This window comes from Amphiura filiformis, chromosome 4 (assembly GCF_039555335.1).
Source record: "Amphiura filiformis chromosome 4, Afil_fr2py, whole genome shotgun sequence".
NCBI lineage: Eukaryota > Metazoa > Echinodermata > Ophiuroidea > Amphilepidida > Amphiuridae > Amphiura > Amphiura filiformis.
Window position 1 is genome coordinate 71432872 of NC_092631.1, and position 72089 is coordinate 71504960.

The 72089-nt window shown below is 36.3% G+C and overlaps 2 protein-coding genes across 2 annotated transcripts; both read left to right on the top strand.

Annotated features, from left to right (window-relative positions):
- Positions 1-15959: 15959 nt before the first annotated feature.
- On the top strand, positions 15960-49003 carry LOC140150354 (ATP-binding cassette sub-family C member 9-like). Its single transcript, XM_072172363.1, has 30 exons — positions 15960-16541; positions 17685-17915; positions 22682-22870; positions 24589-24744; positions 26365-26499; positions 26835-26997; positions 27601-27641; positions 28175-28300; positions 28432-28458; positions 29100-29219; positions 29735-29813; positions 31425-31530; positions 32011-32109; positions 33299-33464; positions 34306-34443; positions 34734-34974; positions 35473-35672; positions 36102-36265; positions 36600-36669; positions 37000-37157; positions 37704-37796; positions 38359-38461; positions 38759-38984; positions 40110-40237; positions 42125-42203; positions 43560-43668; positions 44851-44954; positions 45495-45628; positions 46523-46585; positions 46891-49003. The coding sequence occupies exons 1-30, from the start codon at positions 15960-15962 to the stop codon at positions 47044-47046; spliced, it is 4386 nt and encodes a 1461-aa protein (XP_072028464.1). The 3' UTR covers positions 47047-49003.
- Positions 49004-52674: 3671 nt separating this feature from the next.
- On the top strand, positions 52675-53703 carry LOC140150355 (octopamine receptor beta-2R-like). The gene has a single exon (XM_072172364.1). It carries the CDS (start codon positions 52675-52677, stop codon positions 53701-53703), a length of 1029 nt encoding a protein of 342 aa, XP_072028465.1.
- Positions 53704-72089: the final 18386 nt, after the last annotated feature.

Consider the following 72089-nt stretch of genomic DNA (forward strand, 5'->3'; position numbering starts at 1 on the left):
TTAAGGGCCTTAATTAAAGGCAATCACAACATTATGCATATTATGTAAGAAATATAATTATCAAGCACGATTCACCTGGTTTTATTTAAAACAAACTCACAGTGACCATAAAAACGAATAAAAACATCCGTCTCTCAACACGCGATATTCAAAATTCCCGGGCACAGAAATTTTCGAGTGCAATGACGTCCCAGTAGGCCTAATACAATGAAGGCTGACGACAATTGAGCACAAATAACCATTACGTCATTGCACTTAGACAATTTCGGCGCGGGAATTTTGAATATAGCGTGTTGAGAGCCGACTGTTTTATTCGTTTTTATGGTCAATATGAGTTTGTTTTAAACAAAACCATGTGATTCGTGCTTGATAATTATTTTTCCAACATATAAGGCATAATGCTATGAATTATTGCGGGAGACTCCCTTTAAGGATTGAGTTCAACAACCATGTCAACCAATGTTTAATTCGCTACTTGCACGGTTCCGCCATTATGCACTATGTGCGGGAGAGCCTCGAACTGGCAGCATACATGAAAGGAAGAATTATGTAACCTTACACAGAACGTTATGACTAGTTCAATTCCCATTCATGTATGCTGCCAGTTCGAGGCTCTCCCGCACATAGTGCATAATGGCGGAACCGTGCAAGTAGCGAATACCATGAGGTGTTGGTATTATCCTCTAGATCACTGCTAGGGGGGTAGTGAACTCAAATTGTACGTTGAGGGGTAAAAATTGTAAATGTTTCGATCTTGTTGAAAGATATATCAAATTACTCGTCTGATGACAATGATTAAAAATATATATGTGCTATCTACGACCTATCGTTACAGCAAAACTGGTGGCAAATTGCTCATCTTGATATAAGAATCAACTAGAGATAATTTGCGCTCACAGAACGCAGACAATCGCCAGGCATGTAACCCTTTAATGACCTTTTGATCTGACCTTTGACCTTAATGTTTCCCAGGTCACGAGGTTTGTTGTCATCAAAATTGAGCCTCGTACCCATTACAGATGTCCAAAAATGCATTTCTAAAATTTGACCTCTGCATGACCTTTGACCTGACCCCTGCAAAATGTTCCCCTGGTCATGAGATCTGTTTTCACTGAGTTTGAGCCCCATACCCCTTACAGATGTCCAGAAAAAGAAATTATAAGATTTGACCCCAGATAACCTTTAACCTGACCCCTGCAAAGTGTTCCAATATATTCCCCTGGTCATCAAGTTTGTTGTCACAGAGTGTGAGTCCCGTACCCCTTACAGATGTACAGAAAATGCATTTCTAAAATATGACCTCTGCATGACCTTTGACCTGACCCCTGTAAAATGTTAATGACCTTTGACCCCAATTCTTTGTACAACTTTTAGACACTGGCTAAAGGCGATGCAGGTATGCAAGTGACGTCATTGTATTATGTAATTTGTGGCAGAAGAAACATTTTTAGTGAAAATCACATTTTGGCCATAATGACCTTTGGATGACCTTTGACCTCGAGTTGGTCATGTAACATTTGTGCCCCTACCCAATGGTCCTTGTGACCAAATATGGTTACATTGGCCTAAAGCATATGGCTACAATGGCTCGTTAAAAGTTTGACAGAAGAAAGAAAGAAAGAACTAGAGCAACTGTGCCCTTTGCAAGGGCACGAGGTAAGTTAGGCGGATGACTGTGACGATCCAGAGAAGATGAGAATTTCTCTGGACGATCTGATCAAGCAGCAATACTTTGTGCTGGATAGTATTAATTTTAATAAACTGTTTCATTAATTGCGGTTTTAATATATCTTGATCGTGGAAAGCTTGCATTTTGAAAACTTGACCTTTGACCTCTATATGACCCCCTTAATGACCTTAAATGAATTTTAAAATATTTAAAACATGTTAAGAATGTCATAAGGATCATTGCATATAAATTTCAGTTCAATTGAAGCATTTTGAAAACTTGACCTTTGACCCCTTTATTGCCCTTAAATGACCTTAAATGCATTTTAAAATGTTTTCAACATGTTTAGAATGTCATAAGGATCATTGCATTTAAATTTCAGCTCAATCGAAGCATTTTGAAAAACTTGACCTTTGACCCGCTTTTTGACCCCTTAATGACCTTCAATGAATTCTAAAATGTTTTAAACATGTTTAGAATGTCATAAGTGATGTAATAGTCAGACACGGTAGGTATGGTTCAAATATACACTTTAATGACAACTTATCAGGTTAGCATTTAGGTGATTGATATCTGGTAGGCGTAGTGATATTTGCGCATGCGCGATCCAATTACGTAATGCGTGATTAGTCACTATGAGATAGTTCCTAATGATTGGCTATCACAACAATAAGGATCATTGCATTTAAATTTCAGCTCAATCAGAGCATTTTACCTTTTTTGACCCCTGTGACCTCTTGGATGACCTCTGACGTTAAACAACCCATAACTTTTGTAGCCAGCTACCCAATACTGCTTGTGACTGAGTTTTGTCGAAATCCGATCAAGCATGTGGCAGTAGTAGCAAATTGTGAGAAAGAAGAAAGAGGAAAGAAAGAAATGGCAAGAAAGAAATAAGTTAGGCTGCCCGCCTAACTTAAGAACTGACCAAAAACAGAACACTCGCAAATTGGAAATTTGCGATTGTAAAAAACGGTATAGAATCTACCTTCTAATTTGTTTACTTTACCACTTATGGGCAATGGAAGCCAGAGGTCAACAGTGGCCTATGGCCACCCAATGGCCTTTGGCCTTATTTGCCCTCTATCTCAGTAAATAAACACAGTAGATATGCAAAACTATTCTTTTTCTGATTCTATTCAGCTATACACAAACAATGTGCTACCATTTTTGCCCAAATCGGAGTTATTGTAGGCCTAAGTTGATATTTTGAACCAACAACCTACAACCAAAAACCTGTCATTTAGCCTAAAACTATACATTTTCTTAATTCATGTAATCCGTCACGAGACGAGTAATATGATATATCTTTCACAAAAATCGAAGCACTTCCAGTTTTTTACCCGACCTCTAGCAAAAAAACCTACCCTACAATTGGAGTCCACTACCCCCTAGCAGTAGAGGGTCTGTACTAACACCCAGGCCCGTTCGCAGGGGTGGTGCGGTCACACCCCCCATAGCAAAAAGTATACAAAAGTCCATTTTTCACAACATCGCCCCCCACCCCTCTTGAAAAAAGTCCACTTTTTTAAAATCAGCACCCCACCCCCAAACAAATCCGTGTACTGGCCTGCTAACACCCCATATGTATCAAAGATTGGTTGACATGGGTGTTGAACTCCACCATATTGCAAAACCCCATGCTCCTAGACTAGAGTGTTGCAAAATGTTTTAAAAATCTGAATTTTGATGAATTTGAGCGTGTTTTGATTTAATCAGCAAATCGCTGAATAGGCCTTTAAATATGTTACAATGTGCGACCTCAAGGTCAAGTTTCTGCGTGAGAACATTTATTTCCTGCCTCTCTTTATATTATTTTGTAAAAAAAACCTTGGCTTAGGTACAAAATTAATTGTCATGTTCATGTGTACCTTATATTCCTAAAGTATCACAGACCGATTTAAAATGTGTCTTCACTTTATGACATTAATTCCGATTCTTAAGGGATGTGTAATGAGCGTAACATTTTGAAATTTGCACAATTCAAATGAAAATTAGTATACGTAATCACGGTAGGATTAAAAATATGATGGAGGTCATTTCAAGGTCACCAGAGGTCAACCAAAGGTCAAAATGGGTCAAATTCCAAAATTCGTCCAATTTAAATCTAAATTAGAATATGTAGTATTGATATGATTTAAAACAAAATGGAGGTCATTTCAAGGTCATCAGAGGTCAACAAAGGTCAAATTATTTTATTAGGTAGATTGTTATCAAACGTAATACCAACATTTTTTATGAAAAGGCAATTGTGTTCCAAATCTTTTCAAGGTCATAGAAGATCACTTCAAGGTCACGGCTGGACTTCGCAGCCTTCTGAGGATGCAATATATCTAGTTGCATTTTTTTTCTCAGCCTTGAAAAAAACAGGCCGAGCTGGGAATCGAACCCGAGATCTCCCTTTTAAAAAACTCAGTGCGTTACCACAAGCCAACTGAGAAGCTGTGAGAAGTTTGATAGTAATCCTTGATATTGAAGTCAACAATCAATAATAAACCGATGAATCATGGAATATTACTTACTTATCTACCAAATAAATAAATAAATAAATAAGTCAGTAAATAAATAAATAAATAGGCATAGGCCTAAATAAATAGATAAATACATAATGCAGAATGCAGAATGCAGTTAGTATTTTAGTTAGAAAATTCCAAACATTCTATTATAATTTTCTGATATGCACGCAAAGGACTTGTGCTTTATATATATATATATCCGCGCCTAATCAATAATGGGCCTTTCACCATGCTCACACCATGTTAAACTTCTGACCATGCTGCTTGTATCCCTGTATGATTATCTACTGACCAGGTGCTAAACAACTCAGTAAAGTGGATGCTTTTACTGTCCCCAATCAAGTCCAGGCCCGTACGCAAATTTGGAAAAGTATTTAAAAAAAAGTCTCAACATTTCAGGTCAGGTTTTTACGCTTTTTTGAACAAAAAAGGTCCAAATTTTGTCCACTTTTCACAAAATTGCCTCCCCCCTTGGAAAAAGGTCTACATAATCAAGGTCATAGCAGGGCATTTACAAAGAATGGTCAAAGGTCAACGTTTCCAAAGAAGTATAGTATAGATGTTGACGCAAGCTTTCGTGCGGGAAACATAAAAACATACTCGCCAGTCGTGGCCTTTAGTTATGAGATTTGATACGGCGCTGAAGTCTATGGCTGTCCCAAAATCAGTTCCAGACCCGGTTTCCAGACGCAAATTTGTATGTTGTTACAAGGAATTCAAAGTAATTTTATCATCAAGTGACCCACATATAGGAATACGACATCTATCGTGAGCCAATCTGCATTCTGTTGCCTGCAAAAGCCGACGATTAGGAGTGTGACTAGATATTTGCATTAAATTCATGATAAGCTGAAAACGCATTGAAAACGCCAAATTGCAGTCACAAAATATATAATATTAGTAAATCACCAAAGCAAATGGTAACGTAGGTATGTGGAAAAGAACTGCAATAACTATAACAAACTATAGTGCCCAAAGAGTTGTCTTTGGCATGTCGCTTTTTTGAAATATCACCAAAAATATCAAATTTTGGAAAGACGCCCCAAAATTTAAAACAAACACGAACCTTCCAAAATAAATACATATTCGCACTCGGCGGCCCAGTGACTACCTGCCGCTGTGATTGGGGGTAACTCGTTGCTTCCCCTCTCCAGATACCTGTACTTCCAGTTCGCCCATACCCCACGCCTTAAACTTAAAACTTTAAATTCTCCTCATATCAATTTTGATTGCCTTTGAAAATAAACACTTGTACAGTCAGTGTATATTTTGTTGCACATGAAAAACACGAAAAAATCAACATTTGTGATGCGATCAAGCAAAATCAGTCGGAACTCGGAAATATTGATTTTGAGATATAGCCAAACAAAGGCAATATTTCCTTTTGTTTCCTATTGTTTTGGAAGCGCTTTAATTGCTCATATCTTTGGAACTGGTTGTTCAATTTCAATGGGGGTTTCTGCAAAATCCAGCTTCGTAAATCCTTTTTACTATCCTATAAGTAGGTATATCACCTCAAAAATAAGGGCAGCAGAAACACGTTATTTAATGTTTCTGCATGAATGGCCTTTATTAAAGCATCAAAAATCAAAAAACCGAATTGAAATCGGTCAATGCATTGTGACGTAGTGTCAATTTTAAGATGCTCATAAATGGAATGCAAATCTGCCACAAATTGCTATAATGACAAAATTGGCACATTTCGAGATTTTGAAGGTTTATTTGGACACTTACTTGAAAAAGCAACGTTAATTTAAGTATCACAGGTTAATTGCCTATCTTTTTTAACTTCGTCAAAGAAAACAAAATTAAAAAATCTATCATTGAATAATTATAATAAATTAACCAAATATACTATTTTAGCCATTCCGGCCAATCTGCAGACAAATAAAAGTTGAAAAAATGACTAAGTTCAGCTAATTAATATGCAAAATTGATGCCAAAAGAAAACCGTACATGATATCTGGGTGCAGTTGTTTTCACAAACATATGTATACAAAGCTCTTTCAATTGATAACAAAAAAATACACAAAAAGTTATCAATTATGCAAATTAGCTTATTACAGCTAATTATGTATTCATGATATTATTATGTAAATTAGCCATGAGTAATTTTTTTTTCGATATTTAATAAAAGTCTTTTCATTCATCATGAATTTGTCAAGTATGAACCTGTTATGATGTTGAGTAAAGAATCTGCAGTTAATTACTTTAATATAATACAAAAAATACAAACTTTGACATTTTGACGGTGTCTGGAATAATATTTTCGTTCTTTCTGTAAATATGGTATGTGTCACCATTGCTCAAAGCCAAATCCGAAAAGTAAAAATAAAAATTCATTTGCAATGAGACTTTAAATTAACATTTTGTTATCTGGATTAACATGGGAAGAGAAACGGTAAAAGGAACAGCCCCTCTATTTATACCGCGTATACAAAAATGGTGTGGCCTTGGACACACACAATGGCTTAGAGCTATTGTGGTTTGGAATATTACTCCTTTAAACTCACTTAAAAAATGTTTTGTTTCAAATCGTTTTCCTCAAGTGTGCCATTCGTTGTCGACGGAAATAATTTACATGTTTAGAAAGATTAGTATTTCAGCTAAATGGTGGTAGATCTTGATTTTTCAAAAGGCCTATATTTATTGATTTATGAGGGATCTTCAACAATCCATAAAAACAGGTAGTAGCTCTTAAACGAAGCAACATTTATTTTTAAAAAAACCGATGGTAGTCACAGAAAGGTTTCACACACCATATATCAAAAATTCAAACAATTGTGATAAATAGCACATATGAGGAAATTAATTTTTCGGCATGCATGTTTGCCAAAATTGAACAACTTTCATGCGCGCGCTTTTCAATTTACTGTTATGCTTGCATGTACAGTGTGGCAGAAGTATTGTGCAGCCACTGTGACATGCCTACTATAAGAAACTGAAAATTTATTATTGCCGAGTTCCGACTGATTTTGCTTGATCGCATCACATTTGACCTTTTTTTAAATTAAACAAATTCAGGCAAAAGTTGCTCAGACAATCTTTACTTGGCCATATTCACTCAGATGTCACATGACTACAATGGGCCATTACAGGTTCCTAGTTATCAGCTAAACACAACACAAAAAGAAAGTCCGCACTTATGTAATCCGTCCTACACCAAAAACTCGGATCTTGTTTTGACAATTTGATTGATAAGTTCGTGTACCAAATGTCCTACCAAACACTCTAAATTGACAAAGATTGATACCAGCTTTTGAAATGTTGTGCATTTTCAAAATTTGCAAATCAAAACGATGCACGCGGTCGAGATTGTTTCGCGTTGTCAAGCTTGCTTGACCACGATGGGCCCCTGTCGACTATCCCAAGTGCCCGATTTATTCTCGGGTATGATGCGATCGATATGAGCGGTTGTTTCGGGCTATGTCAATGGTCGGGCTCTGCAATTTACCTCTACAGCAGGTCTGCGTGTTCCTTTTTTTTTAAATTTTCTAACGGCCCGCCAAAAATCGCTAGCCCCCCCCCCTCTCGGCATGCCAAAAATCGCTTTCCCCCCCCACCTTACACATGCCAAATTTTTGGGATCCCAATTGGCAAACTTTGAATGGTCTAGATATATGTTGCCAGCGCAGCGAGCAGGAAAATTTGCATATTAAAGCGTTTCCGTACTGTTTTCCCTAAGCCTTTTTAGAGCGTTTTATTTAAAAGGCGCCCCATGAATGTGTGCCAAAAATCGCTTCCCCCCTGCTGGCTTAAAATTGCTTGCCCCCCCCCCTTTTGCCTCGCCAAAAATGTCTTGCCTCCCCCCAATTTTACCCTCCCCAGGGCTCATAATTATTACACACCCCTTATGAATATGATGAAACTCAATACAAGGAAGTACAAAAAAAATTGTGCAAATGAAAAGCGCCCTCTTTGGCAATTAGAAAATACCGTTATGGCATGATGCTTACATCAACGTCAAGGGCGTTATCTTAGCTCTGAAATGCCGTTTGTTCTATTCAATTTGCTTATTTTAATCTCGAGATATGTTTAGTTAACAACGAAAGGCTAAAATCACATTTGTGCCACTTTTACCAGGGAAGATGGCTGTACATGTAAATCAATGATTGCATCAAATTTATCAAGAGTTCCTTCGTAAAACTAAAAGAATGCATCAGTTACATAACAATACAAAATTGTTTTTACTGTTTTTACTGTTTAATCATGATACAGGTATAACGATTCTCCTTTTCTACCTAAAACAGATTAAATGATAAATAAATATTTCATATTCTGCTGTAAAATTAAATACATGTATGTCAATGATTTTATCATGGTAAAAACTGTTTATGTCACTCAAGACATGTTAAATGACAAACAAATATTGCACACTTAAGGGGTGTGGTATGAACGTTTGGACAGTATTTATTGTGGGACATGAGAACACATGAGAACACATCAGACATATTGAATTGCATCTTGAATACGAAGAATGTCTTTCTGATATCAAATAATTTTGATTTTTTGAAATTCGCAACGTAATACACATTTTATGGCAAATCATTAAAAATTGATATTTTTGATATTTAACAGTACTCGAAGTTAATCTGATAATTTGTACTTAAAGTGTATGTAGGTGGGATGAAAAGCCGATGATCAATCGAAAATTTTGACCTTTCGTATTGAAGATATGGATTTTTTTTCCAAAAACACCAAAAAAAATTAGGTCTTTTTGGAAAAAAATCCATATTATCAATATGAAAGGTCAAAATTTTCAATTGATCGTCGGCTTTTCTCCCAACTACATACACTTTAAAATATATCATTAGATTTATAAAATATACTTCGAGGACAGTTTTATATCAAACATTTGAAAAATATCAAAGTTTAATAATTTGTCATAAAATTTGTATTATATCGTGAATTTCAAAAATGTAAATTATTTGATATCAGAAAGACTTGCTTCGTATTTAGAATGCAATTCGATACGTCTGAGGTGCTCTCATGTCCCACAAACTACTGTCGAAACGCTCAAAACGCTCATTCCAGATCCCTTAAATAGGTTAAGTGTGCAATTTTTTCGGGGGGCATGGGGGGAGGGGCAAGTGAAATCACCGCAAATATTTTCGTAATTTTGTGTTTTTACTGGGGAAACAGGGGGCAAGAGTTCTTACTGGGGAAATTTGACCCCCATGCCCCCGGGCCCCGTGGCGCCACCACTGGGCATGGAGCTGTCTTCCCCGCGGCGCTGATGTTTTCAACATTTTTATTATCACACACTCGCGTGAATGCAGTGGCGCGCTGCACCGTGGCCGTTCCTACCTTGGGAGGGGGGGCTGTAGAAACTTGCCGCCTCCTTCATCAAAGCCCGAAAAGGTTGACCCAATTCTTTTGCTATGGTTTGAAAAATTTAAAGGCTAGCGACCTAAAAGCACAGAATTTTTATGTAGGCTTAATATCCATTTGTTTCAAAAATGTTAAAACCTTTTTCATATCATTTGATATGAAAAAGGTTTAAAAATTTAATAATATTTACGCACTTTTTTCTTTTAATTCTTTTTGCAGCCCCTTCTTCTTCCGCCGCCCCTTCTGTTTTGCCTCCCTCTGCTTTTACCCCCGGGGGGGGGGGTTGCTCGCGCCCCAAAGTCCCCCAGGCTTACATATAAACTTACAATTATAGATTTGTATTATTTGAACATACACTTGCATATTAGCGGCACACGCCTAACCGGCGTTGCTTTCAAACAATAAAAAAAGAAAGATTAAGGCTAGCTTCAGACTCCGTATTGTACGTACAATATTGTATGTACAATACATTTCGTGACGTCAAAAAGTATTACACGTGCAATAAATATACGTGCCACGACGAGTTGAATCAGATTAAATAACGCGCTATAACCCTGACGGTTCATTGTTTGCTAAATCCAAGCGAGGTCACCAGAAAATCTATGCAAGAGAAATTTCTACTGCTGCTGATGAAAAATCCTAGAGTGCGTTTGGAGGTTCTTTACCAGTACTTTACCAGTAGCCTAATAAATTCATAAAACAATAAAAATCAAATAAAGATTTAGGGCAAATGTTTTTACTCACTGCTCATCTGATCCAGTTTCCCAGGAAACTAAATACCGATACTCCTTAGTTTTTCCCTGACTTTCCAGACATAATTATGAGTAAACATCAAATTTAATGTTTACAAAACAATCAAATATATATACATTCTTTTGCATTTTGTACATAAATATTGATATTAATAATGTAGGCCTACAAACATTAAAAAAGGGGGCCTAAGAGTATGTCTATTTTTAATCATATACTAATTCCGCCATGCCCAAACATATCTTATTATGAAATCGTGTAATGGAAGTGGAACCCAAATTCCAATCAAAAATAAAAACAAATTTGTTATCAAATACACTAGGCCTATACATTGTATTATAGGAATTTAATAGATGGTTCATTTTAATAAATAAATAGATTAACACGGGTAATGGACAAGAAATATTTGGCAATACCGGATTTACCAGAGAGCCAGTGGATAAAGAAATTAATTAAAGTTAAAACAAATTAAATGAGAAAATGAAAGCAAGGACATTTGGTGAAGTATTGTTTTAGAATTCGAAGGAGTCCTAAATGTTATCCTGGCCCCAGGACACTGATTAATGTAAATTCGACCCATAGTTATTGTATCTACTTTTGCCATCAGCATTCAACCTGTTCAATGTGATTTATGCCTATTTTTAATAAAATTCCGAAATCTGACGTATCAATCGTTGTATCGTGCACAAATTATGATTCGAGACTATTTCATTTGACACGGTTGTATGGATTTCAGAAGATCGGTCCTATAATAGATATCGATTAGAGAATTACAGCAAGAGGCTTTGAGGATGCCGTAATCCTCTTGACCATCAATCAATCAGAGAGACATATTTCAGAATTATGTTCGAAACTCTTTCAACTCTGAAATATATATTTCAAGTAATCTCGTTTCACATTAACACGTTTATGGATGTATTGGGATGATCATAAGTAGGTCTATAACATACACCATCATAACATGCCTCAACGATATCAACATGTAAAAAGCTGTTGCAAATTCATAACACAACGTGTTATAATGTATAATGTTATATGCCAAAACTTTAAAAAACAATGAAAATATCAGTATCAATCAAATCAAAACCAGAATAAATACATAGGCCTACAAATAATAGGCCTACTTAAGAAACTGACTAAATCAATATATGACTAAATGTCAGTATAAATGAATCGCTAAATCAATTAATCAATCAGTAATCAATCAATCAATCAATAAATAAATAAATAAACAAATAAATAAATAAACAAATAGGCCTAAATAAATAAATCTATAAATAAATAAATAAATAAATAAGAACTGAATGTGCCATTTATATTATTATTACAATTTTAATATTATTAATATCGTTAGTATTAATAGGCCTTTTAATATTAAGTACAGTTGAATACAAAAAGACATGAACAGATGTTCATCATTCCGTGCACGAACACTCACTAAATTTACCACTCTTAGAAATTTGGCAACTACGTATCAATTAAGCAACCAATGATTGTAGCACAATATATATTTTCCCGGTACATACTATTTATTGCACGTGTAATACTTTTTGACGTCACGAAAAGTATTGTACATACAATATTGTACGTACAATATGGAGTCTGAAGCGCGCTTTTCCGTCTTTTGTAATAGAAACTCCTAATCGCTGCTCAGCCACCAAATACAAATCATACAAGAAAAGTATACCCTCTTCCAATTTCTAGTAACAGAACAAGTTTTAATGCTAGTTTTAGTGTTGAAATAGCGGCGTCGCTTTTCAAGATTTTTTAATAAAAAAGAATGAATTTTAAAATCCAAAATTGAAGCTTTAAATGAAAATTCATTCCTTAATTTATACAGGGATGGGATGACGTTAATGGTGAAAAATATTGTTACGCGGGGTAAATAACGCCGAAACGCCGTCTAAGAATAGATTAAGAATGTTGATTTGTACCAGGCGGCGGATGACATGATCGAGCCGGCAACTCGTGAAACCGCCCGGCCGTATGGCATTTTCCATATACTCGGATAGGTTTGTGGGGTTCATTATCGCACCCCAACGGTTTTAGCTTGTATTTATATTATTTATCAACATAGGCCTATTTTTTGTGATATTTCAAGCGTTTTAAAATTTCAAAATAATCCCATTCAATTACACGGTTGACGATGAAAATTTACTGAATTTAGGGACTGCACGTCATACACCACCTGATTTGTACGTACTTTTTAATCAGGCCTGTTTTTAATGGAGAAGTTATTTCACCTGAGTTATTTGGTAGTCTGCGGCTGCGCCCTCAACAATATGGTCGAGTCCCGGGGGTCGAGTACTGTTATTAATCTGTGGGCAAAAGTTCATTCTGAACAGCGTAACAATATACCTGACCTGAATGCAATGTTACAATACAACAGCTTTCAACTAGGGCACTTCCCTGGTTACAGTGCAGTAGTACTATGAAATAAAGTACATATCCGATAGTGAATAACAGTGAAATGTGTACTGCTGCTGCTAAATCTACAGCTAAATGTAAGTTTATACATTTTCTTTCTGTTTTTTACGATTACGGAAATGTTGATATCGTTTAAATAAATAGATTCTTTTGAAGGGACCGATCAATATATATGAGCTTATAGGCTAAATTATTACGACAGGGCGAATGCAAAATAAATAAATAATGTTTCTTGTGAAAATTCCCGCGCCTTTTGCATTTCGCGTTTTTGTTTATTCTATTACCCTCACGACCCATTATTGAAAATCAGGCACTGTGATTTGTCAAAATGCGTCACGCACGAAAGCATTATTATTTGAAATTAAATGCTCTGAATGTGTGGAACGCAATAAAGCGTTCACATTCTGCGCAGAACATTACGCAAGGTTACGCGAGGGTACTTGCGCTGTGTATGCGTATAATTATTTCTCTTTATTGAAATCGCAAGAGTAGAAATAAAGGTTGCTGCCTTCTATTACACCCAAATAATGTTTCCTCGGCATTATAAATACAGCTATATAGACCGTGATCCGTGAATCAGCCCTATTATAAGGGCTATTATAAAAATCAAGACTATATCAAACAAAACACGCATTCAAAAAGCCTTCAAAACAACACTCATACGGGGTGCTGCTGTGCCTGGTAGAATATAATATAAAGGTCAGGCCAAGTTCAAGCATATATAATAAGTTCAAGTTCATCACCAAACCTCTCTAACGACTCTCCGTACACACAACCTGGGCACTGGTCACCCCGACCACAGATATTTTCCTGACCATGCATGCGTTACCTGCTGTTTATAAATTTCAAGGCTATATTCAGATATTTATAAAAGGTGTTTGTCTGATATTCTTAATCAATTCTGGAAACAACAAAACTTACCCAACAAACACAAAAACGTTTTTAAAACATTTATTCAAAAGGTTTTAATAACATTTTAAATGTCGGGTTATATAAAGATCATGAATACGTTTTTTTAAAACGATATTGTAAAATATTTTGGGCAAACATTTTTGCAAAATTTGTCAACAGTTAAATAACATTCTGTCAAAATGTTTTGCATCACGTTTTTAAAAATGTTTCATTAAGGCTACATGCTCTTTTTGGTTGAAATTTTTGGCGGGAAATAATCCCGCCAAAACATTAAATAATCTTTTCCCACCACTAAATATCATAGTCAGGAAATTAATGATGCATCTGGTAGCTTAGATCATAACTTTCATTATACTTAGTTACAATTATCCCAGAAAATTCCTGATTTGTTTTTACAGAGTCTTGAATTGTCGATGTTTTTGATCAAAAAACATCACTCGGTGTATTTTGAAACTCGAGGCATTAACTTTTCTCAAATTAGCTCCAAATCATAATTTATTATATGCACGTGTAGCAAACACCAATGGGAATAATTGGACGTTGTTTGCGGAGCCTAAATTGGGTTTGATTTTATTTTACAATAATTCTAAGGTAAGAATTTTGGATTTCCAATTTAAATTCATTGATATGTGATATTTTGAATAAATAAAGAGTACGCTTACCTTTCTTCAACACTTCCCGGTATCATTAAGCATCTGCTGATAACCAACATTTTAGCTGAAAACAGTCCCTTCCTATCATTTTTGAACAAAATATGGTTCAAAAGTGTGTACACTACGCGTATATAATGGCACAGCGAGGTAATGAAGAGAGCTATTTACGGTGGGGTATCTATTGTAAGCTATTAGGGTAGGCCTATAGTATATCTTCCCGCAAGTGACAAGATGTGTCAAGCAGGTGCATACATACGTCGTAAGGGCGGTATATTCAAACGGTATTGTCTGGATCATTGAGTATCGATTGCGCACATATACAGTAACACGGATGTGTGTGGTCATCCCCGGGTTTTGACATGAATTACAAATGACGTTGTGAGTGACCCAGCGTTTTCATTTTATTATTACAAAATTAATCGTCGTTTATCACGAGTCCTAAGAGTCGTACCAGTTCAATTCATCAAAATTAATTTGTATTAAATGAAAAACAAACAGACAAGTAGAGTCATATGTCTTTCTATGACTATATTCCTACCAAAATCTGATTTTCAATACACTAGAAACGTGCACCGTGTTGACATGTATATCTTTGAAAATCGCCGAATGTTAACCACGGTCACCGTGGCACAGTAGGCATCTTTAGCATTCATAGTGCAATTGGCAGTGGTTCGAACCCTGGTGAAAATTTTAGTATTTTTTATTCTTTTTACTAATGCGCTGTGCCGTTTTTCAAACACGCCCCTGAATGAAATTGATGGGCAAGTACCCTTAAACGTTTTTATACCCTTTCTATAACCCGACATTTAAACCTTTTCTGTAAAACGTTGTGTGTTTGCTGGTAGTTCATATATCTGAAAAGATCGTGTTCCCGCCCTTTTCCTTATAAAAATCTATAAATTTCCCATTATCTTCCAATTAAACCTGTCGTATTGATCAGTCCCTATGTATGATAACTTTGGTTATTTAAACAACAACCTTTGACGTGGGTCAATTTAGTACTGACTCGATCGGTACTGATAGGTCCCCAGGTCTGCACTCATCTTGAACGGTTGCATAGCTTATCTGAACTGGCGAATAGTTCATGATACTCATCCAACTGCGATTAAAAACCGGACCACTGAACCCGTCCGATATTAATCTAGAAAGAATATGAATAGAAGGCTTGGTTCAAGGTGTGCTCAACTTGATACCTGTCCCGACTTTTGTACATACTTTCGCACATTATCGGAAATGTCGAAATGTGCTTCATTCTATATTTCGGTACTACTGATCTTTGAAACATTTCTCTTGAACGGAAAGTTGTAGAGACATGAAATCTTGTGTGTTACTTAAAAAGAGATTAAAAACATAATTTGGATTTTGACATCTTTTCCTGTTTTTTTTTTTTGTCTTGTTTTCTTTGCAAGTATGTATTCACAACACTGCTCCAAGGATGTCCGACGGTAAACTTGATAATATAAATAATTAAGATATACCAGCATCTATAACAACAGAGAAAACGCGCCTTAATGCGATCTGATAATTGGTTTGAATATTTCACGTGCAAACAATATATCAAATAGAAATTTGAATTATTTGTAAAATTTGATCCTCTTAATCAGAGCCATTGTATCAGAGCCATTTACTCTCATTATTCGCTCAGTGGTTTGCATTATTGGTATACCATACCATTTGTACTATTATAGTTGGTTTGTCAACATGGGTAGTTTTGGTGATCTCCACGTCTGGTTCTGTGGCCTAAATAAATCATCAGGAGAAGACGACCTAACTTTAGGAAATACATGCCGAGTTGATGCATTGGATCTCATCTTACAATTTGTAAGCACCATTGTATTCTTTGTGATCCTGCTAATCGGTGTATGCTTAAAGGTATCACAACCTTTGTGTGTTACGAAGTTTCCAGCTCATACTTGCCGATGGTTGCTTCTTGTTGGATTGCTAATACTTCTGTTGGGCTCACTTGCAGAAGGTATAATAACGGATTCAACATTTGATAACAATGAATCAACCAAACCACATTTGTATTTAACACAATGTTTTGCAATACTGGTAACACTTGGGACATACTATTGTCTGCAATTAGCAGAAATGTACCGACTGAAGTCATTGCTAATGGGAATAAGTGTATATTGGATATGTTCCTTATCGATGCAGACGCTACGCTTGCTGAGTCTGCAAGAGTTGGATGCGCCACTATCAGACCTGGCCAGATCTTATTTCACGACGGCAATGATAGTCATTTATGGAATTCTTTTTCTTCTAAATGGATTGGTAATACAGGTAGGCCTATATAATATTAAAGCTCTTTTTTTGTTTAATTAAGGCCTTAATGTACGATTTCCGTCAAATTTTAATTTTGTTATTCTTTATTCAAAATGTTGAAATAATATTAGTAATAACTGCCGGGAAGAGTTGCTGTCCATTTCAAGTTGAAATAACAAGCTAAAGTGAAAGAAACCTCACTGGTTATTTTGGCCATTTAACATGCAGTTCTATGGGAGGACATATCATCATAATTTTTAAATTATGATAATATGTCGAACTTTGCTCTGTTGACCTACAAAGACAACGAATTTGGCCGATTCGATTTAGGTGCAAGTTGGGACATGTGTAAACATTACAAATATGCAAAAAATCAGGTTTGAAAAAAATTAACCAATTTCATATTATAAGATCGTACATTATGGCTTTAAGCACACATATATGCAACCACAATCCTCATCAACAATCGCAAACAATACTAACGTAAAACCAGACCCATAAAATTAATTAGACTCATTTTGGTAGTACCAGTCACACACCTTTTAAACCAATCAATAATCCTATAGTTGAAGAGGATAATAAGCTTCTACCTATGTCTATAGAATTCTTCAATAGCTCTAGCTTTGGCTAAATGCTGTTCATTTGGTGGGTTACAAAGCATTTTATTTTAGTTTAGGTATGTATAACTAACAATAACAATTAAGAATGAGACGACATTCCTGAACCTCGTTAACTTGGGAATGATTGAAATGACCGCCAATTATGACTGTTTGATATTTATAACCAGTAATGTGGAAAAAGAGACACATGTAGAACCGAAATAAGGTATCTTTTTTTTTTGAAGGAGCAAAGATCAACAAACCATAACCCCGCTTCTGGATATCGTTTGAAGTCAAATAATATTCCATTGTAAAGCTTATGATATATATTTTCTAAATAAAACAAAATTGACCGGGGCTGACTTTACGGCTGGTTTGTGGTATATTGATTAAAGCAAGTTCTAATGTCTTTCGCAGATAACGTCTCTGATCATACTCATGTGTTATCAATATAATGATTCTATTTTAATAATCAATCTATTTTAATGGTAAATTTATGAACTAAAGTACTTACATTTAAATAAATAAAAGATGACAACAATAATGTGTTTTTGACCCACAGAAATGTTGGCAACAGACAATGCATGGGGATCGTGAAGACTGTGCAGACGATATGTATTACAGATCTGATTTTGTGAACACATTATCAAAATTGACATATTGGTGGTTAAATTGGCTTCCAATATTCGGTTATAAACGTGTCGTTACCATTGATGACTTGGGTGTATTACCAATAGAGCACAGAACGAAAAGGATCCATCAGTCATTCATGCAAGCATATGAACAAGAGAAGGTAAGTTTAATAAACTAATCAGATTTATACAAGCATTATGGTATCATGTGCAACATTACAAAATAGATTCTTTGGCACCAATAACATATAACACAACACCAATATCAATAGAATAAGGCATAGAATAATATTTTTGATGCAAAACCCCCACAGACCCCCCTGTCCGAATAAGTTTTTTGGCCGGCACCTACTCATTTGTTTTGCCAATTTCAATTTTAAAAAAAGGTGTCAAAATGCTCAGGAGATCATCCTGCATCATTAAGCTGGAGTCTAAAGGAATCTGAAACATCACCTTTTTACTGCTCTATAACCGACCCCTACGTTTATTTATATTTCATTAGGCATTTCAACAAAAATATACAGCAAAATTAGATTAGCAAGCAAGGGCTGTCAGGGCCCAACAAAAGTGGCAAATTAAGCACTGACATCTAAGAGATGAGTGGACCCCACCCTTGGAAGCTGGTCATGAAAATAAACAAAGTATATATTGCACTATAAATACACATAAAAATTACAAAGATTATTAACACATTAAAAGTACAAACATTTTTAAAAAGCATGAAGCCCCAAGATACAAGAGACACACTATATTGCACTTAGCCAAGCAGGATAAAACACACCACAACATAATGAGATAATGCCCCTCCCTATCACCACGACAAAACACAGATGGCACCAAGGATTAAATTTCTTGAATGGACTGAAAGTAGTCTCTCAAGTGGGATTTGAAGCAGTTAAAGATATTGCACAAATAAATATCAGTGATGTGACGGGTGGAGGTCAGACCATGTTTTAGGGAAGCGTTGGATGGAGTGATAAAGAAAGGCATCAATTTTGGCTTTGAGATGGTGATCAGGATGCCTACTATTCGGACGGATTTAATTAAAGCAGGCATAGCATTGCAGCAGTCAACATTGAGGAGGCATTTGGATACAAGCGCAATGGACATGTATTCGCGTCTTTGGGACAAATAACTGAGGTCAAGACGCTCCAAACGAACATTGTACTCCTCCTCGCGACGCTTCTGATGGAGAATAGCTCTGGTGGCTGTCTTTTGAACGCGTACAAGAGCATTTTTAAGACGCTTTGTGTGGGGCATCCAGACAGGGGAGCAATAATCGAGGATGGGCAAGACCATGGTCCGATATAATTGTAGGAGAACTTCTGGGGGAGATTCCCCGGCCACATGGCGAATAAAACCAAGAAGTTTGTTGCTTCTTGCTATAACATCCTTAACATGAGCATCCCAATTAAGCTTATCTGAGATGATGACACCCAAGAGGGGACGATTATTTACCTGATCAAGATTGATGTTGTTAATACTGTACACTGATGGATATGAAGTACGTTTACGAGTGATAGATATAAATTTACATTTGGTATGATTCAATTGCAAAGTGAATTACGAGACGACCATACTGAAAGCTTGTCAAGATCCATTTGAATACATGAATTCAAAACCTACCCAAGTCCATGGGAAGTGATTTTGAGAAAAAACCTGTGTATCATTTTAATTCCTTCAGTTAGATTTACCTGGTCAATATGGTAAGTTTTACGTGCAAATGAGTAGGTTAAACTGTATTAAGGTTATTAATTATTTTAAACTGTTGTGATTTGGTAGTGAGCTTTGGCAAAAACTGCATAGCTCAATTCATAGCGAGTGTGTAGAAGAATTAAAATATCACAGATATACTTTTATAGGTGCTGCGGTTCTTGAGTTACGTTGTAAAGAGGGCTGAAACAACAACACTTTTGTAAAACGTACATAACTCATTAACAACAATAAATTAAGCAAGTTTGCAAAGTATACGATTTGTAGAATGAACTTTTGCAAAACATCAAGGTGTTAATTTTCAATAATATATTGATCTAGATAATGAAAATCGATTTTAGGTTGCTTCGACCAACAATATCTCGTCTACCCTTAAGTATAACGATTAGCATTTCAAGTACTTCGTGGGGTTCATTTTAAATGCTGGACTTGGGTGGCTTTTGAATCATATACAAAGACAATAATGTTGGAATGAGATTACCACTAGTAAGATAATACAAAATAAAGCACACAGGTATGTATAATGTTGATAAGCATTCTGCCATGTAATATAAACACACACTTTCCTTGATTAAACCCATTTTTTTTCAAAAGTCACTCTCCAGTAATGAATGTGTTACAAGTGGACTTTTATACATACTGGATTTCAATCAATGTATTACAAGACTCAGCTCATGGACTTTGGTGGTTCTTTCATACATGCTATTTTTCACATGCTCAATAGACACAGAGGATGAATTTAAGTTGTTCTTTCATACATATGACAGGCCTATGTATAGCAACAATTTCCCATGCTTAACTCAATTTGGCCAAAGTATGGACTTGGGTGGGTTTTGTATTCATATAATTCATTTGTAAATCCCTTACATCATTAGCATTGTAAATTGCACGATAAAGAAGAAATGTATCATCGGCAAATTGCCCGATACCAGAGGTCAAGTGCTGGCCTAGATCATTGGCATAAATGGTGAAGAGCAGGGGCCAAGAACAGAGCCCTGCGGAATGCCAGAAAGGACCGAGACCCAATCAGCATTCTGCCCTCTAAAAGTAATCCCCTGAACACGACCCAAGACAAAGGAACTGATCCAGGCAAGCAGCTTACCTCTGATACCATAAGTTTTTTCAAGTTTAGAAAACAGAATTTTATGTGATATACCTGTAGTCTAGAGAAATGAGGTCTACTTGAGTAGATTTACTGTCCATTAATTCCAAGAGTTCATTTGTTTTATCAAGTAATAGTGTACAGCATGATAAACCAGGCTGCTTAAAGCCAAGCATTTTACAGACAATACTAGTCAGAGCGATGGCCCTGTAATTAGCGACATTTGAGCGGTCCCCCTTTTTATAAACAGGGACAATGTTGGGTTGTTTCCAGCCGCTAGGCTTAGCTTTCTAACCTATTATAACAAAAACATAAAAAATACCTTGATAACTAATTGAACTACAACTTTGAACTTCTTGATGCGCCATTGTCAGTTTGGAAAAAGGGGATTCTAAAACACAACATGTTATGATGTGTACGATGTATACGTACGAGTAGGCCTATATTATAGGGAATGGCTACTTTGAGATTCCTGTTTTATGTCTCCGCTTTTTAGATTTCCATGGGGCTAGTGAAACAGGGTCCCAAAACAACCACCTATATCAGGCGCGTATCACGATTTGGCAAATGATTGTCTTGTTAGGGGTGGTGCAATAATTATGTGTACCCCCTGGTGGTGAATTATAGGGGGGGCAAAGATTTTTTGGCAGGTCAAAAGGGGGGTCAAGCGATTTTTGGCAGGTCGAAAGGGGGGCAAGCAATTTTGGCACAGATATTTTGGGTACCGTTTCTATATTACGCCCTAAAAAGGCGTAGGAAAACGTTAGGAACACGTTTAAATATGCAAAATTTCCTGCTCGCTGCGCTCGGATTGTATGATAAGACAATTTCAGGTTTTAAATTCGGGTTCCCCAAAATCTTGCATGTGTAAGGGGGGGCAAAGATTTTTTGGCACGTTAAAAGGGGGGGCAAAGGTTTTTGGCACGTCGAAAGGGGGGGCAAAGATTTTTGGCACGGCCAAAGGGGGGCAAGCGATTTTTGGCAGACCATTTTGAGAATTCACCCCAGGGGTACACATAATTATTGCACCACCCCTTACTATCGTTCAAACAGTGGGGCAGGTCCTGCTGACATGCCCGGGAATATTTAGCAGACGTTCACATAACCTTTTTACTACAATACCTAATACTTCAATTTGTTATATTTTCGGCACACATAACAAAATAAGATCTAAACTATAGATAAACACTTAATGTTTCGCTATTAGTAAACTCAACCTTAACATATGGATTGCAGTGTGATTCAACCCATAATCAAATTCTTGTGATATTGTTAAACTTCTAGGTCAATATCCCCAGATGTGGTAACAGGGAACTCATTAATTCATAATTGCTAACCTTTAGGGTCAAATACTCTGGATATCAGGTTAACGGGCGCTTAAAGGGGAGTTTGACTACTTTAAAGGGGACGCAAAGGGGAGATCATTAAAATGCAATGGATGAACTTAATTCCCACATCAGCAATCAACGTCATGCTGGGGGAGAATTGTTAACCTTTTAGGTCAACAATTCAAAGGGGATAACGGGGAGTCTTAAGGTTATTAATTATTTTAAACTGTTGTGATTTGGTAGTTCACAGCATCTTACGAATGGTAGTGAGTTTTGGCAAAAACTGTATTGCTCAATTCATAGCGAGCGTGTAGAAGAATTAAAATATCACAGATATACTTTACTGAGGTGCTGCGGTTCTTGAGTTACGTTGTAAAGAGGGCTGAAACAACAACACTTTTGTAAAACGTACATAACTCATTAACAACAATAAATTAAGCAAGTTTGCAAAGTATACGATTTGTAGAATGAACTTTTGCAAAACATCAAGGTGTAAATTTTCAATAATATATTGATCTAGATAATGAAAATCGATTTTTAGGTTGCTTCGACCAACAATACCTCGTCTACCCTTAACGGGGCGGTTTTTAAATTTTAACGGGTAAAGATTGGGAGCGTCATTAAATTTCAAAGGGGCTGGTCATAAAGGGAATTCAAAGGGGCCCTTTGATTTCAAAGGGACAATTTGGAGAGGATCCCTAATCTAGCTGCTGTTCCTAGTAAAGCCCCATGTACGATACATCAGTTTAAATTAAACCTTCTTATAATGTACTTTTACTTGCAGGAGAGAGCTTCAACGAACAGTCAGCTCCCCTCTTTGTGGCGTGTATACTTCACTGTTCATGGTACTGGAATGGTAGAATCATTGGTTATGAAGATAATGGCAGATCTTTTTGGTTTTGTTGGACCACTTGCTTTGGGTCCCATAATTGTTTACGTCAGCAATACTGTTGATACTCCTGCTAACGAAAACGTAAGTATATTCTGTCGGTCCGTGTCACGTCACTTTCGGTTGATGATGTTCGAGTGAAAACAAGTCCCTGATTCGATTTTTGTTGATGATTTCTGTCATTGGTGTTATGTAAATTTCAACCGCAAATAGTCAGTGGAATCACACAACCGTTTCTAAGTCTTCAGAGTGGAAGAAACTTACTTGATTTACCGTTTATATACTGACAAACTTAAAATTAAATTCCATGGTCGAGTGTTGTTTTTTCCGAAATTGAATGCCACTCCAGCAACATCGCTATGTAGCCTCCTTCACATTCGGTTTCTGTTGTTCATAACAAACCGTGAGCCACATGCAGTTTGGGCCCGAGACTAGAGATAGCCCGGATGTCCGACCGACAGAATACAGCCTGTCTCAAAAAAAATTGTGCAAGTAAAGAGCGCCCTCTTTGGCAATTAGGGAATACTAATGTGACATGATGCTTACATCAACGTCAAGGACGGAGCCTTAGCTCTCGACTGCCGTTTGTTCTGTTCAATTTGCTTGTTTTAATCTCGAGATACGTTTAGTTAGAAGGGTAAAAAAGGGTTAAATCACAATTGTGCCACTTTTACTAGGGAAGAGGGCTATACATGTAAATCAACGATAGCATCAAGTTAATCAAGAGTTCCTTCGTGAAATCAAAAGAATGCATCGATTATACAACAATACAAAATTGTTTTTACTGTTTTACCATGATACAGGTATAATTATTCTCTTTTTCCACTTCAAACAGATTAAAAGACAAAATAATAAGTATTTCACATTCTGCTGTAAGGTTTAAAAAAATTTACATGTCATTGATTTTGTCATGGTAAATACTGTTCTCTTAGTCACTCAAGACATGTTAAAAGACAGACAAATACTGCACACTCTTTTGTGAAATTAAAATCATGTCAACGAAATATTGCACATAATTGTGCGTAATGCATAATTATACGTTTGGAATTTTACACTAAACATTTAAAATCCATTGATGGTTTTCATCAAATCATAAGCACATTGTGCAGCAGCTGAATCCGACATTGCTTGAAATCCATTTTACAGTTTGGTCTTTAACATTATTGTTCGTGTACTTGGGTCACTCAGAGCCCCCTTCCGTGACCGTCACCTGTAGCAACGCATCTTGCTGCCCTCGTCTTCAATACATTTATACTGTACAATTGTTACATAATCATTTCTAATCCTTTGATGAATGTTCTTTTATTAACCTGTGCTGTACAGGTATTTGGATATATAACGTTCTAGTCAATTTTCTAAAAAGTGGCACAAATGGGTTTACATACATTTGTGTTCAGTGAAGCAGATCTCTGGATTGCCGAAACCAATATGAATGAAACAAAAGGTATTTGAAAGCTAGGTCTGCTCCCATGAAGTTGATGTAAGCATCATGTCACACCAATATTTTCTGATTGCCACAGATGGCGGTTTCCACTTGCACAATTTTTTTGAGACAGGCTGTATATTTCATTTTTCTTTTAAAATGGAGAGATGATGTCGAGCATGATGTTAATAATGATGATCAGGATGCTGGTGATGATGATGATAGTAATGTAATGATTGATAATGATGTTATTGTTTGCTGTTTATGCTGCTGCTGTTGTTCCTTATGACTTTCATGAATATTGTTGTTTATTTATTTATTTATATATTTTTTTGCTTTCTTTAATTCACATACTTTGTTTACTTGAATGTTTAATTAGACAACGCCTGGGTTTATATCAATGGAGATGTTGTTTACAAATGGATTTTTTCTAGTTGGTGTCATGTTCATTGCTACCGTATTACAGTCAATATGCAATCAAACATATGAATACTGGGTCAACATAGAAGGTGTACACATCAGGTCCGCAATTCAGGTAAGATACTTGTAACACAAGAAATGTCACCAAATCATTAAACGTACATGGCAATTAGTAAACCGCTGCAAATAAAGTGACATGAATATTTTTAGACTTATCAAAAGCTTTCAATGCCACAGGTGTATAATATCGTCACTTGGCGGGAATAACTTCATATGTACTTTTGGTTGCTTCATCCATGTTCAAGTGCCAAAAGTCCATGCAGGAAATACCTCATTAACTTTTGGCCCTTGAAATGGATAAAACCTTGTAGGTGTAGACTTTATGTTTAATGGTTTGCTTCATCCATGTTCAAGGGCAAAAAGTACATGAGGTTTTTCCCGCCCAGTGACGATATGGCATTATGCGAACATTTAGAGGGCAACAATCAAAAATACCTTTAGTTACTTCTAATGGTAGTAAACTTTTCCCCCAGACAATCGTTTTCGAGAAATCTCTACGACTCTCTAGTTACGCTACAAGTGGCGGTGAAATGACGATCGGCCAGATTACCAATCACATGTCAACGGATGCCACTAACATATATCATGCGTTTCAAAGTATCAATGGTTTATTGGCTTTTCCTATACAGGTAATTTGCCCTTTCTGTTATGTTGATGGATATTATCATATTATGTATGTGTGCGGGGTTGGGCAAAGAGGATTTTCACAACATCCCAGACTACACCATGTGTTGTACATACCACATTCCCATAAAATTTGACTTTTATACACTTCAAAGTGCACTTACGTCCACGGCGAATTCACCGTGACCTTTCCAGCCATAAACCCGCTTATTGAAGATTAAACCGATATATGCAGTACTAAACCATTATATAGTAATCTATTGTCCAATGCAAATTTATTACCACCTGATAAAATTGATCCAATAAGCGACCGAATTGTCCGCTACGGACGACTAATCCAATCGATAATGACTCTATTGACATGTACGAGCGGAGCTCCACTGACCGAGTTTTGGGATATTTTTCACTGGTTTGCAGCTGTTTGCTGTCATTTACTAATCAAGGCGGACCACCGTTATTATAAGGACTATGCATATTATTTAAAGATTGACATGTAGAGAATAAGCCATAATTGATTGACAGAAAGTACTAAATTTGTACCTATGACGGTTTTATGACACCAATCTTCAAAATACGATCAAAAAATGGCTGCCCGGTGAAGTAAAATGTGCATTGGAATAACACGGCGAGTTATTAAAGCTTGTACCGGGTTGAAGATTCAGATATTTGGAAAAGAATAAGTAATTGAAACATAGAGAAAGTACTAAAATCATAGCTTTTATACTTTTTGATATATGATACTAACTAGTTCATCCCCAATAGCTACAACACAGCGCTACCAGTAGGGTTCAATTCTTTCTTTCTTTCTTTCAATTCTTTCTTTCTTTCTTTCTTTCTTTCTTTCTTTCTTTCTTTCTTTCTTTCTTTCTTTCTTTCTTTCTTTCTTTCTTTCTTTCTTTCTTTCTTTCTTTCTTTCTTTCTTCATTAATTCTATTTCTTTATACTCATGCTTGTACACGTTACCGTATTGGTAATCAACTATTATAATAACAAAGTGTCAATTAATTGTATTAATATAAAATACATGTATTACTGATTTGCTTCTTTCCAGGTTATCATAACTCTGGTTGCGTTGTATTTTAAGATGGGGTTTTCATCGACATTAGGGGCTAGTGTTTTTATCATAACTATTTCATCTCATTTTGTAAGTGCTCGTTATATGAGCGAACATGAAAAAGCAGCATTGGTGAGTATAAGTGACAAGCGTACAACACTTTTCCGAGTGTGTAAAAACCACAGTAAAAGAAGAACTAAATATTTTACACTGAAGTGCAAGTTCGAAGATTAAAAAGTAATTAGTTTCAAAATTCTGGTGCGACAATTGAGCATTGTTATCATTTATATATGTTGAAGTTGTAGTAAGAAAATCAACATTTGAAAAATAAAACAAATGGTCTGAAATTGATTGAAGTAGAAATAAAGAGGCAAGGAGCAATCAAATCATAGACTGGCGCAATGTTTGAACGACATTTATTGATCATAAAAAATGATACTAACAAAATATAACTTAATTTAATACAGAATTTAGGAGACCAGCGTTTGAAAAGTTGCAATGAAGTTCTTCAAGGAATGAAACTTATCAAACTCTTAGGATGGCAAGACATTTTCTTCACATCTATCAACAAAGTGCGAGAACTGGAAGTTAATGCATTGCGTAAGATCAAATCATTCTTCAATGCTTCAGGTAAACATAACGAATAGATGGGAGCAACACTATATTTTGGGTTTTGAAATAATATGTGTGAAAAGAATGTAGTTATATTCTCGCTTGTTTGATTGTCCGAATCAAGTACGGCTCCAATAGAAGAACTACGCTTACAGCCTTTGATTAACACACTGGTAACAAAAGTTATGTATATTATAGGGGCAAGAAATCCTGTTACTACACTGGAATTTCAGTGGCTCAAGACAAGCGGTACGTTATTTATGATAAGAAAAGAGGTACTGCTAGAATGTACCGCATTTCTTAACATATATAATGAACCACTTGTCTTGCATCACTGACATTTCAGTGAAGTAATTGGATTCCTTGTCCCTGTAATATACATAACTTTTGTTACCAGTGTGTAGTAATTTTTTGAGAAAAATGCGAAATAGAAATATGTAATTGTTTCGAAGGTTCAAATATTAAGGAGGGATGGAAATCCATTTTCTTGTCATTTCGTTTTGAAACCAAGTGTTGGCCTTCCTTTTGTTTATGGTAACAGTATGGCAAGCACTTGCCGTCAATCGTGAGGCTTGATGCGATCTTATTAATACGTGTTAATGTTCTGTGCTTCAATTTCAGCTATCCTGACTGATTCCTCACCGCTATTTGTTACGATGATTGTAAGTCATATTAAATCATCATTACATGAAATACCGTAAAATTCCATCTACAAGCATATATGCCTCTTAACAGACACCCTCCACAAAACATTACAATAGGTTGGTCTTATAATATCACATGTTCGCACAGCCGCCTGTACCAGTAATATAGTTAGTCAAATAATGTTTTTATAGAGGGTGTCTGCCTTTCATCTCTTTCGTCCAAAAACACCCTCGCTTGCTTGTAGGTATATTATGCTTGTAGATGGAATTATACGGTAGTTTCTGATCTTGAGCTACGTACCCTTGTAATTCATGCAAGTGGAAATATTTATCATTAGTAGTCTAAATTCCAAGTGTGAATTTAAAGCCACGAAGCTTACGGTATTCTTCTTAGGTTTTAAACAGATTTAGTTATTATTATGTTGTTGGAGTTCTTGTTATATGAATAGGTCTAATAGAAGTAGTGGTAGCCAGCAACGCTGCAACAGTAGCAGCAGCTAGCAGCAGCAGTATACTTTTGTTTTAGTTTTATTGCATTGTTTCGTTTCCAGGCATACGGAACATACACTGCTCTCACTGGTCTTATACTCAAACCAGACGTCGCCTTACCAGCACTGGCTCTTTTCAACATCTTCCAGGCACCAATATTCTTATTTCCCATCCATACATTCCTCACCGTAAACGGAGTGATTAGTACAAAGAGGATACACAAGTTTCTAAATTCACCCGAATTGAATGAGTCTAATTTCAACGACAAACACCAAACTGATGATAAGAAACAGCCAAATGGTGTTGAAAAGACAACCAGAAAGCAAAGTCTATAAAAGCAGGAGATGTAAGTAACATGCCATAAGCTCTGGAAGATTTTAAATATTGTATATTGGGGGCATCCATGAGACCAAAATTATCGGGGCATATGATAACTTGAGCACACACGCCAAATTCTTTGTTTCGGATCCACCGCACCAATCGTAGATTTAAATCTAACCAAAGTACACGGGTCCCCAGGGGAAACAAAGATCGAATGGTATACAAAACTTTTGGAAAATGTGTGGTAGGTTTAGTGAATGTTGTCACAACTTGAACATGTTCTTTTCTGAAACAAAATTATTGACATTATTGACAATTATTGACAATTAAGGTAAAAACGGAACTGGGTCATATGCCATCTTATCATATTTGAAGTGCAACTAATGATTTCCTATCATATTCATTCACTTGCTATTAAAGTCCTGTTCAGTGATCATGATTTGCTCAGCTAGAACACCCTAAAATGGCCTACTGATGCGGACAAATGGAAAATTTGAAATCACTCTTGTGAAGACAATATTATATTGGACATAAAAATGACGATATAATAAACATGATAAAAGACTGTTGAATTCAGCATGGTACGCCGTGATTGCGTTTGTTGTGTATAATCATAGTACGTTATATCGCAAGATTATTTTTGATATTATACAATGTATATTGTAGGAAGCTACAGAAACAACATTGATAAATCGCAAACAATTCTCAACATCGTATGGAGCATTTCAGTCAAGTTTCAATGCATCCGATGTGCCACGTGATTTGCCAGATGATGTCGCAATAAAGGTACATATAAACATGTAAATAATAAATCAAAATCATTATTTCTGAAACACGAGAGAATAATGTTATCCGCTATTAAGAGGATGATGCGTCATGTCTGGAATATTTCATTTAAAGAAGTTCATTATTTTGCATTAACTTCAAAGCAAATACGTCGTAATCAGGGGTGTGAGAGACCAGATATTTATCTGTTTTCAGATATTTTTTTCAACTTTTAGATATTTTTCTACACTTGTTGTGTACAGAAGTATGCATGGTTTAAATAATTTCAGATTTTTAAAGCTAAAAACAGATATTTTTTCAAAGACACGCTCTCAGGCCTGGTCGTAATACCAAAACTGTTACCAAGCTTGCTTACAGGTGCAACTATCACAACATTAAAACAGGAAAAGTGTTGTAAGATTTTAAGTTGTCTGTCATGCCATTGCGGTATTATCTTGTCTTGTGTGAAACAAAAGAGGGCGTTCTGAACATGTGACGTCATAAGTCAATTCTTCTATATATTATTTTGATTACAGGTTCAATATGGTTCATTTACATGGAATCCAGACAGCTCCATTCCAATAATTTCAGATGTTAATATCGAAATTCCTCGAGGTAATGTAATCTTTGATCATATTTATAATGGATTATTATTTTCCCCCTGTCCTTCCTATTTATCATTATTATTTTATTATTATTTTTTTTTTTATTATTATTATTATTATTATTATTATTATTATTATTATTATTATTAATGTTATTATTATTATTATTATTATTATTATTATTATTAGTGTTATTATTATTATTATTATTATTATTATTATTATTATTATTATTATTACTAGAGGTAATACCTGTATGCGTAAATGATTATTAAGCTCAATATGCCCATATGCATAACAGCAACATAGCCGGACCCACATGACCTTTGACCTGTTTGATGTCCTTTGACCTCGGATGACAATTAATTCATTCATTCATTCATTCATTCATTCATTCATTCATTCATTAAAGAGTTAAAGGGTTAATATAATGCAATCACCAGCATAAAGTGGTATAGTCTAATCCTGGAGACTTTTATTTACCATAGCCTGATTCCTCAGATTTATTTTACCAAGTTTAAGCCCAATCCAGCTGATAGGGTACTGTTTCACCCCGTTGACCCCTTATGCCCTTTGACCCTGGATGACCTTTAGGATGACATTTGACCTCAGATGACATCACTTATTTACCGGTAATTAATTAAATCAATTAATTTATATATTTTTATTGTTTTACTGACTACACTTTCTTTCTTCCTTCATTTAATGGGTTAATATAAAACCCACAGTGGAAGACATTGGCTTTATAGCTAGAGTTGGTATATTGTGCAAGGCCTATACATGTATCAGCATGATCAGTGCATATGATCAGAGCTATTTATAGATTAACAGAGAGGACATTCAGGGTGCAATACCATACTGTGGATTTTGGATTTAAAAAAATCACATTTTCGCCGATTTTCGACCTCCGATTTCGACCGAAGGTAGCTTAGGACACTCCCCGTATTTTCCTTGATCTCCCGTATGAATTACAGCCCAATCAGACCAAGTTTAAAATTTGACCTTTGACCTTCGACCTCCGATTTCGACCGAAGGTAGGGTAGGACACTCCCCATATTTTCCTTGATCTCCCGTATGAATTACAGCCCAATCGGACCAAGTTTAAAATTTGACCTTTGACCTTCGACCTCCGATTTCGACCGAAGGTAGCTTAGGACACTCCCGTATTTTCCTTGATCTCCCGTATGAATTACAGCCCAATCGGACCAAGTTTAAAATTTGACCTTTGACCTTCGACCTCCGATTTCGACCGAAGGTAGCTTAGGACACTCCCCGTATTTTCCTTGATCTCCCGTATGAATTACAGCCCAATCGGACCAAGTTTAAAATTTGACCTTTGACCTTCGAGCTCCGATTTCGACCGAAGGTAGCTTACGACACTCCCCGTATTTGTCTGCATCCCCCGTGCGAATTTGGCGAGGCTCGGATCAAAACTGACGGAGCTTTTTACCCACATACACACATACATACACGCATACATACACGCAACATAAGGCAAATTATAGTAAGATTATTATTAGTGTTATATATCATTATTATCTTTATTTTTTATTAGTAGTAGTAGTAGTATTATGGTTGGTGTTATTGTTGTTGTTGTTTGTTACTGTTGTTATCATTATAGGAAAGTTAACCATGGTAATTGGTGAAGTAGGAAGCGGCAAATCTTCACTGATATCAGCCATGTTAGGTGAAATGACGACGTTACAGGGAAGTGTGCAATTCCATAGGTAAAATGTACTTTCAAGTATTTAATATGACTTATAGAACATAGATTTATGAATAAAATATGTTTCCGATGTTATATAATTTGTTGGGAGTATTTAAAATTAAAACAAATATATTCCCAGTTTTCGATCTTCACTTCAATTTGTGTTGAGGTACATTAATCGAAACATAAAATCTTTTTTTTATTATTATTTCATATCAATATTCGTCATCGATTCTACGAATTGGGTAATGTTCTTCATTTGAAAAGATATGCTTACATAAATATTAAATTTTTTCTCACAGTAATTTGTTTTAAACCTCTGTATAAAAATGGGTACGTTTCAATTTGATGTGATGGTTGATATAGCTACACACGTAGGTATCGAGTACAAAACACTTTGAAATGTCTGAACACAGGTTTACCAACACTCAAGTTTTCCCACAAATATACCTCAATAACAAATTTACACTATTTGATTTATGTACTGTTTTCTTGGCAGTGGATATCATACTGTGGCATTAGCAAGTCAGACGCCCTGGCTTATTAACGAATCTCTGAGGGACAATATTCTTTTTGGACAGCCCTATGATCAAGAAAGGTAACATTTTCCTCTTGTATATGTTCATTTCGAAACAAAAATGAAAACGTTGCAGGAACATTATTCGTTGGATCACTGGCCCGTTGCAATGATTATTTTCAGTGTCGTTTCGTGATATTGCAAATAATATATTCACCAGGATCGTAAAAATTGAAGTTTGATTCTTACAGACTGATGCTATAAGGTTATAATTATTTTATGCAAATTATAGTGAAGACGACAAAGCATAAACCAATTGTGGCCGTACACTACGAATGAGCCAGTCGGCAAATCCACAGGTACCTCAATTTGTTGCGACATGTTTCTCATTTGATAGCGCGAGTCAAACACCGTTTAAACCAATAAATAATCCTATTGCTGAAGAGGATAATAGTCTTCTGCCTATTTATATAGAATCCTTAAATAGCGCTAGTCTTTGTTTGTTTGCTTTGGCTAGATCCTGTTCAAGTGGTGTGTTACAAAGCATTGTATTTTGTTTAGTTATGTATAACCAACAATTAACAATGAGAGGACATTCCTGAACCTCGTTGACTTGTAGAACCGAACACATGTAGAACCGAAAAAAGGTACAATTTTGTTGACGGAACAGAGTTCAACAAACCATAACCCCGCTTCTGGATATCGTTTGAAGTCAAATGATATACCTTATGATTAGCTTATGATATAGATTTTCTAAACACGAAATAAAGCAAAATTGACCGGGCCGACTTTACGACTGATTCGTAGTGTACGGACACACATAGTTTTAACCCTAAACCAATCACGTCCCAGACCATCGTTTGTTTGTTTTTTTGTTGTTTTTTTTCTCTCTAATAAAAAAACCATAATGACAAAAAAGTCCCAGATCATCGTGTTTGCCGTCCTCATGTGGCCAGCACAAACGTCTGTCTCGTGACGAAGGAGCATAATCCTGCCAGACTATGGACAGCGCAACTAGGCGCATGAAACATCGCAATATCTCAATTGTCTTATTAAAACGTACGCGTGTCCATTTAATCACACCATAAACTATGATAAGGCTGTTATGTTTGCTGTATAAAAGATACTCCAAAACCCAAAGTTACCAGATTAATTTTTATTTTATTCTATTATGTGTGGGTGGGGTGTGTTGATTTTTCAAATAGACAATTAACATGTGGTACAAACTGTTAATTTTTGCCTAATTACAATTTATTATTTGAATACAAAGGTATGAGAGTGTCCTGGAGGCCTGTGCATTGCTTCCTGATATAGAGATCCTTCCTGGTAGAGATATGACAGAAATTGGTGAAAAGGGGATCAATCTGAGTGGTGGACAGAAACAAAGGATCAGTGTTGCCAGAGCTGTATACTCGTCTAAGGATATTGTTATCTTGGTATGTATACATTATTGTCATGCTACATTTCAAAACGAAAAAGAGGAGCCAAAGTTGAAAAATGATTTACTCTATGCTAATTGTGATAATAAATACAGTTTAAACCAAAAAATTAAGGTACCAGTTATGTTCACCAGTGTATATCCCAACCATGACAGATATTTCATAATTGGAACCAGCAGCCAATAGCCGCATTTTTAGCTCGAATTTAAGTTTAATTCATTCGTTGAAATTGTTCAAGGAATAAAAACCCAAGAAGATGCCAATTTAAAAGTTGCAGTTTGCTCCATTGCATGCCCTGTTGATTTGTACAGAAAGCGTTCGCGAACAAGAGAACTAGCACAGTGCTTCCATTGATTAGCACGTTAAAACGCGTCGTGCTTTTATTGATTACTACAAAAGTGCAACTTTTGATGTCGTTTCTTCATTAGGTTTTAGATCCCGTTTTAGATCACCGTTTCTTTCATTCTCAACCAATGTCAACAAGTAATGTCTTAAATCAGAGCTACAGAGTACAGGTATTGGCTGTTTGTATTAATTTGAACATATTGGTCTTTATTTGGGATATACAGGGGTGAACACAACTGGTACCGTAATTCTTTGGCTTACTGTACTTTGGCCTACCTCTACAGATAGCGATTGGGCCAGGTGCTACTAATCACAATTATCACTGTAGAATTGATGCCAAGAGTATTAATTCCACACCTTCATCTTTAATGTAATGTAATGTGTATGCAAAGACCTGCACGTATTCATGGTTCGGAAACACTGTTTCCGAAATGTGTGTCACACAGTGCATGTACTGATATTTTCTATGTTTATTTTCTCGTTTGTGTTTCAGGATGATCCGTTGTCTTCTTTGGATGCACACGTGGGTGCTCATTTATTCGAAAATGCTATAATGCGCTTGCTAGTCCAAAGAAATACCACCGTTATCTTGGTAACTCATCAGATACGATTTGTGCCACATGCAGACCAGGTTAGAATCTTATGACGGTTTCCTCACTTTTTGTTTTTTCGCGTCACACTTAGTATCACGGCCTATATGCACATGCACAAGCATAATGATCATACTTGTTGTTTTAGTCTAGAGTCTGTGGGTAAATACTTATCATCATGATTATTGGTATGGGATAAGAGACTGATACGTGTCATCGACATATCGACTCAACAGACTTTACCTCTTGCATTTCATTTGTTAACTTCCCATTTTGCTTGATATCACCGTGTCCTTCCTTTTGTTGACAATTTCCCGTTATTATTAACCAGATATTGGTCTTAAAAAACGGCTTGATAACATTTCAAGGTCGTCTTCAAGACATGGAGAAACACAATCCCGACATCTTTAGCTATGTTCGTCAGACCGATCGTTCTGATTCTGAATCTAGTACTCATGAGGATGCCCTGTCGACTGACACAGAGAGTGAGAGGAGATTGCTTGAAAACCAGGCTAGACTGATAAAACATGGGCAGTTATCAAAATCGACGGATTTATCATTGACGTTTGCAGGTTAGTTTTTGATAAATATTCTAACATATTATTTAAGTGTTGACAAAATATTTGGCAAAAAATGTTTGCAAAAAATATTTTGCATAACATTTTGAAAACATTTAAAAGATATTTTTGTATTGTGTTTCATACAAAACGTTTTAAAACGCTTTCTTGACCTTTATAATACCCGACATTTAATGTTATTAAAACATTTTTACCAAACCAAAAATCCAAAATATAACCTTTAAAAAACGTGTTAAAAACGTTTTGTGTTTGCTGGAATCCGACGTTTTTTGCGTGCGTTGTAAACGTTCCGTTACGATAACGATTATGTTTTTTTGGATTTTTGGCTGCCGTCTGCGACAACTTCCTTAATGTATTTGTTGGTACAAAGAACGCGTCGTATTTTGATTCGTTTACTGCGATGAACAAAAAGGTACCCATTATGGTCATCAGTTATTTGAAATTTTATCATCTGTTATCTGAAATTTCATAATTTTTCCTATTCACCTCCAGATACAAATGACGAAGCTCGTCTGCTTGACGAAGAAGAAATAGAGCGTGGTACCGTTTCCTATAAGGTTTATTGGTATTACTTCTCCTCCTTTGGATGGACAAACTTGGTTATCTTCACATTGTTTTTTATCTGTTACCCGGCCTTTGTAATTGGTGCCAATTTTTGGCTCGTTTCATGGGCTGACGCAGGTCTTTCAAATGTAAGTAACATAATATTACAGGCACTGTTTCATTTTGTTAACGGCATAAGGCTGGATTTATATAACGTTTACGTTACATTCCGTAGGTGAAGATATGTTCATTAAACTGATATGAATTTATTATTCAAGTTAGCAAAGGCTTTGCAATGTGCGAGCGCAGCGCACAAAATATTTGTATTTTACACTATTTTGGCCCATGATTGGGGTGAAATTTGGTGGAAAAGGGGCACCTTGCCCCTTTTCTTTTTCCTTTGCCCTCCAGATTTTTCTTTCATTTTTGGTCAGAGGGGCACTTTTTTCTTTCATTTTTTGAGGAAAGAAATATAATAATCCCAATCTGAAACTCCATTATTATTATAAGTGCCATCCACCCATTTTCTAACGAAAACTTAAAATGTTTTACGCAATATCTAATTTTAAAGTCCACAGCTACAGATCCTGTGGGGTATTACTTCGGGATATATGCAAGCTTGTGTTTTTTCCGCAATTGTATCCGACTTCATCGCATTAGTGTCTGTTGTTATCGGAGCAATCCACGCTACACGTATTATACACTTTAAAATGTTTCGCCAAATAATGCAATCGCCAATGAGGTAGGTACGGATAAGTTTGTACGGTATATTCAACATTATTTTAAACTGTTGCATTTTGGTAGTTCACAGCATCTTGAGAATGGTAGTGAGCTTTGGCAAAAATTGCATTGCTCATTTCATTGCGAGCGTGTAGAAGAATTCCAATGTCACATATATGAGCTTATATACGTTTATAGGTCTTGTGGTTCTTGAGTTATGTTGTAAAGAGGGCTGAAACTATAACACTTAATTGTAAAACGTATATAACTCATTAACAATAAATCAAGCAAATTTTCAAAGTATTTGGATTTTTTGTGCACAAGCATTTACTAATGTAGTGTTCATATTCTTACAGGTTTTTCGACATCACACCGCTTGGGAGAATCCTCAATCGCTTTTCCGCAGATACTGAGGTTATAGATTCTGTAAGTCTTTTACTAATATTTATTATTTGGGGTCTGTTACTTTTTGGGGGTACATTGCTGCAAGGGACTGCAGCAAATTGTAGCCCGGCTGTTACTTGCCCGGATGTTTAGGATTAAATTGGTTGACCTAAAACAAATTACACGTGGAGCGAAATTTGCACATTAATACCAGTAATTAAGTTTGGTTATAATGAAGTTGAATTTTGGTTGATCTTTCAAATGACTGCTTCAATACACACCAAGTGGGAGAAAACATTTGAATTTCATCTCTTGAAGGGGATGCAGAATCGATTAATATTAATGATCGCAAATTTGATTATTTCTTCACAGAAACTGTTCGATACTCTAAATTGTGTCTTTTTTAACACGATGGCATGTCTATCAGCTGCCGTTGTCAATGTCGTCATATCACCGTATTTTCTGCTGGTTATCATTCCTATTGTCATCTTATGCTACTATTTACAATGGATATATATAGCGTCATCAAGGTATGGTAGTTACATAATTTACTGCATACTCTTTTTGAACATGTTGAATTGATAATAAAACCCCTGCTTTGAGTTTTATTTGTACTAAGATAACTATAAGCTCCGTAAATATTTTGACATTTGCTGAGGAGGACGCCCTCATTATTTTTCCAAATTCTGATGTTTGCACGAGTATAATGTACTTAAATGAACTAATATAATATACCTTTATATAGATATAAACTAAAGGCTTTTGTGCTGTATATGTAACAAAAACATTTTAAATAAGCCGACATATCCCGTCTTTTTATTCATGCGATCGAAATATTTTTCGAACTTGTGTATGTTTATAGGTATACATGTTGGTGTGCGCAATGCTCAAAACGCTTGCTGGTCTTGGTATGTCGTGCCAATGGGCCAAGTGCGTATTTATAAATACGTATTTATAGATATACGTCACGTGACCACCGACATTATAAAATAACGACCTTCGAATTTCTGGGATATGGGTCTAATAATTTGTTGCCGGTTATTTTATCTCAATTTTCTCCTTACTATGTATTATAGAGAGTTACAACGTTTAGACAGTGTAACAAAGAGTCCTGTGTTTTCACACTTTTCTGAAACTCTGGGAGGATTACAAACTATCAGAGCTTACAGGTGAGTGCGTATAGACGAATCCAATTTCACGCATTCCTACTCCTCAATGGCAGCCATAGTCGCGACGGGGACCCAACTATCTCACCTAAAATGTGAAATGATGCGGCCTTGACGGGTATTTTAAACCGTATTCTATCACCCGTGTTAAAATAATGATGACAGTTTACAACACAAAAGAATCTAACATCGAATTTTAAGCGGGTTTAATCCACCCAATTGGCCACTCACAACATCTGTTTGGTGCATGCGGGGAACCAAATATGGCCGACCAAATCCTGACCATGACTTGGCTCGTTGGATTCGTCTATAATAGTCATATTGGCTACACGTTATACCTTCTCAGGTATAACGTAATTTCTCAGACTACTTATAGACCAGTTATATTCAATGTTTACATTCCCATGGATCACTCAAAATCATACCGTACACATTCCTTTCATTCGACTGCTCAGAAAAGAGAAGGAGGAGAGCAGGAAGAAAAATAAAATTCTTTTTCTTGATAATATCAGTAGTGAGTCGTGTCTTGTGTTAATAACTTGTTTTCATTTCATGTCGATTTCAGATGTCAAAGGCGATTTTACAACAGCATAATGGATCGTGTGGACGTCAACAATACTGTATTTCTTTATCTACAGACTATGAATCGTTGGTTAGGTGTAAGATTGGTATGTTTCATTTTGTTCTCAAAGACAAAGTAGCCTGCTGCAGATTTATCAATTTTTGAGTCACAATTAACCATAATTTGCATATATATTCATTGTGGGTCACTTATTATGGGAAAAAACGTTATCAATTGGGTAATGCATTCCAAGAAATCCGATGTCAAGGTTTAAACATGGGTCAAATTCAAAATTGCCCATATTCTGTTAAAACCAATTCAAAATGTTTCTCTGGTCATAAGGATCCCCATGATTATATAACTAAAACTCTGACGCACTTTCTATTACACGACTCTTACACAGGACTTTCTTGGTGCCACTGCTGTACTATTCAGCGGAATTATCACTGTAACAATGGCATCGGTTGGATATCTAGCACCTGGTTATGTCGGTTTAGCAATCGCATATGCTCTGCAAACATCAGACTTTCTCAATCATGTAGTAACATTTATGGCCGATTTGGAAATGCAGATGAACGCTGTAGAACGAGTTAAATTTTACACCGATTTGCCTACTGAATCATTTGAAGGTAAATATTTGTATGTGAAGGCTATACATTTGTGAGTCATGACTTGTAGTGAACTTGTATCAGTTGTATAAATTATATGTTAGATGCATTTTGTATAAATGATGGAGAGAACATCACGACAACTGTCGTCTTTGTAATAGCCATCAATACATGAATCCAGGGTTTGTCCTCCAGAAGTAAATTGGACCGAAATTTCTTCCCATAATACAATATGCGTGTTGCAATGGAGATGGATTAACCATTGAGCTTATCTAATCCTATTACTTTGTGGGAAGGAATAATAAACGATACAAACTGATTTCCAGTACAGAAACCTAGGATCCACCCATTGATGGCGATTACAAAGACGAAGATGGTGATCTCGTTCCTTCTCTGTTTTCGTCAGATCCTTCATCTTCGTCATCTTCGTCTTCTCATTTTTCTCCTTCATCTTCATGTTCTTTTTCTCATGTTAATATTCTTTTCTTATTCTTGTCCTTCATCTTTTATTTTCTTCCTTATCAACATTCATGCTGCTTTCATTGTTATATTCCTTCGTGGATGCATCACCTTCACCAGAACAAAATGCTCAACTCGCATATTACTATAAACCCCTAGCCAAACGCGGCCAGCGACCATACCCAAAATGACGTTGCATTGTTAAAATCCCATGGCGTCGCGTCGTCTTCTGTATTCAATATAATGTACAAAGAGGTGTGCCAGAGGATGATTTAAGAAAGGATTTACTTTTCAAATTCCATTGAATTCTGTGCAAAAGATGTTGTTTAAGAATTGTGCGTGTGTCATTATTACTTGGTCGATTTCAGAACAAAAGTGATGTATGCATAAAGGATAATTCACACCTTCTGTAGGTAACATAAAATGTGAAATCGACTAGCATTTTGAATGCGTTTTTATTGTAAATATATCAGTCCAAATTCAAATTTAACCATGCCCGTCAATGCAATGTGCGAGCAGTGGTGTCATGGTCACTCACACAGCTGTGCTAACCGCAAGTCAACACAGTGGCGTGGTGGGAAGTGCTTAAATCATCCTCTGGAGGTGTGCGGACATGTACGGTTTATAGCTTTTTGCTCTTCGTCGGTATGGGGTAATCACAGCGATATCACTTACTTTTCATTACAGGACAGGAGCCATCACATGATTGGCCATCAAAAGGAAAAGTACAAGCACAGGATATTTGGGTCCGGTACGCTCATGACACTGATGCGGTCTTAAAGGATGTCAGCTTTACAATCCATGCAGGACAAAAGGCAAGTCAACCTCAATTTTGTATATACGTAACACTAATACTAGAAACACTTCAAGGAAACTTGAAAGTTGAACCATTTATACTTTTAGAAACCTGTAACAAATTGCGTGTTTTAAAAAAAGGCTCCCCGAAATAAAATAAAAAAATATTTGAATTACAATCTAGTCAACTGTACTTACGTTTTTGAGTGGGAAATGTTCACGTCCGATCCTGAACGCATCAAGATCTTTTGGCGGTGAAGTTCAATGACCTTCGAGTTCAACCTGAGAGGTATCTTCCTGATCGCTGAACTGGAGGCCCCGGCTAAGTTATGACGTAGGCTTATTAAGTGAAGGCTCCTCCCGTTTCACATAAATCGCTTCTTTGACTTCTCTCTCATAACATCCTTGTTGTCAAAAGAATGTTTTGAAATGTCCACATGCGTAAAGACAATCGACGGCCGAGTCTCCATAACCAGTGCTGGCTCGTCTATGCTGGTACATACGTTTTGCAAGCGTTTGTTTAGCCCCCGGGGTTTAGCCTCCCCAATATACAGTTCTTCGCATCCACTGTCTTGACACTGAATCGCGTAAACTATGTTACTTTGCTGATCATTCGGTTGTTTGTCTTTGGGATGGACTATAGCGCTTGACGTAGCGTGTTGGGTTTGAAAGACACTGGCCCCTTTGTCTCGAAAAATTCGGCGGAGTTTTTCTGGAAGTCCGGAGACGTAGGGGGTGGTAATATTCTACCATGTTTTACTTCCCCGTCACCTTGAGTCTTGTGTGCGGCGGAGTCTATGTCGGTGGATTTGGATTTGGTCTGATAGTGCTTTTGTTGTAGGTGTTCCCGTTCCTGTTCCTTCGCGTCCTCACTAGAGGGAATAGTGTTCACTGTGTGAAATAATGTGCGTATTACACCCAGTTTATGTATCAATGGGTGGTACGAATCAAAAAAACAGATACTGATCTGTGTGAGTGTCCTTCCGGTATACTGATGGTTCTGGGCTGCCATCGCTTTGCACAGTGACCAAACAATGTAAGAAAGCAAATGTGTCTTCTTTCAGTTCTTCCTCTCAGATTGAACTCGAAGGTGACTTGTGATACAACAACATCCGCTTTAAAGGTCAATGAATTTATACCACCAGAAGATCAGTAGGGCTGATGATGAGCCTTTGCGAGTAGAACTGAGATGTCGTCATTTGACGTCACACCGATGCGCACATCGTTACTGTGCATTTCGCGGCTTTGTTGAAATGCGCAGTAGCGATGATCACTAAACGATGTGTGCATCAGCGTGACGTTAAATGGCGACATCTCAGGTCTACTCGCAAAGACTTATTATTTTACCGAAATCGTCAATAGATAATAAACTACTCCTCTTTTCGCCAAACGGCAAGAGTTTCTAGAATGCTGTTAAAATAAGAAAATTTTTAATGCTAATTTATTGCACATTCTAGGGAAGCGTGGTTACCTTTTTGAAATAGCCGAGTGAGAGGGTTTTCAATTAAATATTTTTTGTGTCAAAACTGAAGCATCCTCTGTATAAAAGAAAATAATTATGAATATTAACTGCAAATCATATATAACGATTCTTGATACCCAATTGTGGAGTGGTAATAAACAAAATCATCATACAGAGCAAAGTGGATAGCGATTGCTTTCCCGTCTCTCGCTTGACATAGGTAACACAGACATTTTAAAAAGAAAAGGAGACAAATCGCATGGCTGTCTCAGTGTCTAACATCGTGATTCACGTATACTGCCAATATATATCAAAGAAATAAAGGGTAGGTTAATGCATTATCTTTTACACCCAAATAATGTATCCGATGCAGTAAAAACGTAAATAATAATTTTAAGCCATTTCGTTAAATAAGACCTCTTTTAATATGGTGCCCTCTCTTTAGATCGGAATCTGTGGACGTACCGGGAGTGGCAAAACATCTCTTACGTTAGCTTTCTTCAGACTAATTGACACTTACAGAGGTATGTGTAACTGTAAATGTCGAAAATAATTATTACGTCTGACAATGTATATGATTTGTATTACGATTTCAGCTAAGACCGTCAGTTTAAATTTTTTAATGAAATTGCAAAAGTAAGGTGAGTTGACGTTGAATTAGAACATAGTGTTCAAGATAATATAGAGGATGGCCAGACAGTGCCATCGCCCCGATATCTTCATGGCAGAAATCGCCATGGTATAATGAAAGACAAAGATAAAAACAATTTATCGCGTCTGATGTCACTGTCAATTACGATCATTGATTGGTTTACACAGGTTAATCAACGCGTAAAAGGAAGACCGATCTATCTGGTGCTGATCGGAGACAAGGAATAGCAGCAAATGGCGAAAAATTACGTACTTTTACAAGGCAAAAAGCAGTTTTTCTAGGCATTGTGGACATGGTGGCTTCGGTTAAGAAAGTTTCCTACTATAAAGACCTAACTTTTGAGATGGTTTGCATGTCGAAAGGTGCAAAATTAACAATAAGGCGCCCGGTTATAAATCCGCGTTCAGCAAGTCATCATCACGACACTTGTAAACAAACCGTGCTCGAATTTGATTGACAGATGACGTCAGACGCGATAAATTCTTTTTATCTGTGTCTTTAATTATAGGTTGAATCCACAACCACGCATGGCTATTTTGTTCCGACCTGTTTAATAGTTTTGAGACGCATAATGAGCCGAGGGACATCCGATTAAGGCTACTGACAATAGCCTGGTAATTGACCTCTCTGTGTGTGAGTGAGCATGTATATATACGCCATGAGATCAGGCTGCTTTTAGACTGCCTCCACGAGTGCAGCTAGCCTACGCTGCGCTATAGTTCGGCACATATAAAATCAGAATTTTGTCAGTTTTTGAGTTCAAGACGCAAGGACCTAAATATGGCTTCTTTAGAATAAAAAAAATTGCGGGAGATATTCATCATTTTCTACCCCTGTATCCAAAGATTTATCGTCTGAATATCAAATCGTGCATAGCACATTCACGTGTATCGACCCTGGGTGTTCATTTGAGTAACTCTGCTGTAATTATTAGCCAGGCGATGTCGGTGTGGGCCAGTGAAATTAGTAGTTGACTACAGTGTAAACAATTTATAAAAGCAAATGCCCACATAGGGTGCTGTCAGGCAATCCTGTCGGGCATGTCTACAGTAATTATTGCGATAGTCGGTAAAGGTATCACCAATTTGGTGTTTCACATTGATCGTTGTGAATCGTACATTTCCGTATGCACGTGTAGTGATTCAGTGAAACATTCTAGAATTGAGATTGATCGTCTGCAATTGTTCTGTAATTACTTTTTAACTTGCATTTTATTATTATTATGTAGGTCGCATACTGATCGATGATGAAGATATTGGTACCATCCCACTGACTACATTACGTAAACGTCTTGCTATCATACCACAGGACCCAATATTGTTCAGTGGCACCATCAGGTTAGTCTCTAGTATTAATTTGATCTTTTCCGGGATCTTTTGCAAACTACGTTGTTTACATCTTGAAGTCTTATATTCAAGTTCAATCAATTTCTTGATCCCTGGTTCATTTGTCATCTTAGTACCATTCCAAGTTGCTCCTCGAATTCTCCAACATACTGTCATTGAGTGACGTTTAGCAAAAAAAAACATTCTCGACCTCCAAAGTGAAAAGACTGGTCGGTTATCTGTCGGCTGCGGAGCTTATACCCGCCACAGCGTGTCTAATCGCTACTATTTTTAATCTATGGTACTCGTATTATGTGGTCCGACTGCATCATGCCTTCCATGTTCCACAGAATGCACTGCATTTTAACACATTACATTGCAGCTGCCTTAAACAAAATGTGCATTTGCCTTTCACAATTTAAGTTACCACTGAGGTAATGACATAAACAAATTGTCATAAAGAACCAAAAGCACTACATGACACATGTCATGTACGAAGTTTACATTATTCTGAGGCATTTGTCTAATGTTGACAGTCTCAATGGGTGGGGTATCATGTTGTTAATATCATCGATTTGGCTAAAAAAAACTGTGGTGAAATGTTACAGATTCTGAACTTGCAGCCTAATAAATAGTATGCGCTACAGCGCTGACGCCTGAGATTTCTTCTCCCTTTGCGGCACGGAAATACAACACACTTGACCCCAGGGAAAATAAGAATCAAGTTTTCTTCTTCCAAGCTGTTCTGTTCTGAGCTAGATACTTGACTTGCACTAGGTTAATTCCTATCCATTCTTTGATGTTGTCGAACCATTGTTTCTTCTGTCGTCCTCTCTTCCTGTTATCTTTAACCTTTTCTTCTATTACTTGCATTGTTAGTGCACTGCCACTTCCTCTGAGGATGTGACCAAGGTAGGTTAATTTTCTTGTTATCAGCTGTACGAGCAGCTGTCTCTTCACACCAAGTTCCTCAAGGATGCTTCTATTTGTTTTTTTCTCCTTACAACTAATGTTGAGCATTCTTCTCCAGAACCATATTTCAGCAGCAAGCACCCGGTTCTCATCTGCTTTAGTCATAGTCCAGCCCTCCAAGCCATGAAGGAGTACACTCCATATCTAAAAGAAATACATAATAATATATCTTTTCTGAAACTCATACGTGTTATTTATGTCTCCTTGTATACGATGTTACAGATTCAACTTGGATCCAGAAGGCACTAAATCTGACGGCGAATTATGGCAAGCTTTGGATATTGCACAGTTGAAAAATGTTGTCGGGGACATGAGGAAAGGTCTAGGCAAGTCTGTATGGCTCAGTAACCATACCACAATATCGAGTGTCCAATTATCCAAATGGAGTCTCAGGATGCAGATCAAATTTTATCATACCCGCTTAAAACGATCTACACATTTTTTAATAGAAACGTGTCTAATTTGACAAGGGAAACTATTCCGATGGGAACATGATAGATTTCACTTCAAAATGAATTGGATAACTCTTCAAAATAACATAGAAAAGAAAAGTGATCCCGCCCTGGAATCGAACCCAGATAAGCACAAACTGTGCAAATGACATCTAATATGATTCAAAAAATAAAATCTTAAATCTTGAGATCAGAGTGCTGGTTGCATCCTTTGTTTTGTGTTTTGATGATGATGATGATGATGACGATGATGATGATGATGATGATGATGATGATGATGATGATGATGATGATGATGATGATGATGATGATGATGATGGTGAGATGATGATGATGATGATGATGATGATGATGCCAATTTTGGCTAATGACGATGGCGAAGATAATAATAAATTCTACCGTTGAAACTTTTAGATGGCGAAGTATCCGAGGGAGGGGAGAACTTCAGCGTTGGTCAGCGTCAGCTCTTCTGCCTTGCTCGTGCTTTCTTAAATCATTCTCAGGTTTTGATAATGGATGAAGCCACTGCATCTATTGATCATCATACAGTAAGTAGTGTTAGCTTTTTAGTGTTAGCTATCTTATCGTTCTACCCTATACCCTAGCATCCCCCCCCCCATTTCTGACATTTCATTAAAAAAAACATTAAAATCATGATCCATTGCAAAAATGATTTGCATACTGTTTACAAAGCGAGCGATATTCTACTTTGGTTACTTGGATATGACCCACTGCCTTAAATTATACCACACTCCCATTATTTGGTCGCACTATACTTTTTTAATTAACTTGATGTATTAAGATGCATATTTAAGAAATAAAGGGTAATGCGCTTACACACAAATAATGTATGCAAGTCAGTTAAAACGTAAATAATGGGTTATCCGCAGCCGAACCCATTTAACGTTTTTACTACCGATGACACACTATCGGAATGTAAAGGGCAATGCTGGGCCCTTTATTTCTATTCTATTACCACAAAATAGTTTAAATTAGTTTAAAATAATTTAAAGAGAAAATATCCTTTTTAGCCGAAATATTGTAAGTTGTTTATTTCAAGGTGGAGCGCATAAGCGTAATGCTGCTTTCATACTTTTATGACGCTTGCAGCTGAGCGGCACGACGCATGAGCAGTGCAGCTAAATGACGAACACAATCAAGGCTTATGATTGGCTGATACGTCATGCCGCTTGAGTATCTCGAAAATATTGTAGGCGTAACCAAACGTAATATTATGCGGAGAATGTGTTTCGGCGCTCGACTCATTATTGCGAATAATCCGCTCTCACGTGATGTGTTTTAACAAATCACAGTGCGCGATTTTGATTAATTAGTCGTGAGGATAATAGATTGATGTATAAAGATGCGTGTATTATCGCGTGTCTTTGCTAAAACGACAAATGATTATACCTATAATAAATGTAAAACATTAATTTTTTCAGGTACAAATACTGCAGAAGGTTTTAAGTACAGCATTCGCCAAGCAGACAGTAATTACAATAGCGGTAAGAATATAATATAGAATAATATAACAAAGCGTAGTCGAATATTCCCCAATTAAAAAAAACACGACAACTATGTATACAAATAACAAATGCTATAATTATATTAATCTCATATGGGGATGATAGAAGCGGCTTATTTAATGTTATTGTCTTCAGGTTTGTGCTGAAAACTAACTAATCTCTATCACTTTTTGCGCACAAATCTGGATATTCTTGATTTCAAGTTTTCAGATTTATTGTTAGTGTTATTCCACACCATTTGTTTCATTTGTTTAATTAATTGTGTCTAAACTTTCATTTTACAGCATCGGGTATCGACCATCTTAGACTCGGACACCATATTTGTTCTTCAGTCGGGAGAAATCGTCGAAAACGATACACCAGAAGCATTGTTGGCTAACGATAAGAGTATATTCTATTCCCTGGTGCTATCAGATAGAAAGAAATATGTAAAAGCATAAAACAACATAATTATTAAATTGTGTAATTGATGTTTCTTTTAACTTCTAAATGAGTACCATTTTAAGAAAGTCAAGTAAGTTGAAAGGTACCTGACAACCTAGACCTCCCCGTAGTCCACTTGCCCATTGTGCATAGTATTTGATAATATAGACTGAGGATATGGCCATCGCCATGTGGGTGTGGGGCTGCGACACTTAAGGGTCTATCCATGACCAACTTATTGGCCTATTTTGTGTTACCCTGTGTTACGAGTCGTACTTGACTCAAGGCCAAAATCACCTTTTACCCGAACTCACACGAATGCACAACACATATACACTGTTTGATTAAGCTAACAAAATCTAAGTCTTTAATTGAAAGCAAGTTATGATTGGTACAATATATGACAACAATACACAATAATCAAATATAATCACTCTTTAACTATTTAGTACTTAGCCAGCATTCTTCTTCTTGGTGATCATAAAGTTCTTGCAATGTTCTGGACGACTGATGTAATATATCCTTATTCACTTGTCCTGCGAAAATCAGCGAAGTCCAGTGAACACTTGCGTTTATAAATAGCCTTGTATGCGTATGAAATCCTCACACATAAATGGCGTTGCTTTCTCCAAACCGTTATCTCCTTGCGCTGCTTTCCCCAAACGCTTAACTCCTTGCACTGCTTTCTCCAAACTTAACTCCTTGCGCTGCTTTCTCCAAAAATGGTGCTATTTCCACCTTTCACACAATATCTTCAGGAAGCAGGACTGCGATGCAGTTGTCCCCACTTATTTTGACAGCTGTGTTGTATCAAAAACCATAGATCACCATATTTGGATAATCTATGCATAAACCAGACTTCAGCGAGTCGACAGAAGAATATATATTCCTTTCTTGGAAGAAGTACGTTCTTTGACGTATTCTAGATCTTCTCCGACAACACTGGCAGGTAGTAGTGCATTGACTATTTAAATTAATTCTGGTTCGCAATTTCCTTTCTTTGAAGGAATTGGACTGTAAGCATATTAGCTAGCTAGCCCAGATCAACACTATCAACTGTGAATAATTGTGTTTAAATTTTCTTATATACCAAGCAGTGGGAAATCCCAAATATTAATAGCCAAATGTGATCTTGGAAATTCCCAAGCCTTTGATAACATTAACCTTTCACATGACATCATTTCCTGAGGGGAATCCCGTGATGTCATCTTCACTTTACAACCTCAGGGGTTTTCCAAATATTCCAAATTAGATATGATTCAATTTGTTTTGCTCAATTTGAGAGGGGAATTCCCCAAAATGTCATCACTCCTGTAATTTTATAAACAAAGATAAATCATCAAATTAAATTACTCAGGGCACATCACACCTGTATGAATGTTATATTGAGTGTAGTGTTGGTGAAAGCACGCAGTGGTGTAGCGTATGCCATCCTATTGGGGGGAGGGCACCGACCATGATTGTGGGGCACCGGGCCTGATTGGAGTGGGGCACAGACCATATTTCGGCAATTTTCCTATGGGCCTTTTTGCATTTTTAAATAGATGTGGGGCATGTGCCCCCTATCCCTATGACGCTACGCCACTGAGGACCGGGCCGATGAGGTCCTCCCGTGGTTCACTTGGTGTTGTTCTTGATACCGTAGTTCTTTTTACAGTTTCAGGTATTATGATTTGTGTATATACTCGTATTTGTGTGTACTATTATGCTTGCTTTATAACTTTGCTTTTAAAATTAGTTTTAAGTGGGAAATTTGAGATATTGTTTTGCATTATATCTTTAAGAGTAATATCTCAGATTTCCCACTTGCAGTGGCCCTACGTGAGCCCCTGTTTTTTCAGCTTGCTCCTTTTGCGCATGTTACCGGTACTTTTTAAAATGTTTTTATCGTTGTATATTTTTGCTTAAGAATTTTAAAAAGTGCTGTTTTTGATGGTAATATCATTGTAATTGTATCTGGTTTTTTAAATTAAAAATGTGCTTGTTTATTGCCACCATGATTACATGATTACTAAATTGTGCGAGTTACTTTATTATAATTTCACGCAACCTCTGAGTTTACCCATTTCTGGACATATAACCCTACTTTACGACATTTATAAGACCAGTATATAATATGAATTTAGCTTAGCGCTCCAATTGAGGCAAATTTTTCCTGTAATCTGTATTAAAATGGCTAACATTCTGGACATCTTGACTGGGGTAAATTGAATAGCCATTGCAAGTTAATTGAGCAATAAAATTGTCTGTGCCTACCATGCTTACACATTTGATGGATTCACTCCAATCTGTTTTTCCCGCCATGCGGGGATAATACTGAATTGACACTTAATTTAGGTGTAATTTATCTTGGGTCGAATCGCTATCATGGAAAGTTTGCTATATCTTTCCAAATATCGTAAATATAATGATTGTCTGTTATAGATTTGGGGTTTAGCGTTTCATATTTGAAAGAACTAATGTTTATTTGCAATATTTCGAAACCACAACCCCAAACTGGGTGCTATGATCTACAAGATTGGGCTACGAGTATGCATTTTACCAAGTTGGCAATAGGTATTTCCTGCATGTTGCCAATGCATGGCTTTCTTTATTATACTCAAAAACGGATTTTATTATATTAGAAAGTTGTTTACGTGCATATAGGCTCCTTCACAGCCGGTTTCTGTCGTGTATGTTTGCGACTTAGCCACATGCAGACTGGGTTTTGCCAGGGACTACCAGACAAAGCATCTGTTGTTGACTATAACAATGTAACTATGAATTTGGCATCTTATCAGCTATACTGATAACAACATGACTAATTTTGAATCTGAACATAAACACTTGTACTCTGTGATAATTTATGGATGAAAACTAAGAAAATTGCTATAAATGAAATAATTAATATATTAAACATACATTTTGTTTTGTCAACGATGGAAATCCGTTCACAAATAAAAATTTTAGGATCTATAGTATTTGACAAATGACATTGAATTCTACTTTTGAACACTGCCAACTCAAAAACTTTGTTCCTGTTATCTACTTTGTCTACCCAGTAATGTTTGCTTATCTTAATTGAAACCCTAATTGGGTCAATGCTATATGACTGCATGGTAATTGAATAGGCCTATAATAGTGGTATTGATTGTAAAAGCTTGTATTTTAACGAGTTCCTTGCTGACGAGTTTAAGCCAGAGTCAGGAAGTTGGTATCATTATGCTTCAAATCACTAATTTATTGTAAGACCAACTGTGCATATGGAAAGTTAGAACATATTACTATAGGCACACACCTGATCCGTGAACTGTGTCTTTTTTTAAAGACTCTGATTGTTTCAGTTTTAGCCACTTAATTAAAAAAAACATTGTAGTGTACTAAAAGACAAAAAAAAGAAGCAAACAGACAAAAGTTTAGAGTTATGAATTAGAGAGTTGACAGGAAGTTGTAAGAGTTAAATTGTTATGGACATGATGGGTGTATAAAGCGCAAAAATGCTGAAGGTATCAGGTCAAAGCTATCCGAGGTGAATTAAGTATAGATTGTCAGATTGTAGATCACTGACAATTCTGCGCCAAATTGTTAAAGGTTATCTGAGGTCGACTAAGTACACATGATTGAATTTTCAGAATGTTCAAAGCTGTGTCATAAAACGTAATCACAATTAAGCATTAAAATCATCATGGTCATATCAAAGTTAACAGCTTCTGTTATCTCTATGTCAACTGGATCACGCTTTTGAGTTATGCACTACGATGGAAATGGTCGCAACACAAAGTCTATACCAATGTCAAAGGTGCGTGATCCAGTTACCAGGGAGTTATGTAACCACTTTGCTGGCGAATAGATATTTGGATTGTCATGAATTGTTTATGATCACCCTCAGGCAGCAAACATGCTTAAGGTCGTCTGAATATAGATTGTTGGCTTGTTACGAAACTCGGTGGATGTGATTTCCATTGATCCCTTTGTTATATATGAATTAGTGTAGATCTAGCTTTCAACATGAAACTTCTTGAGTTGAGAATTACCTAGTATATGTCATTGGTGGTAGCGATATTTCCAAGTTGTGCGTGTGCTACACACAAGTACTTGTCAATATAAAATTATGAAACTCGATCTTCATCCATGGCGTTGTCTTTTTAAAGACATTTCTTGTTATCAAACCTTATCAAAATGGTTTTCTCGCCAAATTGTAGATGGTCATTTTAATTTGATTTAAGCCTATATAAACAAAGGAGACCGTTTAGGTGTAATATTTTGTTATTTATTAACGTTAAATCGTCACACTGGAACATTTACGTGAGTAGAAATAATCATCTTCAAACAACTTAAAAACGTAATATTGACATTCCTAGAACTTTATAAAAACAGTTTATCAATTCAGCTTGATGTGTTGCTACAGCATTACACGACAATGTTTGTCAAATGATGTCATTGATCATGTTGATTGATAGCGCGATGACACTAAATACCGTTTAACAAATTTATAACAAGTGGAGCACCCTTTAGTAATAATCTGAATCGTGAAAAAATAACATATGTGGACTTTAGTCTTCACAATTCGGCCAAACACCTCTCTAATGTTGAATCTCATATTCGAATAGTTCATTATGAATTGTACTCGCCTAATATAATAAGCTTATCCTCAATTGCAACCATGATTGACCGCCATTCCGGGCTGCCAGTTAACTGATTTTTGGCTTCACCTTTATATAGAATCTGGCTCGGCCATTAAACAAGTGCAGTCGCAAAAAGAAATAGTATATGAAATTGGAATTCCTTTAACGGATATTAGGAATCTGTAATAAATCGCACAACTGTTAATTGATGTGGATTAAAACACGCTTATAGTTTGCGAAAGTGTGTGATTAATAAACCATCATTGGACGAACCACATCATCAATTAATTCGACAATGACCGCTGTTGATTGCAGTTGTAACAGACTTTGCCGGAGTTAGCGTTAGTGGCGGCAACTTGCACCGAAGCTCTAACACATTCTTTTCATAATTATCTGTGCATCTAAGCATGCTGAATGCAATAACTAATGTACATCATCTTATCAATATGACAACTAATCAATTAGGCTAGCTAATGCAACAGAAATTGCCGACGAGTTGGAACATATTTCACACAAGCGTCTCGGTAAAAACTTGAAAATGGCGTAAACAGAACAATTATTGTTTATCGATTGAGAAATGATATTGCAAACTACTTTGCTACAATTGATGAAGAGGCTTCCTGAGTACCAGGATTGAGTAAAAGACCAGCAGAGCTGGAGTTTCTGATCAATCGCGATCAAGAGTTTTGGGATTAGATTCTGATTATTTAAATCAATATATTATGATTATTGGAATATAACACTTTGGTGTTTTGCAAAAGTTCATTCTACAGATCATATACTTCGAAACTTTGCTTGATTTATTGTTGTTAGTGAGTTATGTACGTTTTACAAAAGTGTTGTTGTTTCAGCCCTCTTTGCAACATAACTCAAGAACCACAGGACCTACAAAAGTATATCTGAGATATTTGAATTCTTCTACACACTCGCTATGAAATGATCAATGCAATTTTTGCCCAAACTCACTACCATTCGCAAGATGCTGTGAACTACCAAATCGGAACAGTTGAAAATAGTTCCTAACCTTAAGAACTAACAACAATGAATGTCTCTGCTACTGAAACACCCAATATATACCAATGCTTCTGCGAGCGTCAAATTTTGGCAGCTATATTCTCAATAATAGCAATAGTAGGAGTTTTAGGCAACATGCTAGTCCTTGTTTCAATAATAATAACCAAGCGGCTTCGTACCACAACCAATATTTTCGTCTTTAACCTCAGTGTTGCCGATTTAGCAACATGTTTAATGCTACCATTAAGCACGGTGCTTCCTATATTAAGCTTGGATGGGTACCCTTTGCACAACACTTTGTGTGTTTTCAGTGCTTTTATGATGATTACATGCATCGGGACTAGCGTTAACACACTTGCGTGCATCGCAGTCAACCGCTTGTTACGAATCACAAAAACTTTGGAATTCTACTATCGCATATATAAAACAGTAAACATTGTCGCTATTTTGTTTGCAACATGGGCATCTCCGGCTGCAGTTGCTATGGTACCGCTGGTGTCATCTGTTGGAACACTTGGATATGAACCCAAATATGGTATATGTTTGTGGTTAAGTGACTCGGGAATTTACACCTTTCTTGCTGTTCTTGTATGTTACCCAATTCAACTTACTTTAATGCTTTATAGTTACGGTAAAGTCTTTTACTATGTTCGTAATACATCACGTGCATTGGTTGAGAGTGACAACGTCCAAACACTCTCTGCACAAATAAGCCAATCTAATATGCACAGATATCAAAATTCAAATACAAGTCTTGTGTTGAAGCACCGATTGGCAAAACGGCAGATAGCATTGACGAAAAATTTGTTTTGTGTTGTATGTGCATTTCTTCTGTGTTTGACACCGTATGCTCTTAATCTTGTGGTCCCGTGTTCCGGTGAAGCTCTTCCCTATTCGGCGGCTATTTTGACTTTTAACTCATGCGTAAATCCAATAATTTACGCAGCTAAACATCCAGATTTCAAAAGAAGTTTTAAAGAGATTTTATGCTGTAAAGTTTGGTCTTTACCGGAAAATAAGTCAAAAATTAATTATTCTCGAAACGCTACCAGATAACTGGTAAAATAAGTATAATTCTAAAACCCCGCAAATGTCAAACAGGAGTGTTACATCTATCCCACAGTTTAAAAAACATCCCATTTGTGACCCGCTCCCACAAAACTAGACATTCTGCCTCTCACATCAAGTTTGTTTGTAACTCTCCTCAGAGCGCCCAGCTTCTGTATAAATGACCTTGTGGTATCAGGGCAAATTGGGAGAAGATGGCCTGCGCACTGACTGGTAAACCCAGGTTAAAGAAGTATAAATGACCTTGTGGTATCAGGACACATTGCATTGGGAGAATGGGACCAGCGCACTGACTGGTAAATAAAGAATTATAATGACCTTGTGGTATCAGGACACATTGGGAATAACAGAACAATGAAATAAATCTGCACAAACCGTCATAAGTGTTTAAGATTAAATCTTCTTGCAATAACGCAAACTTCTTGCCTTTGAATGGTTGCTGAAAGAAAATGACGTCTGAGGAAATGATGTGAAACAAAATGTAAAAACCCAGCAAAGGAATTAATTGCAGAATATAAATTTATTCAACTGGAGCCACATTTTATTGAGTGACAACGGTATCGCACCTAATCCTGGGGGCATCTTTAGGCCGTCTGATTATCTGATGGCCATTGGGCTATTCCAGAAAATAAATGGCCACCCTATATAGAGGGCAAATCTGTGTTTAGAAAGAAAGACCTGGAATTCCAGAGCACATTTTCAAAATTAGTCTGGAATTCCATCGGTTCCTGTTATGCTTTTTATTATAACCATAAGCAAAACAGATGGGATTCCCGACAAAATAAGCTCAGTGCAAACAAGAAGAGTCCTTAAAAAGGACAACGTTCCGCTATGGCCTACTGGTATTGAAAATAAATCAAAATCTACTCTTTCTTGACTCATGGAAACGATTAACATTGATATAATTGAGCTGAACTACTTGCATGGGGTGTAGAAATACGCAATAAAGCAGTTGTTAAATGGCATGTTGTGGGACCGGTGCACTGGCGTAACAAACAAGTGGTAGAATCCATTAGTTGCTATGACAACGTACCTAGCCCAGTTCGGACAACGACCTTATGAACTTGAGGTCTTTTTAGCTGAATGCATATCCAGTAGAGAGAACCAGAAAGAGAACTGTCTATGCTGAATGCTGGCTTAGAATTAGTCCCGGGAATTAGTAGAATTAAATTTGATATATTCTGTGGAAGACTTGAAATCTTGTGTGGAACTTTCAAGAATTATCTTATAGTGAACGGTGTTAATGAAACACTTTTGATATATCATGGTTTAAATGATTTACAAACTAAGTATTTTAGAATATTTACTTCAATCTTCATTCACAAAAATACTGTAGTGCATGTATGCAGTTTACTAGTAGTACTAGTATGCCTAGATGCTTGTGGACTCAATTTCCTTGGTGAGCTGACTGAGCTCCCACCAAAGGGCAGTGCACTCACTGTTCATTTAGGGCAAGTTCGTGAAAGTAAATACACATAAATCATTACCAGTTTATAAATTTAGCCGAATCTCTGCAAGGTAAAGTTACAAAATTTAAATGGTAAAAAATATTAGTAGGCTTTGGGTATGAGAGTATTGTATTTCTGTCATTACTTTGCTGTCACATCCCAAGATCCAGTAACGTTAATACAGATTAAGAGTCAATGAACTGAGAACTCGGCCATTGTGATATAAAACAGCAGGACCAATGAGATGCCTTGTTACATACTAAACTGAGGTGATTGTCTCTGCTACATCTCCTGGCCTCCATTCACTTTCATGACTATTTAACCAAGCAACTATTTGACAACCTAGTGTACGAGAGGCGGCATTTTACCTCTTTACAGTCTCTTTCTCATACATATAATTCACGCTTCAAGCAAGTTTTACAAACAGGATATGATGAGAACTGGTACTGGGTGTTTTGATCAATCTGAGCATATCGTTCCTACGGAACAAAAAGTCTGGAATTACAATACCCTCTATAGGGGATGGTCGTTTATTTTTTGGAATAGCCCATTGGCCATTGACCTGTGGCAAGATGGTTTTGACTCAAACTTCTTAATAATAATTATTGTGTGTTGCTATTCATCGAGTTTCGAGTTTCGAGTTCGAGTTTCGAGTTACGGTTTTCGAGTTTCGAGTTACGATTTTCGAGTTTCAAGTTACGATTTTCGAGTTACGATTTTCGAGTTTCGAGCTACGATTTTCGAGTTAGGTTTTCAGAGTTTATAACATATGAATGTACTAAAATCACAAACTATTTGAACATTAAAAACAATGTTAAACGAATACGAAAAGTAAAACGGTAGTATTCAAATTCACAAGCTATGTGAAAATTAAAAACACTGTTAAACGGATACTGAAAGTAGAACGGTAAATGGTAAATGAATAGGCCTACACGCTAGACTTGGCGAAATATTAGAGTCTTATTAGGTGTTACTTTTATGAGATAAAATTAACATAATATTAAAACATAACTTAGGGTCACGCAAACAGCGTAGCCGGGGGATAGGCAGAGTGCCGAGAGGGAGGGCAATGTTATATGCCTACTAGCGTCGCGAAGTAGATCGGTACAAAAAGGGGTGTTATTGGGTACAAACAAAATGAAAGGTCCCAAGGGGGTCCTTGGGCATAATATTTTGAAAATATGGGATCATTGGCTATAAAATTCCAAAAAAAGGGTCGCCGGATAAAAAATGTTGAAAAAATGAAGCAAATTCTATTTCTTGTTCCAAATTTCAATGCAAATTTGCTGAAATAAGAGAATTTGAAAGTTTTCGCATTATTCTTTAGCATTTTGATGATACAATTATAGAAAAAAAGGGGCTCATTAGGAGTCGCACCTAAAAAGGGTAATCGGGTATGACTTTTAAGAAAGGGGGTCATCGCGATCGTGTATATTCGACTTCAGAAGAGGAGCCTATTGACAGGCACATACCGCCATTTCTAAAGCTGAGTGCCCCCCCAGAATATTCATTATTTTACGCCCCTTGCTACGAGTTAGCGTAATTTGGAGCAAGCAGACACCCCTCTTAAGGAACTAATAACCTAAATCGAAATGTCCATTGAGATTGATAACGTTAATATTTCACCTATAGATGTTGAATTTAGTAGTTATGAACTTTTTTACACTACTTAGGGACTGTGCAATAATTATGAGACCTGGGAGAGGGGAGCAAATATTTTTGGCAGGTCGAGAGGTAGGGCACTGGTATATGTGCCTACCGGCACCTCGAAGATCGGTATTAACGTTGTTTACAAACAAAATGAAAAAGGGAGTCATTGGGTATAATATTTTGAAATTAGGGGGTCATTGGGTATAAAATTCCAAAAAAGGTCATCGGATAGATAATATTGAAAAAAATGGAGCAAATCCGATTTCTTGTTCCAAATTTCCAAAAAGGTCATCGGATAGATAATATTGAAAAAATGGAGCAATGGATGCATTTTCTAGAAATTAGAAAATGCTTTGAGCATGTTTTAAACAGATTAATTGAGTAGGGTAAAGTACACTGATCAATATACCTTTTGTTTGGAGCAAATCGGACATACGGTTTCCAAAATACATCAATTTATATTTTCTTTGTATCCTATTGTTTTTGTCAATAATCAATATAGTTAATGAGCTAAAAGGACTGGAAAGGCTCATTAATATGTAATTTTTTAATATTTTGCTAAAAATCAATGCATAATTGTTCATGGTACTTTTATTTTGCATACTTTTGCCCTGAAACTTGGTCAAAGTGTTTCTAATATGTTCTAATGTATTATATAGTGAAGCCGCCCTCTAATTTGCATATTTGCATAATTAATGAGCTAATTTGCATAAATGCTAATTAATTATGCAAATATGCAAATTAGGGGCGGCTTCACTATATAATACATTAGAACATATTAGAAACACTTTGACCAAGTTTCAGGCAAAAGTATGCAAAATAAAAGTACCCTGAACATTTATGCATGGATTTTAGCAAAATATTGGTAAAATTATATGTTAATGAGCTTCTCCAGTCATTTTAGCTCATTAACTTTATTGATTATTGATAAAAACAATAAGATACAAAGAAAATATAAATTGATATATTTTGAAAACCGTATGTTCGATTGACTCCAAACAAAAGGCATATTGATCAGTGTACTTTGCTCTACTCAATTAATCTGTTTAAAACATATTTAGAGCACTTTTATAATGCCTCCATAACCACCTTAACATTTTCATAATACATTTCTAGAAAATAGGGGGTCGTTGGGTAGCCGCACCTAAAACAAGAGGGTCATTAGGTAGCCTCGCCTGAAAAAACAAAAATTTTGATTTGTTGAAATTCGCGATATAATACAAAGTTTATGGCAAGTTATTAAAAGTTCATATTTTTGACATTTAACAGTCGAGGTCATCGTCACCCAGCTAATGCGATTTACAGCCTTTTCGTCGGCAGACATTAGAGTTCTGTATAGTTGTTTCAGTTCATCCAAGTAGTTTTTAGCTTTAATCTAGTTACGCTATTACATTGTATTATGTTCATCGAGATTGATAACGTTAACATTTCACCTTTAAATCTTGACTTTGAGCAGTTATGACTATTTTACAGCCCTTACTACGAGTTTACGTGTTTTGGGGCAAACAAACACTTCTCTTCAGGGAAATAATACCCATATTTAACCTAACTCGAAATTTTGACATTTTCGAGTCAACTCGAAATTTTGCCCATTTTCGAGTTAAGTTATTATCATGTCCATTTAGATTGACAATCACCTTTAAATGCTGAATTTAGTAGTTTTTTTATTTATTTATTTATTTATTTATTAGAACATACACTTTTGTAACAGTGGCACACGCCAATCCGGCGGTGCGTTCATAAACAAGATATTAAAGGAAACAAAGCAAATTACACAAATATTATACAAAGGTGACTTAAAAAGCACAAGTCAAAAGTAAAACTTGTTGTACAGCAAAAGAAATACATATTGAATGACAAATGAATGAGGAAAACACACAACTACCTGAACCCAAGTTGACTTGAAGTGGGTTTACGGTAATAAAAATATTATATACAATATAGATTATATTAAACAAGCAACGCAGAATTTAGCACATACAATTATTAGTTGTCAGTAGTCTTCAATTCTGATCTTGCTTTCCACGCTCTCTTTGCGAAAGATTTACAGAATTTATCAAACATTTCATATATACCATCAGCATTAGTTATATTACAGAAAGTGGTCGCTGTACTTCCAAGAGCAAGATTAAATTTTACATCTAGATTGCCAGAAATAAACAATTCCCATATATCAAGGCCATTTAAATTAATCAATTCATTCTCTAGTTTACAGTATTCATCAGCTCTAATATTGTTAAGTGCATGACAAGTAAAAAGAAAATGCTTTACATCTTCAACACCAATGTTACAAAGCTTACATATACCGTCGTTATCTGGAGTCCATCTGCTAATTTTACGTTCTAAAGGAAGTGTATTTGAGCGAATCTTGAATTTGAGACAAGCACCATGAAAATCAATTTCATCTAAGAGATAAGTTTCCATACATGGAGCGTTCTTGATTGTCAAATAATCGATGAGAGAAGATTTAGATTTAACATCATCTTTCCATTCATTATTAAAGATGTTATAGATAGTACCTTTAATTGATTTAGCCCATTGTGGATTACTAGAAGCTATTCCCACTTTTGCGCGATCAATGACGTCATTTAAGTCGCATTTGCTTAAAATATTCTGAACACAATTTAAAAATTTGTATCGCAATTTAGAGGGCTCAATGTCTAAACTAATCATCGTGTTTAGAAGCAATTTAGGCCAACGATGATGCTCCATTTCAATAACACGTGCAAAGTATTTTGCCCTAAACGAATTCTGCATAGTGGAAATTGGGACCCATCCCAAATCACCGTAAAGCGCTGCTCGCGGTGTATTCCGTGGTGCTTTTAGAATATGGCGCGCCATTTGAAGCTGTAGATTTTCAATTTTATCAATGTCTGCCTGACTACTAGGAATCCACACTGCGCTAGCATAGTTAATTGATGGTAGGGCTATTGTTCTCCATAAAATATCACCATAATAGACACGATTAAAGTTATCAAAATTATTGATCACAGACTTAATGTACGCAATTAGTCTATTACCTTTTTTAATTACTTCCTGAATGTGATGGTGATCTGAGATGTTACGAGATATGTTTACGCCTAAATACTTATATGAATCAACTTCTGAAATACATTTATCGCCTAACTTCCATAACTTACTATTATCGATACGCTGACCTGCAATTAAAATATTAGATTTATCGTGATTAAAGCTCAGTTTCCAGTCATTAGCAAATTCTGCTGCTATGTTTAACATTCTGTTAAGTTCGTTTTCATCGTTTGCAAGTAAGACAACATCATCTGCCCGAAAAAGGCTACCAACACATACGTTATGAATCCTCACACCAACATTGTGTTTTTTTAAGCAATTTAGTGAATTCATGAATGAAAATACAGAATAATACAGGTGATAATACACAACCTTGCTTTACTCCTTCAGAAACTTCAAAGAAATCAGTTTCGATGCTACCAAATTTGACCTGAGCCTGAACATTATCATAAAGAGCATCGACCAATCTCCACATACGCCCTCTCAACCCTGAATTCCAAGCTGCCAACAGCAAACCCTCCCCCAAACCGTGTCAAACGCTTTACGAAAATCTAAAAATGCCATAAACGTTTTCTTTCCTTCTGCTAACCGGCATGCGGTAATGCTTCTTAGTGTGAACACGTGATCTTCGCACCTATGTAGAGAACGGAACCCGCCTTGGACTTCCGAAAGCGTGTTTGAATTTTCCAAAATTTTGAGATGCTCATCGCAATTATTCTATTAAATATTTTTGAAACGCATGAAGTAAGTGATATACCCCTGTAATTATTGAGATCTTTGCGATCCCCTTTTTTAAAAATAGGAACAATTATGCCGCGATTCCATTCCTTAGGAGTTTTCTCCAGAGCAATACATTTCTTAAACATAACTAGGATAGTTGTATGCATATATTCACCACCGTTTTTAAGAAGTTCATTTGTGATTCCATCTAGACCGGGTGATTTGTTATTTTTCGCTAGGCTTAATGCTTCTAAAACAATATCCATATTAATTTCAACATCATGCAAACAATTATCGTTATTAATATTACCATTTGAGTGACACCTAATTGAATTAACCATGTTATTAACCATGTTTACTCTATTGGTACTTACAATATTCTCATCATTATCATTAATATTCATGTACATCTTGCCTAAAGTACGCCAATATTGGAGAATAGTTTGGTTCATCTTTGTTTTATCATACAATATTTCATCAGAATGCGGTACTTTAATACAATGTACATCAGAATTCTTATGACTATTATGATTACCCTTAAGTACTTTCCAGAAGTCTTTACAAGCTGGACCCCCTTTCTTTGCAAGATCGATAGACCTGTTAACTCGCATTTGTGTAATTTTACTCTTAATTAGATTTTTGACATGAAGACGCTTATCCTGATAGGATTTCCATAAATTATCGCCTATTTCTTTGTCCCTTGATCACCCTTTGCCCACTTCCTGTGCTCCCTTGCTGCGTTTCTACGATCTTTTATACCAGAATCAATGTCCTTGTCAAACCAAGAATTGCATTTTCCTTTAATCTCTTTAGATCCTAATCCCTCAGACGCAGCCGCCAGAACTTTACCTTTCCACGAATCCCACATTGTATCAACATCATCAAAAGAATCAATATCCCAATCGCAAAAGTTTAACCTCAATTTATTTTGGTACGCTACATAATCTGTGTCTTTTTGAATATTCCAAATAACCTTTTTGTTATTGTTAACATACTTTTATCCATATCCTTACACTTTTCAACATGTTCAAAGTCAATAATAAGACATTATGGTCACTGCCTAAACCGTATTTACGTTCTTCATCAACTATCATTTGACTTACTCTTTGCATGAAACTATCAGAACATAACATATAATCAATAGTACTCTTCAAGTTACCTCTAGACCAAGTTATTTTACCAATACATTTTTTAGTACAATTTAAAATCTCTAAATTTGAATCATCACGAAAATTAAGTAGGCGTTCACCATTACTGTTTAATACAGGATCACCAAAGGGAATTTCCCGGCCAATTCTGGCGTTCATGTCGCTCATGATCAAGATATCTGGATCGTCATCTTGATCCTCAATGAGCATAACTTCAGAAAGTAATTGACCATATAATTCATTAGTCAAGTCCGCGTTAACACCTTCACCTGGGAAATACGCTACTGCTATATACATTGGTTTATCATCGAAACACACTTTAACCCACAACCTTTCATACTCATCAGTGAATGAATTAAAGACATCGTCATCAATAACAACACAAGTCGACTCAGAAATTAAAAGACCGATGCCCCTCCCCTTTATTAATTCTATTTTTGCCCACCCATCTGTAACCTTGTATATTAACTCCATCATCTCCTTTAAAGAAAGTTTCAGCAATGCCAAAAACATCAAATTTTTCATCATTAATTAACTTCTCAACTTCATGAACTTTTGGATGAAGTCTGTTTACATTGTTGAAAGCAAGTTTAATTTTAGTTTGTGTACAGTTATTTCTAATTGACTTATTCTTACCTCCCCGTCTATGACGCCGTTTTGGGGGTTTTGTGACTATATCATCATTTTTAAACACATCATTATTATCAATACACACACAATCATCATAATCATCAACATATTCAAGTTCATCAATTAAAGGTGAAAAAGAGTTCGTGCATTCCACGATGCTTGCTATATCCTAGTAGCGGTTATCCTGGTAATAATATCCATTCTGTTCATGTCTGTTGTAGCTTTCGCGGCAATAATATGACTTATGTCCGAATTCATGGCAAGAATGACATTGCACCGGGCGACGATGTCTACAGTCACTGGTTTCGTGGTTTGTCAGGCCACAGAAATTGCACCGGGCATCGCGTTTGCGTCTGTTTTCTTGGTTCATGTGCGGTCGTTGTCTTCTTTCGTTTTGATAGCCACGCGAGTCTCTTCTTGCTGGTTTCCTGTGCTCTGATGGTTCCGATTCTGTAGGTCTTGTCTTCGTTGATACTATCTTATGCGTTTCATTTAAGTTCCGTAAAAGATTCCGTGTACCCATTACCGAAAGATGCAACTTTCTGCCGTTGAAATTGTTCACATCAATAGCGTTGTTCCGGTGTAGGAAGTTGCCATCATTGTCCACAAAATGACAAGACTTCTCTGTAGATATTCGCTTCAATGCCACGTTAAACTTCTGGACGCGCTCATAGTTGGAAGTACTGTCTGCACGCGGGCAAACCGAAGATAAAACAACCTTACAAGTCGGCGCACTAGACTTTACGTTGTCCACAAGTTCTTCATACCGCTGAATTCCCTCGGCTAACTTATTATCTGCAGAACAATCGTTGGTGCCAACGTGTATCATAACAGTATCATACTGATTCAAGTCATCATTTAGAATTTCATACATAACATCCTTGACATATCCGCCGCGAATACAGGTGACTTTGGTGTCGGTCAAGCCTTTCTCTTTTATGTCCTTAATGATTGAGTCCCCGATGAGAAGAGTGTTGTATCGCGGTAGCACTTTAGGATCTTCCGAATTCGCGGTAGGTGAAGTAATATCCTCAGTTGACGGTGGCATAGGCTTGACATTGGCTTTCATATTTGCGCTTCTGTCTTGTTGTTCAATGAGATTGTCAATAAGAAGTCGTTGGTCGGACATAATCTTCATGAGCGAGCTGTTTTCATTGCGTAGATCCGCTATCACTTTATCTTGCGTCTTCTGGTTGGCGACAAGTAACTTCATAGTTTGCGGGATGTTCTTACAGTCAGGGCATATCCACAAAGACAGTCTAGAGTTGGGTTTCAAACCCACGCAAGATCTATGAAAAAGAGCCTGACACAAACCACATTCCATAGACTTGCCTCTTTCCAGGTGTTGCAGTTCACAAGACTCTAAACATTCTACTCTGGAAGCGGTTGCGCTTGGAGCAGGTATTGAGTTGTCGAGATCTGTAGTAGGCGAAACTAATGACTGTGAAACGTCAGGAACCGAAAGTTTTACTGTCCTTGTTGTAATAAATTCCTTGATCTTGTTATACGTAGTCAGAGAGTTATTCGCGATTGCAACTTGATCAGCGTCGGCGGGGACCATCTTGACGATTCCAGAACGAATATCTTGTAACATTTGATTCAAGTTTACATTGGTTAATTCCGTTCTGTCCATTCCTTTCATTTTACGTAACTTGGATGCGTATACTGCTGAAGCAGCTTGATCCACGGAAATTGTGTTGGAAGAGTTGGCAGCGTTTTTGGATTTTGACCAGTTGTCGCTATTTGGCCATCTTTTTGTAGCACATTCCGAACATATAATGAGATCACCTTGACGAGGTTTAGTGTCCTTCTTATCAACTTTGCAGTCATAACAAAACCTCATTGTGCAGATAAATAGTAGTATAAATATAATAAATATCAAATGGCACGTTGAAAAAGAGAGTGTTCAATATTAGCGGCTATACGGCGTTACCATAAACAAATATGTTGCTATGCATATATATCCGGTTGAATGAGAGCAGTGCAGAGACACGTCCGTTCACTATGAAAGCAGGAAGTATAAACGTATTTGCACCTATTACTACGAGTAAGGTGAGTTGGGGCAACCAAACACCTCGCTTCAGCAAAATAATAACCTAACTCGAAATTTGGACATTTTCGAGTTAACTCGAAATTTTGCCCATTTTCGAGTTAAGTTATTATCATGTTCCTTGAGATTGATAACGTTAATATTCCCCCTTTAAATGTTGAATTTAGTAAAATTAAATTTTTTTACCCTACCAGGGACTGTGCAATAATTATGAGCCCTAGGGGAGGGTAAAATTGGGGCAGACCAAGAGGGAAGGCAAGCAATTTTTGGCAGACCGGATGGGGGGGGGTGGCAAGCGGATTTGGCGAAATATTGGAGTCTTATGACCCCCTATTTTCAAAATATTATACATGACCCCTTTTTCATTTTTTTTTACCCAATGACCTCCTTTAAAAAAAACCCGATCTACTTCACGACGCCGATAGGTACATACCAATACCCTCCAACTCGGCCTGCCAAAAATATTTGCTCCCCCATGTTATCCTCTTCCAGGGCTCATGATTATTGTATCTGGGGTGAGGGGGCCAGCAACCCCCTACTCTAAACTGCTGTGAACCACTGATTGGCCCATGTGGTTGTCTTTTATAGTGCCTATACAAGTTCTTGACTTGTGTCACTCCTCATGGGCTATTGCTCACTCCAGCATTTCATAAAAAAAAGAATTTTAAATGTCGGTATGTGCCTGTCAATAGGCCCCTTTTTGAAGTCGAATATACACGATCGCGATGACCCCCTCTCTTAAAAGTCATACCCGATGACCCCTTTTTTTAGGTGCGGCTACCCAATTATGACCCAATTTTTTAGGCGCGGCTACCCAATGACCCCCTTGTTTTAGGCGCGGTTACCCAATGAGCCCCTATTTTCTAGAATTGTATCATCAAAATCATCTAAAAAAAACAATGCGGAAACTTTTAACATGTTCAAATTCTCTTATTTCAGCAAATTTACATTGGAAATTTGGAACAAGAAATTAAATTTTCTCAATTTTTTCAACATTTTCTATCCGATGAGCCTTTTTGGAATTTTATACACAGTGACCATTTATTTTCAAAATATTATACCCAATGACCCCTTTTTTTCATTTTGTTTGTACCCAATAATCCCCTTATTTAAAGCAATGTTTTCGCGACACCCATAGGCACATACCAGTGCCCTCCCTCTCGGCCTGTCAAAATAAATATTTGCTCCCCCATGTTACCCTCTCCCGGGGCTCATAATTATTACACAGCCCCTAATCATTGCTAATCGGTGTAAAAAAGTTCACAACTACTAAATTAAACATTTAAAGGTGAAATATTAACGTTATCAATCTCAATGAACATCACAGTAACTTAACTCGAAAATGGGCAAAATTTCGAGTTAACTCGAGAATGTCAAAATTTCGAGTTGACTCGAAAATGTCAAAATTTCGAGTTGACTCGAAAATGTCAAAATTTCGAGTTATGTTATCAAGGTTATTATTTCCCTGAAGAGAAGTGTTTGCTTCTACTAAATTCTACTAACTACTAAATTAAACATTTAAAGGTGAAATATTAACGTTATCAATCTCAATGAACATCACAGTAACTTAACTCGAAAATGGGCAAAATTTCGAGTTGACTCGAAAATGTCAAAATTTCGAGTTAAGTTATCAAGGTTATTATTTCCCTGAAGAGAAGTGATTGCTTGCCCTAAAACACGTATACTCGTAGTAAGGGATGTAAAATAGTTCATAACTGCTAAAAGTCCAGATTTAAAGGTGAAATATTAACGTTATCAATCTCAATGAACATAATAATAGCGTAACTAGATTGAAGCCAAAAATTACTTGCATGTCTTTGATCCAAAAAGAACTGAACCAACTAATAAAACTCTGATGTCAGCTGACGAAAAAGCTGTCAATCGCATCAGCTGGGTCATGATGACTTTGAGGACTGCTAAATGTCAAAAATATCACATTTTAATAATTTGCCATAAAATTTGTATTTATATCGCGAATTTCAACAAATCAAAATTATTTGATATCGAAAGGACATTCCTCGTACATTTCAGAATGTAATTTTGTGTGTCTGATGTTTTCTCAGGTCCCACACAAATACTGTGCAAACATGGCAAGCGTCGCTACCCGATCCATTAACATGGGGGCACTCAGCTTTAGAAATGTCGGTACGTGCCTGTCAATAGGCCCCTTTTTTAAGTCGAATATACACGATCGCGATGATCCCCTCTCTTAAAAGTCATACCATGACACCTTTTTTAGGTGCGGCTACCCAATTATGACCCCTTTTTACAGTCTAGGTTACTCATTGACCCCCTTGTTTTCTAGAATTGTATCATAAAAATGCTGAAGAATAATACGGATACTTTCAAATGCTCTTATTTCAGCAAATTTGTGTTGGAAATTTGGAACCAGAAATAGAATTTGCTCCATATTTTCAACATTTTCTATCCAATGACCCTTTTTGGAATTTTATACCCAACGACTCCTTATTTTCAAAATATTATACCCAATGACCTCCTTTTTCATTTTTTTTTTTTTTTTTTTTTTTAAAACAACGTTTTTTACCGATCTACTTCGTGACGCCCATAGGCACATACCAGTCCTTCCCTCTCGGCCTGTCAAAAATATTTGCTCCCCCATGTTACCCTCTCTCAGGGCTCATAATTATTGCACATCCCCTAATCATTGCTAATCGGTGTAAAAAAATTCACAACTAGTAAATTAAACATTTAAAGGTGAAATATTAACGTTATCAATCTCAATGAACATCACAGTAACTTAACTCGAAAATGTCAAAATTTCGAGTTGACTCGAAAATGTCAAAATTTCGAGTTGACTCGAAAATGTCAAAATTTCGAGTTGACTCGAAAATGTCAAAATTTCGAGTTGACTCTCGAAAATGTCAAAATTTCGAGTTGACTCGAAAATGTCAAAATTTCGAGTTAGGTCATCAAGGTTATTATTTCCCTAAAGAGAAGTGTTTGCTTGCCCTAAAACACGTATACTCGTTGTAAGGGGTGTAAAATAGTTCATAACTGCTAAAAGTTAAGATTTAAAGGTGAAATATTAACGTTATCAATCTCAATGAACATAATAATAGCGTTAGACTAAAGCTAAAAACTACTTGCATGTCTTTGATCCAAAAGGAACTGAAAAAAATTACTGAAACTATGATGTCAGCTGACGAAAAAGCTGTAAATCGTATCAGTTGTATGATGATGACTTGATGACTGCTAACTGTCACAATATCAATTTTTAATAATACAATTTGTATTATATCGCGAATTTCAACAAATCAAAATTATTTGGTATCTAAAGGACATTCCTTGTATTTAGAATGCAATTTTGTGTGTCTGATGTGCTCTCAGGTCAAACAGAAATACTGTGCAAACATGGCAAGCGTCGCTATCCGATCCATTAAACTGGGGGCACTCAACTTAAGAAATGTCGGTATGTACCTGTCAATAGGCCCCTTTTTAAGTCGAATATCCATGATCGGGATGACCCCTTTCTTAAAAGGCATACCCGATGATCGGGACCCGATAACCCCTTTTTTCTAGAATTGTTATTATGTCCCTGAAGAGAGGTATTTGTTTTCCCCAGATCACGTATAGACGTTGGGAACAAAATACTCTTAATAAAATCTCATTTACATTATGATTTGAGTCAACGGATAGCAAGAAGAGTTATATTTGTTCTCTAAATAATTTTTGTGTGATTGTTGTGATTTAAATACTGGTCTGAAACATTGTATAAAATGACATTACTACTAAATATAACATTTAAACGTGAAATATTAACTTTATTAAGCTTAATGAACATGATAATAACTCGATATTTTGACATTTTCGACTTATAACTCGAATTTGTCAAAATATCGAGTTAAGTTATTATGTCCCTGAAGTGAAGTGTTTGTTTGCCCCAAATCACGTATAGTTGTTGGGAAGCAAAATACTCTTAATACAATCTTATTTACATTATGATTTAAGTCAACTGATTGCAAGAAGAGTTATATGTGTTCTCTAAATAATTCATTTGAAATTGTAAATTACGATGCGATTAAAATTCTGGTCTAAAATGGTGTATAAAACGTCATTACTACTAAATATAACATTTAAAGGTGAAATATTAACTTTATTAAGCTGAATGAACATGATAATAACCTAACTCGATATTTTGACATTTTCGAGTTATAACTCGAAAAAGTCAAAATATCGAGTTAAGTTATTATGTCACTGAAGAGAGGTATTTGTTTTCCCCAGATCACGTATAGACGTTGGGAAGTAAAATACTCTTAATAAAATCTCATTTAACCTTATGATTTGAGCCAACGGATAGCAAGAAGAGTTATATTTTGTTCATTTGAAATTGAAAATTACGGATGCGATTTAAATACTGAAACAGTGTACAAAACATCATTACTACTAAATTCAACATTTAAACGTGAAATATTAAATGTATTAACCCTAACCGTACCAAACATCACAAAACCACAGTTCACAAAGCATATGCACAGGCAGGTATCCCACGTGATGTCATCATGCGAACAGTCATATGGTCATGGAAAGCTTGGCCATCAACGCTACACCCCGTGGCAATGTCTGGCACCCGAGGGGTCGGTGGTTCGAAACCACACCCGAGAAAAAACGTTTTCTCCTCTTCTTCTTTCTTTTTCCTCCCTTCTTTCATTCCCCCTCGCCAAAAGCAGCGAGGGCGTTAGGGTGAAGGCTCAATTCAACACTCACTTGATATTCGAGGAATATTTATATATTTTGAACCGAAATATCAATTCATCCGATCGATGTTTGACATACTTCACCAAATATATATAAATATATATCACAAGCATTTAGGTCAATTTAAGAAATTAGAATATGTAACTTTAAGGGGTACTACACCCCTTGATAAATTTGTGACTATTTTTGCATTTTTCTCAAAAAAATAATAACACACTGGTAACAAAAAGTTATGTATATTAATTATTATAGGGGCATGGAATCCACTTACTACACTGGAATTTCAATGATTCAAGACAAGCGGTACGTTATTTATGATAAGAAAAGAGGTACCACTATAAAAAAAAAAGAGGTATCATTAGAATGTACCTCATTTCTTAACATAAATTATATAATGAACCACTTGTTTTGAATCATTGAAATTAATCAAATAAGATTACATGATAGAACAAATTGTTAATTTAGTCTCTAATTATGACCTTCGACCCCTCTTGGGAAGCATGGGGCATAGAAAAAAACAATTCTAGGTGTAGGCCTAAGCATAGATTATCAAAATGGTGTAATTAAGCATAGGCGTAGATCCCGGAGGGATGGGGGGATGAATACCCCCAATATTTTGCCTCCCCCGCATGTTGATGCCAGTTTGTGGGTTTCTGACCAAGCAAACCTCATATTTGGCCATTCCGCTTTTGCACCATATTTCACCAGTTTAGCTTCAATAATGACAACAATTTTGCGAGCTTTGCGCGCATTTGTAGCCTACCACAAACTTTTTTACGCCAACCCCGCTCCCCCATGCCAAAAAAATCCTACGCCAACGGGTGTAAGGGTAGGGGAGAGCGGGGAGTGTTCGCCCTAGCAGCAGGTTCGCCCACCGTGCAATTCTCAGCACTAAGGCCATTGGGGGATTTGGTGATGGCAAAATTAGGTGACATAGGTCATTATAAACTTCTCATATTAGCTACGCGACATAGGGACGTGTTCATCGAACTGCAGCCAAAACACAAAAATTACACCAAAACGTAATTTTGTCTTGCATTAAGGGAAGGGGTATGAACGTTTGGACAGTATTTATTGTGGGACATTAGAGCACATCAGACATATCGAATTGCATTCTGAATACGAAGAATGTCCTTCTGATATCAAATAATTTTGATTTTTGAAATTCGCAATGTAATACACATTTTATGGCAAATCATTAAAAATTGATATTTTGATATTTAACAGTACTTGAAGTAAACTTTATAAATCTGATGATTTATACTTAAAGTGTATGTAGGTGGGATGAAAAGCCGACGATCAATTGAAAATTTTGACCTTTCGTATTGAAGATATGGATTTTTTTCCCAAAACACCCAAAAAAAATAGGTCTTTTTGTAAAAAAAATCCATATCTTCAATATAAAAGGTCAAAAAATTGATCGTCGGCTTTTCCTCCCAGCTACATACACTTTAAGAATATATCATTAGATTTATAAAATTTATTTCGAGGACTTTTATATATCAAAAATTTGAAAAATATCAAATTTTAATAATTTGTCATAAAATTTATATTATATCGTAATTTCAAAAATGAAAATTATTTGATATCAGAAAGACATGCTTCGTATTCAGAATGCAATTCGATACGTCTGAGGTGCTCTCATGTCCACAAAAATTACTGTCGAAACGCCATAAACGCTCATTCTAGATCCCTTAATAATGTTGTATTATCATTGATACATAAATACATATGGTTTTAATGGAAATCTGTATTGGGAACATATGGGATTTGTCAAAGATTTAATGCAGTTATAAACTCCTTATTCGATTTGTATTTTGCATACCCTGAAGAAAATACAAAAATGTGCACAAGGGGCACGTTCACCCTTTTGAGGATGGGGCATGTTCGCCCTATATCTTCCCCGGGTGGACTTACCCCAAACCGGAGGGCGGACCTGCCCCATCAGCGTATTATGCAAAAATATGGATAATTATACCATTAAACAAGGTAAAACTACTGAAAAGCATGTTTTTTTAACGTTATGTGGTATAAGTATTGACTCATACCACCGTTTATGTCCTAATCCATAATTCCCCGAAGTTGTAAACATGATACGTTTAAGCTCACTTTGGACCCCTACATTTTACCCTGACCCAAACCCTGCAACAAATTTAGTGACTCCCCAGAAGAGAATGAATGCCCTGTATACTCTTGCTAAATGTTTGCATTGAAAATGGTATTGTTATGCAATGTTTAAACCTTTTTTGTGATTAGGGTGAACTTACCCCACCATATCGCGAACCTGCCCCAATATGGGGCAAGTTCGCCACTTTGAAAAACTTTTTCGTTTGCTCTATCCTGTTGCTATTGTAAGGCCTATAGTTCTGGGATTGTGGACGTATATAGCTAAGACATAGGCAGGGACAAGCGATTTGCGAGGAACTTTTTTTCCGCGCAATTCCGCGCAATTGGCTATTTTTTTTCCTATGGGCAGGGATACATGATTTGCACTGAAAAAAAAGTTCTGCGCAATTCCGCGCAATTTGCTTTTTTTTCCGCGCAAATCGCCTGTCCCTGGACATAGGGCTTTCACATGGGCTAATATCCCTCACCTTAAAATTGTCATCGCTAGGCTGGTCAGAAAAAAATAGGGCGAACACTCCCCGCTCTCCCCTACCAAAAATATTGGGTCCACTAACATGACTAGTGTAGCGAGACAAAATGCCAACTCAAATATCACTATACATCGCCATGTAGGTCTACTAGTACTATATTAGTTGTGGATGTGGCAAAACAAATGTTTTTTCAATTCCGAAAAAAAAATAGTTCTTTATTATTCTGTTCTGGAATTGGGCGTATAGTCAATGCTGTCACTCCATATTCCAGAAAAATGCTGGACTAATTTTTGGGTCTCATTTTGCCATTTTAAAAACAAAAAGTGGGTGTCCTTTGGAAGCAAAATCAAATGTATGTATTATATTTAAATTGAAAAATATATAA

Excerpts from the sequence above, each read along its gene's own strand:
- LOC140150355 (XM_072172364.1), top strand. The coding sequence starts at position 52,675 with ATGAATGTCTCTGCTACTGAAACACCCAATATATACCAATGCTTCTGC.
- LOC140150354 (XM_072172363.1), top strand. The coding sequence starts at position 15,960 with ATGGGTAGTTTTGGTGATCTCCACGTCTGGTTCTGTGGCCTAAATAAA. Across the intron at positions 22,871-24,588 it reads ATACTCCTGCTAACGAAAAC|ACAACGCCTGGGTTTATATC; the intron begins GTAAGTATATTC and ends ATGTTTAATTAG. Across the intron at positions 31,531-32,010 it reads GGAAGTGTGCAATTCCATAG|TGGATATCATACTGTGGCAT; the intron begins GTAAAATGTACT and ends TTTTCTTGGCAG.